Raw genomic sequence first — 57682 nt, 5'->3', positions numbered from 1 at the left:
GAGTCTTGAGAAAACCATCTATATGATGCCTCTGTCACTCAGGGGTAGCAGCAGGAGTTTCAGAAACTCTGTGCCAACCCTACCTGCAAAGTTCAGGCTCAGCCTAGGTTACATTTTAAAAGGGAGTGGGCCTGGAGAGAAGACTAAGCCGTTAAGAGCATTTGATGTTCTTGCAGAAGACCTAGATTCAGTCCCAAGCATCTACACAGTGGTTCATAACTATCCCTTCTCCCTGGGGATACAGGGCTTTTCGTCAACCTCCCAGGGCACATGGTACACAAGCATAACATGCAGGCAAAACATTCATACACGTTAGATAATAAAACCAAAACAGTTTATTTTAAAGTGGGGGAGGTTTGGAGCTAGAGAGGTGAGTCAGTGGTTAAGAGCACTGTCCGCTTGTGTGGTTTTGGTTTGGTTTCTGGCACCCATGTTGGGTAGCTCATAACCACCTGTAATTCCAGTTCCAGGGAGTCTGATGCCCTCCACTTGTTTTTCTAGGCACCTGCATGAAGATGTATACATGCCTATACTCACACACATACACAAATACACATATACACACAGATTAAATCTTAAAAAAAAAAAAAAAAAAAACCACTGTTCTATAGAGCAGTAGACAGAGAGATGGGGAGGGGGTTGTGAACCCCAGTTTTTTGTATGTTTGTTTGCTTGCTTGTTTTTCAGATACGGTTTCTTTATATAGCCCTGGCTGTCCTGGAACTAGCTCTGTAGACCAGGCTACCCTTGAACTCAGAGAGATTTGCCTGCTTCTTCCTCCCAAGTGCCACCACTACCAGGTGGAAACCCAGTCTTAGTACTGAGGTGGAGTTGTTGGGAAGAAACCTGCACAGAGTCTTCCAAAGCTGGAAGACTGATGGACAGGGATGGTGAGCAAAGGAGACAGCAGGCTCAGCTCTCGTCTTTCAGCTTATGTCCTATGGCTCCTGACTCCAACAGTTCCCAGACACTGGAACTTGAATCTAGCATATGGGTGCAGAAGCAGGCAGATCTCTGTTCGTTTGAGGCCACCTGGTCCCCATAGTTCCAGTTCAGGCAGAACTCCATGAGGCCCTCTTTCCAAAACAGGAGGGGAAAGGGAAGAAAAAGAAGCCCTCTTACTGCAGAATTTGGTTATATGCCTGCAGCCAAGAGCCAGAAATCCATCTGCTTCTGCTTTCTGGGTGCTGGGACTAAAGGTGAGTCACCACATCCAGCTTTAAAACTTTGTTTTAAAACTAGAGAGACATACAGTGAACTCTGAGGATCTATTATCTAGCTACAACAAGCACCAATTCTCAGCTATTTCTAATCTGATTGATCACCTTTCTCCAGGATTCTCCAGACTACCCTACCACATCTCCAGCCTTTACTCTTAGCCACTGGGCTGTTTTTACTAGCTCTGTCATAGGATTTTTTTGTATAACTTTTTCCACATAATTTTCTTCATTAACTATTTGCTTCTTAGGCTGGGCAGTGGTGGCGCATGTCTTCAGTCCCAGCATCCGGGAGCTAGAGAGGCAGGTGGATCTCTGATTTCAAGGCTGGTCTACAGATTAAGTTCCAGGGCTAAACAATAAACCTGTCTTGACAGCCACACCCTCCATTTGTTCTTTTTCAGTTTATGAGCAGTGTTTGCACCTGTGGCGGCATGGCTGTGCCCCGAGTTCATGTTGGACATAGAGGCCAGGAAAGGGGGTTCGATTTCCTGGAAATGGAGTCACAGATGGCTGTGGGCCACTCTGTTGGTGCTGTGAGTGGAATACAGTTCTTCTGGAAGAGTTCTCAGTGATTTCAACTGGCAAGTCATCTTTCCAGCTAACCCTGCCCCCTTCCAATCCTTCCCTCTGTTGTCAGTATTCCACTTTATATCTCTGGCTGGCCTAGAACATATGTAGACCAGACTAGCTCCAACTCACAGAGATCTACTTGCCACTACCTTCTGAGTGGTTGGAATTAACTAGCATGTGCAGCAGCTTTTTAAAGATTTATTTATCAGTGTGTGTATGAAGTTATCTGTACTCTGTGTGTAAAGAACTGAACTACAGGTAGTTGTAAACTGTCTGCTGAGGGTGCTGGGAATCAAACCTGCATCCTTTAGGATAAGTTCTCTTAACTGTTTTTATTTTCTTTAAAAATAACCACTGAGTGCAGTTGGTGTTCCCTGCATGTGTGGGTGTGGGTTTATACACTGGTTTTGTCCTCACACCCAGTTTCTGTAGGAAAAGAAGTATTTTATCCATTATGCATTGTAATACAATTTATGGAAATGTTTGACATCTAAAAAAGGGGTGCTAGGGATTTAGGCAGTCAGTTGCTTAAGTACTTGTCTGGCACCAAAGGTACAGTCCCCTACCACAGTATAAAACTCAGCATGGCGACACACTCTTGTAATCCCAGAACTGGGGATGGATGGTAGCAGTACTACCATTAGCCACACCATTAAAGGCAAATGACCCTCATCCAGTAGCCATCAGTTGTGCAGTGTTCCTCAGCTAGAAGTAGAGCTTCAGGACTCTGCTTCCTCCACACAGACCTGTGCTGGGATGTTGAGCTGCCTGGTCCTGTGCAGGCAGCCATAGCTGGTGTTTATCTCAAGTGCAATGAGTAGAGTCTCACAGTGCTGCCTCCCACCTTTCGGCTCCTGCCTTCTCTCTGCCTTTCCCCACTGAGCCATTTCACTGGCCCTCATTGCTCCGCCCTTAAGCCTAATTCATTACCATGTTATACTGTCAGGTGATGCTAGTGGTGGCAGACATTCCAGGGGAAGGTCTCTTAATTCATTAAGGGTGGCAAAATGGTCCTACCATTCCTTGGTTATATAGAGCTCTCCAAGCAAGACGACATTTCTTAGTGATAGAGAGATGGCTCAGTGATTAAAGAGCACTGACTGTTCTTCCAGAGGTCCTGAGTTCAATTCCCAGCAACCACATGGTGGCTCACAATCTGTAATGGGATCTAGCATCCTCTTCTAATGCAGTCATATGCATAAAATAAATGAATAAACCTTATATTAGAATCGGGTTGTTCACTTGGTACAATTCTTTTGTAAAGAATGTATTATATGAGTGTTTTGTTTGTTTGTATACCTTACATGCACCTGGTGCCAGGGAGGCCAAAAGAGGGAATTAAACTCTGGGACTGGGATTACGGGTGTTTGTAAATTGCCATGTGGGTACTAGGAGTCAAATCTAGGTCTTCTGGAAGAGTACTCAGTGCTTTTAACTACTAGGTCATCCTTCTAGCTGTGGGAGTACAATTCTTTAGAAAAATTAACACTCATTAGGTTTTTCCCCCCATTTTAGGATCACAGGCTTTGTTTTTTGGGGGGAGTGATTGGGGACAGTCTCATAAATTACAGGGTGGCTTTTAACCTGTTATATACCCAAGGCACTTGAATTTATGGGCCTCCTACTTCCACCAGTGAGGTGTTGGGCTGCGGAGACAGCCAAGCACCATCACGCTGGACTTATGTTTGGTCCTGCCTTTTTTTATTAATTTAATTTAATAATTTAATGTGTCTCAGCACCTGGAGATGGCCATAAGAGAGTGTCTGATTCTGGATTTGGAGTTACAGATGGGTGTGAGCTGCTCTGTAAGTACTAGGAATTGTAGCCAGGTCCTCTGGACGACCAGCCAGAGCTCTGCTCACATCCTTCTAGCCCCTGGTCCTGTTTTTGTTTGTTTGTTGAGACAGGATTTTATACAGCTAAGGTTGGCCTTCAACTTGTGTCTGAGTGAGACTGGACTTGAATGCCTGCTCTTCCTGCTACCATCCATCCCCAGTTCTGGGATTACAAGAGTGTGTCGCCATGCTGAGTTTTATACTGTAGTAGGGGACTGTACCTTTGCTGCTAGACAAGAACTTAAGCAACTGACTGCCTAAATCCCTAGCACCCCGGATTTCCCTTTTTTTTAGATGTCAAACATTTCCATAAATTGTATTACAATGCATAATGGATAAAATACTTCTTTTCCTACAGAAACTGGGTGTGAGGACAAAACCAAAATTTCATGGGGACAAGAAATTTGCTCACTGAGATCAAAGGATATTTCTGGTCTCAGCACTTTCTCCTCTACCCCAATCCTTAAAAGAAAAAAAAAAAAAAAAAAAAAAAAAAAAAAATCCAACATGTGAAGTTCTTCCTCATGTGTGAAACATCAAGATGGTCAGCAGTCCATCAGATTAGATCTTGAAAGGTTTTGTTTCCCTTGAAAATTTATGTTTTTTCCCTTATTTGGAAACAGCAATGTGTATCTGCCTTTTCCCACTGTGCACTGCGCCTCCCCAAGTTCTAAGCCAAATTTTCTGTTTAATTTTGAAACGATGGGAATTTCTGATATTTACATTTTAAAATCACATAGTTCGTTTCTCCTGTCGTTAATTGTGTATATTGTAAGACAATTCAGGATTTTTGTTTTTCTGTTTTTTTTTTTGTGTGTGTGAGTAAAAACATTTACACGATCGTCGGTCAAATATGAGAGTATCTTTTTCTTGGCCGTTAAATAACACAAGCCGCGTGTTATTTAACGACCTTCATTGATATACGTGAAGTCTGAAAGGTTTTCTTATTGGAATTCTCATTTGTGTTTCTATGATTACTCTAAGATCGAACCGTTTTCGCTATTTGCAAATCAGGTTTAAAGCTGTTTGCTCTTGATGTGGCTTATGCTGGGGAAGGGTCCCGGCAGTAACACTATGAAACAAAATAAAGCCAGGAGTATTTTAGGTTTCATCAGACTCCGCCCCCCACCTCCCGTGAGCCCTTTGTGCGTGGCAACAGTCCATAGACCGGTTCTCAGTCTGCAGAGCTGCAGACAGATGTACTGACACCAAGTACCTGCACTGTGTACATATGATACTTCTAAATACAGTGCTTATGGGACAGAGTTCCGGAGTACCGACCATGCGGGGGCAGCGGCCCTGCTCGGGAGTCTCCTCAGGCGTAGCCCCCGCTCGGCCTTCGACTATCTTGTCTGAGCATCCCGGCGAAGCGGGCAAATCCGGGGAATTGATGCGCTCTGTGAGCGTCTGCTTATGTCCTTTCTCCCCCCCCACCTCTTTTAGCTATAGCTATGGTTACCACGTCTCTCCCCGCCTCCCTAGACCTTCCAAGAACGAGACTGCTCATTGGTTCTCTGTCACCAAGGTGTCCAGCCATTGGTTGCTGGCGAGCCCGGCGCTCCCCCGGCCCCTGTCTCCCGGGTCTCTTGAGGAGCCCGGGAAGGAGGCTCGGCTCGCGCTGCCAGGGCAGGGGCTTGCCGGGACCGGGCTGCAGCAAGCGTTAGCGGGCCATGTCGGCTGCCCAGGGCTGGGACCGGAACCGCCGGCGGGGAGGAGGCGCAGCCGGCGGGGCCAGCGGGGTTAGCGGGGCCGGCGCGGCCGGCGGGGGTCGGGGCACCGGACAGCTCAACCGATTCGTGCAGCTTTCCGGACGGCCGCACCTGCCAGGTGAGTGGTGGGGCCGCTGCCGACGAGAAGGTGGCGGCCGCCGGGCTCTGCTGCCCCTCGGACACACAGCCGAGGACAGGGAAGCAGAGCACCAGGAAGGTGGCGTTGAGGTCAGGAGGGGAACCGGAGCACGCCTGAAGAAAGTCTCGCTGTGTCGACAGCTCGTTGATGAGAGTTGTATTTTCCTCCCGAAGGAGAGGCAGCTGTGTCTTTGACATTCCCAAATGTTTCCCTTGCCCGGTTCCTAATCTTTTCCCCTTCCGCAGATTGATGTTGTGAAAGAAAGACATTGGTGTTTTGATCTGGAAAATTATATCAAAGGAGTGCCAAATTAAGGAGAGGAGACAAGAGCAATATAGGAGTGATTTTGTTTGGAAGAAAAAAAAAAAGCCAACCAACTGTAAGAGTTGGGTATTTTGAAATGGAATGGGCATGTGAAAGTGTGTTTGTGTGTGTGTGTTGGCTAGGAAGTATATGGGAAAGAAAACCAAAAAGGTTAAGGGAAACGGTTGAATCAGTAGTATTTGGGGGATGCACAGAGACAGAATGGATAATGGTGTCTAGATTTTAAAAGGGGGAAATGAAGATCATGACTATAAAGAAATGAAATGATGTTATCCCGGTATCAATGCTGAAAATTGGAAAAATATACCTATTGCTGTATTTCATGTTTTGGTCTTTGAGTTCACACGCCTTAAAAAAATAAAAAAGCTAAAAGTCAAATTGATATGTGTGTAAAGAGTTGTGAAATACATACGTTCACAAATTTTCAGTCTGTTAAAAGGATGGTAGAGAATTATGCACAGAATGCCAATCATTATATTGGGCAATCCTGTTTTTTCTTTCTTTTTCTCTTTCTTTCTTTTTTTTTTTTTACTTCGAAGAGAATTGTCAGGATTGATGTATTAGACCTTCGCCATGTTTGTGTGTGTGTGTGTGTGTGTGTGTGTGTGTGTGTGTGTGACTAGTGTTGATTGTACCAGTAATATTTATTTAGATAGTTTTGAGAACCTGATTTTTTTCTGAATTGTGTTTACTGTTGTGATTTGTTCTCCTAGGTAGTAAAAAAAAAGTCAGTTGATTAATTTGAAGATAACAGAGGGGATTCTACTTATTCAAAGAGACCATTACTAATATTTGTGTTATGGTTTTAATATGTGCCAGGAATGTTCATTAACCCATTTGTGCATGCCATTAAAATAAAATTGAGTCATTTGCATATAATCAAATATACCATGAATTGGATTTGAAAAAAACAGTATTAGACTGGGTATTCTGGAATTGCTAAATATGTGATCTTTAACATGAAAAAAGAAGACTTTTTTTTATGTCTAGTTAACAACAAAACCCTAGGTTTTGTGTATCACTAGCCTAGAAAATAAATCCCTCCGCAAGCACTATTCCCAGTTTGCTCTCTGCCTGCAATTTTTAAGTCTTTGGTCATGGATTAATAATTATACCATGAACTTCATGTGGGCATTCTCAGGGTCCTGGAACATATTGGTGCAGTTCCTCTCTACCACCACATGAGGGCAGGGTAAGCCATGATTTCAAATAAGGGCCTGAAGTATGGCGCTGTTCCTACCTTCCCTTTGCATTCGAGGACAAGAACAGCCATTTGTCCAGAGGTGAAGATAAAACGTGCTTAGGCTGTGAAAATTGGAGAAGTGGAGTCATCAGTCTTCATTCTGTGACCTTTCTTCAGGGTGGCATTCAGCTCCTTCTTCCCACACAGGCGGTCTCCATCTTTCCCTCAAAGTGTGTCTGATATCTTAATAATAGACTTTGATATAAATAATAAATTCTTTCATACCAATCCTTTGTTCTCTTATTATAGCTCTTTACTCTATTTTGAAATAATTCAAAATATTTTAAGTGGAAGTGAGGAATAGGAATGCGTAGGTCTGTTTTATGGCTGATGCTGGAGGCCTATCTTTTCTTTTTTTGTTTTTGTCTTTGTGTTTGTTTTGCTTGTTTGGTGTATTAATTTTCCATCTCTTTTGACTTCTATTCCTATTTTCCAACTCATACTTCTTTACCAAGGCTTCCACATACTGGAAGAACCTTTTTTCTTTTTAGCATTTCGGTCTTGTGTCTGGTCCCTATGAAACAAATCAGTACAACTGGTAGCAGTCCTGGAATGCTCCCATTGTTTCTCAGGGAATGTGTCTTTTGAGAAAGTCTAAAAGACAAATTCTTACTCCATAGCACATAGACCAGGGTGACTTCAGACTCAAAGAGATCTTCTGGTCTCTGTGTCCTGTGTGCTGGAATTAAAGGCTTGTGCTGCTGTGCCTGGCTTGGTGGTAGACTTTATCTACTTATGGGAATCTGATATCGGGGTTTTGTAAGCTGTCCACCAACATCAGTTGTAACTGGCTAGTCTTGTTCATTTGCTTCTGTTGTAACTATTCCTTCTGCCATTGTCCTTTAGGGTCACTGCAGCGACTTCCTTAGCAGCCTTCCTACTTCTGCTAGAACCTTCCATTCACAGACCACTGACAGGAAAATACAAATCTTATAACCTCTACTTACCGCCATTTACTCGTAGCTGTTTCGTTTTTAAGATACCGTCTCCTCTTTGTCCAGGCTGGCCTTGAACCTTACATCCTCCTGTGTCAGCTTCTAGGGTAGAGCCGTGCAGGCGTGCAGGCACACAGGCGTGTGTGTGTGTGTGTGTGTGTGTGTGTGTGTGTGTGTGTGTGTGTGTAACCAACCACGTTTGCTGTTTCATTGTGTTCACAGTAAGGCTAAACCCTTAGTGGGTCCTAAAAGGCACCACGCCATCTGCCCCTTGGTTGGTCCTCCTTGGGTTCTGTGCTCTCTGCTTCCTCATCACAGGAAGCCGTGCACAGGCCTTCCGTCCTGGAGGAGCCTTCACACTTCCTTCTTACTAACTTACCTTTACTGGATCTCAACTGTTATTTTCCATAGGAGCTTTTTCTCACCTTTCTGACATGGCTCTTCTCCCTGTACACTTTCCTAGTATCATACATGTTTCCTAAGGTGTACGTAGCCTTTGTGTGTGTGTGATTATTGTTGGGAAAGACATACCATATCTGTGTGTGTGTTCATACATACATATGCATATGTATAAATTATTATCTGTATGCATGTACCACAATGTAATGTACTAACAATTTTAACTGGAGACTGTAGAGGGCCCAGGAGTTAAGGGACTGCACATTCAGAGAAGCAGGTTTTCATTCCCAGCATCCTAGTGGCTTATGACCAGCCATCTGTAACTCCACTTCAGGGGCCCAGGCTATAGGTGGTGTGCAGGCATCTAGGCAGGCAAGATAGCCGAACGTAGAAATTAAGATTTTTTTTAGGCTGAGCAGTGGTGGTACATATTGTTAGTCCCAACACTTGGTAGTCAGAGGCAGGTGGATCTCTGTGAATTTGAGGCCAGCTCAGTCTACAAAGTTCTGGGACAGCCAGGGCTTCACAGAGAAACCTTGTCTTGAAACTTTTTTCTTTTGATTTTAAAAAGATTAAATTACTGCATTGGCATTGCATGTAAGATACTAATGTATGGTGATTTGATTGCTATAGGTAAGTCCTCCACAGCCCCACTGGCTCTGGACAAATAGAAAATATCGAGTCCTTAAAAGTATCAGGTGCTACAGCAGACATTGTGTCAGCGCAGTGTTCTTGAGATTTTGAATATTGCCTTGGTGCTCTGCTTTTTTATTTCTAAAATACTTTTTCCTTTAGAACAGAATTACATAGTGTGTGTGTGCGTGTGTGTGTGTGTGTGTGTGTGTGTGTGTGTGTGTGCGCGCGCACTCATTCCTTTATGCATGTGCCACAGTGTGCATATGGGTGTATGAGGGCAGCTTTGGGAGTCAGGTTTCTTTTACACATTTTACCACGTGGGTCCTAGGACTAGAACTCTGGTCATTAGATTTGGCAGCAAGTTCATTTACCTGCTAAGCCATCTTACTGGCCCTTTTCTGCTATTTTCTAGGATACAGCAGTGATGCTATGTTTACCCCACAGGCTAAGAATATCCTTAGGTTTTTAGTTTAGTAATTAACAATCTTTATGTATTAGGGACAAATAGGGAATGGTGCTGCTGTTTTATAGATTAAGCATTTAGAGATAGGGCTCAGAGAGTAAGGGAATTGTGGGACAGAATACAAGTTAGTATTATATTTTAATATGTGAGTTTAAGTAAATGTGTTAGTAGGAAAAACGGTTAAACATTGTTGCTAACACAGAAAATGACAAAAAGGAAGACACACTTAATAGTAGGCTGGGTGAAAAACAATCGTGAGTTCTTAATTTAAAAGCTTTAAATAAATGTAAAATTGAAGTGGTAGAGAAGAACGTGTTAGCCACACATGGTAGTAAGTGTCTGATCTCAGCCTGAGGAGGAGAGGCGGGAAGGCTGGGTCTCCTCCAAGTCATAGCTGCATGAAACCTTGTTTCAGAAAGCAATAAAACAAAACATGGAGAAGACAAATTTTCTTTTTGTCTTTGTGACTATTGTGTTTTCTCCTTAGAAATGATTCATTTCTTGCCTTTTGTCCACAAGGAGTGTGCATTGTGCCTGGGTGGCACTGTTGTTTGTTTAGATATGCCAGAAGGGTTTTTAAAGTGCAGTTTCCTGCCAGTCTCCTAGTATGTGAGGATCTCACACTTGGATCTTTATCTTACAGGTAAATTCCTAGAAGCTCAGTTGCTGAGTCAAAGGCTACTCACTATTTAAACTTGATAAACTGTCAAATTGCCCTCTATAGAGGTAGAGTCATTTCGTGGTCTGATGACAGTGTTAACCTGCTGGTGGCTCTTGCTTGGTTCCTTTATTGGAATACCAATCCTCTTCCCCATCTTTGTAATAGCTATGGATGGAACCTAGGCTTTGTACATGATGTAAGCATGCTACCCAGAATTTATTCCCTCAGGCCAGAGATTAGATTTTTTTTTTTTTTTTTTTTTTTTTTTTTTTGTTTGTGAGGCTGGGTTTCACTCTGTAGCCCTGGTTGACCTGGAACTTTCTATATGACCAGGCTGGCCTCACTCACAGAGATCTTCCTGCTTCTGCCCCCGGAGTGCTGGGATTAAAACCTTGTGCCACCTCAACCCAGAAGACACTTGTTTTTGTGTTACGGTTTTACTGTGTATGCCAGACTGGCTTGGAATGTGTGGAAATCCTTCTTCTTCTCCTTCTCAGGTGCTGGGATTACACGCATGTACGTTATGCTTGGCTAAACTTTTACTTTACCTTTAAAAAAATGTGTACAGGTATTTTCCTTGCATGTATGTGTCTATCTGTACCATGTGTGTTCTGGGTGCTTTCAGGGATCAGAAGAGAGCATCTGTTTCCCTGGAACTGGAATTATTGATAGTGTTATGAGCCACCATGAGGGTTCCAGGAATTGAATCCACGTGTGTGGAAAAAGCAGCCAGTGCTCTTAACCACTAAGCTATCTCTCTGAAGCCCTAAACCACTTTATTGTTGTTTGTTTTTGTTTTTCAAGACAGGGTTTTTCTGTGTAACCTTGGCTTTCTGGAACTAGCTCTTTAGGACAGACTGACCTCAAACTCAGAGATCCGACTGCCACTTCTGGAATTAGCCCTCTCCACCCAGCTGATTTATTTCCTTAAACTTCTTTTTAGCAAATGAAATAACCATGTATGTTTCAGTTACTTATAGTCTCTATAGATTCTGTTCATTTTTCTATTGAAATGCTTTACGTTATTTATAGGAACTCATGTTCTGAGGATACTAGTACTTACTACCTTTGACACATGTTGCAGATCTTTTCCATGGCTTTTCATTTTATCTTTGAACCTTGTTTATAGATGGATTTTTCCAGCAGGATTAGACAGTGTTGCATAGTTTATTAAAATTTTCCAGTAAAGCTTTTTAAACATTCAATTATGTGATGTTCATGCATATGTTTATGTGAGTGCTGGTGTCCTTGTAGTCCAGAAAATGGTTTTGGATCCCCTGGGGCAGGAGCAGGAGTGACAGGACGTGTGTGTTGAGACCCAAACTCTACAAGAGCCTATGAGCTCTTAGCTACTCGACCATATTTGAACCACTTGAGTCTAATAATTTGTGGTTAAGAAAGATCATCTTTGTACCAGTACTCTTTAGCTAAAATTAGAGTAGATGTTCTTGTGTTATTCTTGGTACTTTCATAGTTTTATTTTGTGTGTAAGCATTTGTCCATGTAGATAACAGGTTTTGAAGCCATGAAGCAGAACTGAAAATTTACTTTTCCTCTGCATTCCTGCTCATTATTGAGCATCGTCACTGAGCGCTTCTCTGGTGCCCACTGTTTCCTCGCATGTGAGGTTCTACCCATATCAACGTAGTTTCTGAATAGATTGGGATTACCCTTTTGCTTTGTTGATCAGTCCATCTCTTTGATTATTGTTGCTCCATGTTCTGTTCTTGTTTGTTTTTCCTTATCTTTCCATAGAATATGAAATCAGCTAATTAATGCCCCCAAAATCTTAATTTTGTTTTCTTTTTGAGTCAAAGGCTTATGCATCCCTGGTTAACTTTGAATTACTTTATACATGAGGCTGGCCTTGAACTCCTGATCCTTCTGACTGCTTCTGAGAGCTGGGATTACAGATGTGTACTACTATGCCTGTACACTGTAGCTGTCTTCACACACACCAGAAGAGGGCATCAGATCTTATTACAGATGGTTGTGAGCCACCATGTGGTTGCTAGGATTTGAACTCAGGACCTTTGGAAGAGCAGTCAGTGAGTGCCCTTAACCACTGAACCATCTCTCCAGCCCCATAATCCAGCCCCACAATTTTATTCTTAGGGCTCAAGAATAATACCAAGTGTTAGGATTAAAGGCATGCACTTTACAGTCCTGCACATACTCTCTCTCTCTCTCAAGCTTGATTTATTTGTATGTCTGTATATTTATGTGTGTGGTTGTGTGCATCTTTGCCTGCACAGAGGATAAGAAGAGGGCACTGGATATGCTTCTCTTTCACCCTACCTAGTTTTTTACATCAGGATCTCAGCTGAAGTTGGGACTTCTTTTTCTCAAGTAGGCTAGAAGCAGCAAGCTCCAACAATCCTTGGAGCAGGGTTTAAGGCATGTTGTATGGGTGCTGGGACCTGAGCTTTGGTCTTCATGATTATGAAGCATGTGTTCTCATCCATGAGTCATCTTTCTGACCCTGACTTTATTTATTGATTTATTGACATGTCTTTGTTTGTGTGTATGCATGTGATTTGTGTGGCACATAAGAGTCAAGGTGTACATGTGGAGGTCAAAGAACAACTCTTTTGGGGGTTAGTCTCTTTTCTTCCACTGGGTTCCAGGGATCAAACTCAGGTCATCATAACAAACACCTTTACCAGCTGAGCCATCTCACTCCTCCTGTTGTGGTTCTATCTTTCCCATAATAATTTACCAAACCATCTGTTGATATGTACGCAGGTTGTTTTTAGTTTTTGACTGTTAAGTGTAGTGCTGATGTGAATATATACCTGTGTACAGATGTCTGGATATGTGTTTCCCTTAGGTAAATACTTAGAGTACAATTGCTGAATCGTGGAATTGTGTAGTAACTCTGTGGAATATGGTTAGCCATTTGATGAATTGCCAGACAGATTTCCAGAGCAAGTGGAATTTTACATTCCCACCAACGCTTTGTACATATTCCCAAACGCTTGTCATCTCACTTGCTGAGCCTATATACCAACTATTTTAATATGTGTGAAATAGAATCTTAGTTCTCTGTGTTTTAGACTAGGTTTTTATATTGTTCTGGCTTATCTCACTCTGGAGCTGAAGCAACCTCAGCCTCAGTAGCTGGGCTGTAGGTGTCACATCTTCATGCCTTCATTGTGGCTTTTGATGTGTTTTCCTTCTATGACTAACAGTGCCAAGCATCTTTTTATGCGCTTGTTGACCATTTGTCTGTGACTGCTTCCTTGTTTGGGAGCTATACATTTAAATGCCCTATCCTGTTTTTAATTGAGTTGTCTTTTTGTGGTTTTAAGAGTTCTTTATATTTTTTAGACTTAAATCTTTTGTTTATATAATTTAACACTTATATGTGCATTTTCTCCCATTTTATTATTTTCTTAGTTGTGTTGCTAAAAGTACATACTGATCTTTTAAATTTTGATGAAGGCTAGTTATTTTTTACCTTTGTTGTTCATGTTTTGGTGTGAAATATAAGAATCCTTTGCCAAATAAAAGGTTATAAAGATGCTTCAGTGTTTTCTAGTCTTGCATTTGTCCCTGTACTTGGTGTCAGGCTCTTCTGAGTTCTGTCCAGACATTCGGTGCCATTTGTTCATAGCACTTTTCTTTCACTTCTGAATTGTCCTGTCACCCTTGTTAAAAATCAGTTGATTGTGGTAAAGTGGGCTCATTCTGATCTCTCTGCTCTGTTCCATTGATCTGTATGTCTGTTCATCTGCCAATACTGTACTACTTCATTTATTGGTACTTTGAAATAAGCTTTTTAAAAAAAGATTTATTTATTTAATGTATATGAGTACACTGTAGCTGTCCTCAGACACACCAGAAAAGGGCATCGGATCCTATTACAGATGGTTGTGAGCCACCATGTGGTTTCTGGGAATTGAACTCAGGACCTCTGGAAGAGTAGTCAGTGCTCTTAACCACTGAACCAACTCTCCAGCCCCCTGAAATATGTTTTTAAATAAAGAATTATGAGTCTTCCTATTTTATCTCTTCTTTCAAAGGTTTATTTTGGCCATTCTGGGTCCGTTACAATTCCACATAAATTGGAGAATCAACTTGTCTATCAGCACAAAGCAATCAACTAAGATGGACTTACCTCACTTCCTCATCTCCTTCCTGAAACAGCTGAGGATAAGTGATGTAGTTAATGTGTACCATCATGGGTGGTCTAGAGTTGTTTTTGTTCATGTTTGTTTTTCTTGTCATTTTTCTGAGATAGATTCTCACGTAGGTAACTCTGGCTGTCCTGGAACTAACTCATTATCTAAACCAGGTTTGCTTTGAACTCAGATCTGCTTGGCTCTGATCCCCCAAACACACAAATTAAAGGTGTACATCTGCCTTAACTCTTGCTTTTTTACTAAGCTGTTTTTGTTAGTTTGTTTTGAGACAGGGTTTCAGGTCGCCTGGGCTGGTATAAAAACTTATTAGGTAATTGAGAATGGTCTTGATCAGATTTTCTTGTTTCTTCTGAAGTGCTGGGATTATGGGTTTGGGTCTGGTTCAAATAGCAGGTACTAGGTGTTGAATTGATGTGCTAGGTAGGTATTTTTTTATAGAAAGAACATCTGTCAGTCCTAGCTGGGTACTTCTATAAACATCTACTCATAACCCAGTGTGTAACAGGTAAATTAGGTACTGATTTTTGTTCTGCTTTTTATAGGTAAGAACACTGAGGCACAGAAGGTAAAACTTGTCTGTGACCATGTAGAAAAGGGGGTGGGGGAGAGAGATACTGTTATTCTTAATCTTCTGATCTACTCTATGTGTTGAAGTAGAATCTTGCTAAAGCACAGCTATATTTGTATTGCTTCCTAGATCAAAATTCTACATTGGTTTCCTGCCACATTTAGAATCCAGCCTGGACTTATGCTATCTAGGATGTAATCATTGAAAGTAATCTTAGGTAGTAAAATGAGAAATAGAATGACTAGTAAGAAAAGGATGATAAAATAATTTGGAGTTGAATGATGCCCTTTTCTTTGAGTTGTTTTGCTTTTTATCCACAGTAACTTTTTTGCCATATGGTTTCATCATTAAACTGTCAACTCTGTTAGCTTGAATCAGATGTATAATTGATTAAATGCTAACTATACATATTTTGGTGTCACATGAAATAAATTCTTTTAAAAGTATGCACACAAGTCTCATTTAGGACTGTGGAATTTCTAGTGTGGACTCTGAAATTTGATAATTTCAAAAGGAAAATATATTTAGTTTTAAATGCATTTACATATTAAACTATCAAGGAAAGCAACTTCTTAAAGTTCTATCAAAAATTTTAGGAACTTGAAATAGACATGGTACACATCTTTTATCCCAGACTCAGGAGGCAGAGGCAGGACAAGTGTATCTCTGTGAGTTCAAGATCAGCCTGGGCTACAAGAAGAGGTCCAGATCAATCAGAGATATATAGTGAAACCCTGTCTCATAAAAAGGGCCTAAATTATGACTTTAAGTGAAACTTGTTTGAACTTATGGGAAAAATAGTGTACGTATTGTCTTATCATTCTTCTTACCAAGAAAAGAATATGTTTACTTTTTTGAAATGGCATCTAAATAAGTATACTAATCTGTAACTTAAGATCCTTCTGACTTAGTCTCCGGTACAACTTGGATTAGGCGTGTGCCCATTGTGCTATTCTCAGAAATAGATATTTCTCAGTGTAGTACTTCATTCTGAAGTCATACTAGGCCTAGGTGTCTTGCTTACTTTGGCCATATTCATATTTCATACTTTTTACATTTTTTTGAGACAGAATCTTATGTTCATGTTGGTTTTGAACTCATGGTATAGCTGAGAATGACCTTGAACTTCTGATTCTCATGAATTTACCTTCCTGGTTGTCTTAATAACTTTGTATACCTAGTTATACCTTTTCAACAAGGCCACACCTTCTAACCCTTCCCAATAAGTTCCACTGACAGGGGACCAAATGTTCAAACATATTCACTTTGGGGAATATTTTTATTTAAACCACATACCTTAAGTTTTGTATTTGTCTTTGTTTCGTTTTGCCAGATCTCTCTATGTAGTCCTTGCTGGCTGTCCTAGAGTTCCTGCGTAGACCAGCCTGGCCTTGAACTCACAGATTCTCCTGCCTCTTTCTCCATCTCCCTAGTGCAGGGATTAAAGATGTACACCACCATGCCTGACTACAACTTGTTTTTTGAGACAAAATTCCTTCTACGGCCCAGACTAGCCTGAAATGTCCTATGTACCCAGACTGGCCTCCAGCTCAAGACAGGACCTACTTCACTGTTCTCAGCACAGTGCTTATAAGCGATGCACTCCTAGCCCTGGCTACATGCTACCTTTTGGGGTTGGAGTAAATGCTGAGATTGAACTCAGGGTCTCAGGCATGCCAGGCAAGTGATGCATATCACTAAGCTGTATTCCCAGTTATATCTGAGACAAAGTCATACACACCCTGAAACACCATGTAGCACAGCCTTAGGGTTACAGACATGGGCCACCATGCCTGGTTCCTTATTCAATACTTTTTAAATTATATTTTATTTATTTTTATGTGTGAGTTTGTGTATGTCTTACATTCTAGAGTACATGTATGGAGGTCAGAGGTCTTTTAAGAATCCCTTCCTTCTACCTTGTGGGTCCTAGAGATCAAATTCAAGTTGCCAGCCTTTATCCACTAAACCATCTCTTTAATCCATCCTTTTGTTGATTTTGAGACAGGATTTCAGTATGCAGCCCTGGTTGACTTGGAACTCTCTGTAGAGAGGCTTCCCTCAGATGCACAGGGATACACCTGTTTCTGCCTCCCAAGTGCTGAGATTAAAAGTATGACCACCACTGCCCATCAACATTTTTTTAAAGATTTATTTATGTGTATTAATATTTTGCCTGCATGTATTCATGTACTCCACATGTGTTCCTGGAGCCTATGGGGGTCAGAAGAGAGTGTCAGATCCCCGAGAACTAGAGTTAGGATGGTCATGAGCCATGTAGGTCCTAGACAAGAGCAACAGTTATTCTTACCTGCTGAACCATCTCTCCAGCCCCATCCATTTTTTAAAACAGATTTTTGCATAGATAAAAAAGAGTGGAGATGATACTAAATGAAGAAGTCAGAACCTGAGGTTGTTAGCTGTGAAGGAAAGCATGTGCTTCATTGTACACAAGATCCTAGAACTAGAGTCATAAACAACCAAACACCACCAACAAAAAGAGAAGCAGGCAAATGGATTTAGTAGCTGTAGTGTATATGTCATTGCAGACTCATTTGCTGAAAAATGTAGACTATAATGAAGGCAGGGGTTTGCTTTTAAATCCTCAAACACAGAGATCAACCTTAAATAATTAAGTTTTAGAATGAATTTTTATTTTTTCTCTCCTTTGAAACTTTTTCGAACCATAAGATGTTAAAATTGAAAAAGACCTTAGAAGTCTTAACTTCTGTTATTCCTCCTGGTTGGTGTCTTTCTTTTATGTGGTCCAAATTCATTGACTTTCCCCCTTGAAAATAGTCATAGATTTGTGAAAGTAACTCTTTTATTTTTAATGTGGTTCCATTAACTGCTGAGTCTAATGGGTACTACTCAGGGGCTTTATCAGATGTTACATTCTTCTTAGGAGAGAGAGAAAGCCAGGTTTTAGTTCTTTGGAAACTAATTTCTCCAGCCTGAGTTTAAGATTTATTTATTGTTATTTTATGTGTGTAAATGTTTATCTGCTTGCATGTGTACCATATGCATGCAATGCCCACAGAGGCCTTAAGGGGTTGTTGGACCCCCTAGCTGGAATTACAGGTTGTGAGCCTCCACATGGGTATTGGGAGTCAAACCCCAGTCTTCAAGGGCAGCTAGTACTCTAACCACTGAACTGTCTGTCCTTCTACCTCCTCCAGCCTAAGTTTAATTTTCCCTCATACTGAGAGAAGGCAGTTAATCTGTTTTGATTTGTTTTGTTTTCCAAGTCTAGTCTCAGTAACCATTGTAGTAGGTAGTTATAAGGATCTGTACATATTTGCAGTTTCTTTGAGAGTAGGATTTGGAGGTGCAACAGACTAGCCAAAAGGGTGGAGTTGTTAATTAGTTTTTGTTTGGTTTTTTTAGTTTTAATTTTTAAAAAGATGTGCGTATTTTATATGTACTTTGCTTACATGTATGTATGTGCACCACATGCCTACCTGGAACTCAAGAAGGCTAGAAGAGGTCCTAAGATTCCTAAGAGAAAGAGGAACTGGAGTTAAAAATGGTTAAAATCGGACCTAGGTCTTCTGGAAGAGCAGTGAGCAAGTGTTCGTAATCACTGAGACACGTCTCCAGATGTGGGCAGAGTTTTATGTTGAAATCTTGGCAGTCACTCATAAACATTAAGAACATGATATTATTTTAAACCAGAGTGATCTCAGGAATTTTGTATTTATTAGATTCAGATGTAATGCTCTAATCTAGCAGATTTATGAATTATAATACTTTTTGATTAATATATGTAAATTGTAGCTTATTTTTCAAGAATAGTTTAGCCAAGAATCAGTCATTTATGTAGATGAGTGTCATATCTGTTTGTCCTTTCTTTTCCTCAAAGTCAAAAACTCCTCACCTAATGAGCCCACTTTTTTTTTTTTCAGAAAAAGGATGCTTAAATAATAAAGCCAAAATAACAAAGACTAGCTCCAGATTAGAAGCTGTTCTTCACTATGCTATGCTTACTTTATATTTACAGAAGAAAGGTCTAGGATAGCCTGCCATGTTTTATAATAAATAAGAATAATGTAGGAGGAATAAGAAAATGAAAGAAAAATACCAAAACGTGGCAATAAAAAGCTGTGTAAAGCAGAAAGGACCATCAGGCTGTTCAGAGAGAACAGGAATATTAAGCAGCGGGAAAGTTGAGAACTAGCCTTTTTTCCCACTTGCCTGTTTATTTCTCTGTTGATCCCCAAATAGTTGAGATAGTTTATAAATGAGTATGTATGAAAGCACAATGCTTAACATAAATGTATATAAGTTGTGGTTAAATTTAAAAGAAATAGCATGTCCAGTGTGTAGGGGCAGTGTCTTAATTAGGGTTTCCATTGCTGTAAAGAGACACCACGACCACAGCAACTCTTGTAAAGGAAAACAATTAATTGGGGTTGGCTAACGGTTTCAGAGGTTTAGTCCATTGTCATCATGGTGGCTTATAGGGAGACATGATGCTTTAGAAGCTAAGAGTTGTACATCTGGAGCTGCAGGCATCGGGAAGAGACAGCACTGGCCTGGCTTGAGAGTCTGAGACCTCAAAGCCCACCTCCAGTGACATACTTCATGCAAGAAGGCCATGCCTAATTCAGCATGTTATAGCTCCTAAAAGTGCCACTCCCTATGCAGCTTTGGGGGCCATTTCACTCAAAGCACCACAGGCAGAAAGTTGCTGTTGCCTCAGTGTACTGCTTAAAGACCTGCTTGCTGCTGTTAAGGTTAGGGAGGTGCAGTAGAGGTGAGTAAGTAGTCCACAGCTCCTTACTCTGTAGCTAGGGTTATAAGAGCATCATCCGAGTACATGCTGAGGCTATCCGTGTTTTGATTGTTTGTGACAGGGTCTTGGGCAGTCTAGGTGGGCCTCAAACTCATAATGAATTGGAAACTGTCCTGCTTTTATTTACCAAGTACTGGAATTACAGGTCTGTGCTACTACTATAGGCTTACCACAGTTGTTCTTAATTAAGAGGTTTTGCTTTGTTTAACTCCAGAAATCTTGGTGTGGTAGAAAACATTACCTTATTCTGTTAGTCACAATGATCTACCTACTCTGGTTTTGACTTTTAATGAGATTTGGCAATCCGCAGTATAATGGAGATAATAAAAAAATCATAGAAAAGTAACTCCTTTGAAGGGCTAGAAGACTGCTTTTACTGAGAATCAGTGTCTTAGACTTCATTCAGCAAGTATTGGTTAAATGCCTTTGTTAGACATACCTGGTTTAGGTGCCAAACAAGAGCATGATTGTAATAGTAATTAAGAGAAATTTAGATTCACATGCTGTGGTTTAGCGTGGCTTACTGATGTATAATTCCTGTAATCCAGAATTTGGGAGACTGAGGCAGAAAGAGTTTAAGGCCGGTCTGGGCTGTATAATAGCTGTTCCAGGTAAACCATAGCAGCTTCATGCAGAGGTCTGTCTGTCTCAAACAAGCAAGCAAGCAAAACAAAACAACCCCCCCCCCAAAAAAAAAAAAACACATGGGTTTAAATTCTAGACTTTTTACTTGGTACTTAAGTGTTCTTGTATAAACCTCACTATTCTTAATATCCCCATCTGTATATTGGGAATCCGGGTAGTATCAATATGATAGAGTTGTGGAGAGGATTAAATAGTTCTAGTGGTGGTAGTGTTTGTGGACTGGGATCCGCGGGATGACTGACAATTCACTGCAGGATGAATTTAGGCTTCTCAGCAGCTGGATAATCAACTTCTCAAGGACTAAACACAAACCCTTTTTTCAGAACCTCTTTATTGTTACACAGAAGGCATTTTAGCAAGTCAATTTCCACATACCAAAACCTCTTATCTAGGGGTTGTCTTGAGAGAAGCATCACCTTAAACAACCCTCAGCCATATAAGACATCCTAGTTTGCCGGTTGTGTCTCAAAGCTGTGCAGAAGAGCTGGGAATCCTTCAAAGGAACAACTCTGTAAATCTCCGATAACAATCCCTGATGGAAGCCTAGGTGCCACCTCTCTGGAATCCATTCCAGATACAGTGGCTCTGCTGAAGTTCTGCTACACGCTAGTAACGTGTGCGGTTGTTCTGCTCATGTACAGTGATGCGGCTAAGCAGACTAGACCACGTAATGCAGCATGGTTTTATGAGTCACAGTTTAATTTGCTCTTTGTTTATATAGTACTTTATTTCAAAAGGGACTTGAAATAGAACTAAAGCCTCCTAAGGGGCTCTTCAGGAAGGAAGAGCTAAGATGTGGGTTTAGATCTCTCTCTGTCTCCGTATTTTGCAGGGGCTGAGGGTAGTCATCCTTCATTATGTAGCCTTGGCTGTGCTGGAGCTTAATATTATAGACGAGGCTGGTATTGAACTCCCAGAGATCTGCCTGCCTCTGCTTGAGTGCTGGAATTTAAACTGTGCTACCGTGTCTGGTCCTGAGTTCAGATTTCTTGGTTACAGGAGTACCTTGACATGCCTGGCTTATAGTTTAATTTTTAAGAGCAAAAGGCAGAGATTTAAAACTAATGATATATAAGTGCTAAAATAGATACTCAAGTGTTCACTCTCCTAAATTGAAAAGAAAGATATTTATTTAAAAAGTGATCAATACTAAAGTAAAATTTGCTATTGTGAAGTTTTCGAATGATACCTCTTCAGGTGGACACCTGAACACCTCTGGGAACTATGAGTGGAATGTTAGCGTGTTAGATTTTTATTACTCTTTTTATTTTAGCAGCTGCCCCATCCTAGGAAAATGGGCCATCCCATTCAGGGCAGGTCCTCCCTATCCCTCTAATTAATTATTCTCCCTATCCTGCCTAATTAATCTCATGTGAATGCCCTCACAAAAGCACTCAGATGTGTGCTTTACTAATCTGATGGTTCCCCTCCCCCTCTCCTGCTTTTTTTTCCCCCTGATTTACTGTTTTGTGTTATTGAGCATTTTGCCTATGTGTATGTCTGTGCTCCACATGCATGTCTGGTGTCTGAGGAGGTGGTGAATCTCCCTGTAAGTGCTGGCGATCAAATCTAAGTTACAACTGCTCCTAAACACTGAGCCAATAACTCTCCAGCCCTCCTAGGTGTTTCTCAGTTCAGTCAGGTTGGTGATTAAAATTAAGCATCACAAATCCAAGCCCACCTTTTGCCAGTTTATCATCATATACATCTGTTTAAAATTGTCATTTTCATCTCTTTTTCCCCCCCACCATTTTAAAGGGTTCATGTCTATTTCAGAATGTGAAATGCATTAGCACATCTCTAGGAGTCCCCATAATCTACTGTTTCCAGCATTACTAACAAGTCCAGGTGCAAAAGCTCATCTGAGAGGCTGAACAGAGCTCAGCAGTTAAGAGCACTTGCTGTTCTTCTAGAACTAAGTCTCCAGTACTCAGGTGGCAGCTCACAACCACCTTTAACTCTAGCCACAGGAGATGTAATGTCTCTGGCCTCTGAGAGCATCTACACAAACATGTATATATCCACATTTGAACATATACACCTACACATAATATAACAAACTTTTAAAAAATGGTAAGTTAATGACTTGGAAAACAAGTTTAGAAAAACAAAACCCATATAACTCCATGCAGTGACCTCACTGTCACCCAAGCTTGATAATCTTTGGCTGTCCTTTTTTTTTTTTTTTTTTTAACAGCCTAAGGGTTTTTTCTTCTTTTTAAAAAAGATTTATTTATTTTATCTATATGAATACACAGTAGCTGACTTCAGACACACCAGAAGAGGGTATCAGATCTCATTATAGATGGTTGTGAGCCACCATGTGGTTGCTGGGATTTGAACTCATGACCTCTGGAAGAGCAGGCTGTGCTCTTAACCACTGAGTGATCTCTCCAGCCCTGGCTGCCCTTCTAAAATAAAACAAAGAAACGAAGAATCCTCCAGTGTCGTGTGATGATCCATGTCTGCCACTGGCTTAAGGAAGAGTGTCACCTATGTAATTGCTGCTATGGTCTCTTATTCTTGGGCTGCTGACCTCAGAGAAACACATGGCTGGGCAGCCAGGTGTGAACAGGGAGCTCTGGGGCTTTCTTCTCAAAGCAAAGTCTGTACCATTGAGCCTGTCAAAGGTGGGTTCTGATTGTTGCACCAGCCAATGTTCACGATGACCTTGAAGCATTTCCCCTGCTGTCCTTTTGTAAGATGCACAGCATTTTAGAGGGCCACCTCTTGTCACCAGCCACAGCTTCATTGGTTTTCACTTACATATGCTTCTTTTCCTGGCTTTACTGCACATTTTTCTACTTGCAACTGTTTTGCTCAACTTTTATCCCCAGTTCTCACTGCAGACCCAGTAAAATGCAGACAGTAATGTCCATGCCATAGCCTGAAGGCTGGGCTATCCAGAAAATTCCTCCTCTACTAGATTCATTGAGTCTACCACCCTTAAGGCGTGGGCAAAATGTAGACAGATTCTTTGCTATGATAAGACACAAGGGGTCCCATGTCTAATTGCAAGACAGTCTCATTTCTACTTGGAAGAAACCTGGTGAGCTGTCTCTACAGCAAAGTTTTGACTTTCTACTAGAATCAAGCTAAGCTTGTAGTAGTTCTAGGACTTCTGTGGTATGTATTTCAAACTCTTCTAAATTCCTCCTGCAAACCAGGTACAAAGGCTTCAGAACCAAATGGTCAGGTGTAATCACAGCAATAGCCATACTTCTTTGGAAACGGCTGTGTGTGTGTGTGTGTGTGTGTGTGTGTGTGTGTGTGTGTGTGTGTGTGTTTCTTGTTTGGGGTTTTGTTTGCTTGGTGTGTGAGATGGGACTATATAACCTTGGCTGGCCTGGAACTCACTAAGTAGACCAGGCTGGCCTCAAACTCAGAGATCTGCTTGTTGGGTGCTAGGATTAAAGGTCTGCTCCATCACACCCTGGCTTTTTATGTGTATGTTTTGAGACTCTCCTATCTAGCCCAAGCTAATTGCAGTTACGAATGTCAGTAATTTGTTATTTCCCAGTCAGCTGATGCTTACTAAGATTTGAGGCTTCCCTAGTCACTTTCTCTGATGTCATGTTAATTATTATGTTTTGTTCCATATGTATGTGCTGAGTGATTCCCCTTTCAGATTTCTGAGGGAACAATTTTATTGTGTTCTTACACATCCAAAAATGCCCTTCTTCATACATAAAAGAGAGATGAAGTGTAGAATTCTCGGTTTAAAGGTTGAGCATGGAGGTGCATGCCTATAATCCCAGCCCTCAGGAGGCAGAAAAGGAGGCTCCTAGCCAACATAAACCTGGCCATAGAGTAAGAATCCCATCTCAAAACACAGAATAACAATCCCCTCCAGTCCCTTTCCCCCAAAGCCTGCTAGGAAAAAGTTTATGTAATTATATAGTGAGTTGGAAAGATGGTTCTTGTCACCTGCAAGACTTTTGTCACTTTTCAGAATTAATGATAGTAGATGTTTGTGTTTAACTCTAAATTCTCACATTCATTTATTTACATATTTATTCACTTGCTTTTGGTTTGTTGATACAGCGTCTGACTATGAAGTCTCGGCCCCCTGGAACTTTGCATGTAGATCAGGCTGGCCTCAAACTCCTGGTGGTCCTCTTGGCTTTGCTCTCCATCTGAGTGCTGGGGTTATGGGCACATGCCGCCACAGCACTGAGCTCTCACTGGAAATCATTTCTTTATGAGTGTTCTTCCTTATGCTGGTACCTCTGCTTTAATACTGTACCATTGTAAGTTTGGGAGTGAAGTGTCATGTTAGTCTTCCACTTTCTTTTTCAGATTCTTGTGGTCTGGGTTCCTTCCATTTCCATATGAAGCTTAAGATTCATTTGTTCATTTCTGTAAAGAAAAAAAAAAGACAGTACTTCAAATTTTGATAGAGATGACTTCTCTTTGGTATCTTAATGTTTTACTTCTGACTTTTACCCTGTTTGGGTCTTGATTTTATGCTGGTTCATCCTGCTTTGAGAATCTTTGCTAGACTTGCTGTGACTTTCCCTCCATGTTTGCACAGACCCCCCTGATTCCATTAGGGAGGAGAGTGGACGCTGGGTGAGTGGTGAGCTGGAGTGTACCTGATACTGACCATTCTGTAATGTAGCTGCTCTTAATCTGTCAGGATGCTGATATCCACACAGGGCTCTTCTGGGCTCCAACTGTTCATCTTGTTTCTACCAGGGGGAGCATACTCTTGGTCATTGCCACCAGTCTCAACTGGGAGCAAATACATCTTCTTAAACACTTGGCTCAAGGAAACAAATAGGTAGGAGGGGTTGATCTGCAACACAACTTCTGTGTATCACCAACCACCAATGTGGTGAGATTTACAAACTGTTTCATCTCTTTGTGCTGCCTCTCTCTGTGGTCTTAGTTAAGCTGCTTAAAACAGTAAGGCCACCTCCCACCCACTCCTGGTTGTTATTGGACTGATTTCTAAGTTCTCTAAGCTTTCCCTTTCCTCTGATCTCTCACTGACTCTTCTCAGTTTTAGTCTATTAGGTACTGGTTATTGTTTTGTTCTTCTGGAGGCCTCCCACCTCCACCAGGCTTTCACTGAGAGGCCTTGGCTGTGTCAGAGCACACTCTGAAGACCACACCAGCCTCTGCCTCCCAAGGGATTGAAAGCATGCACAACCTCTGTAGATTTATAAAAGATGACATTGTTTATGAAATTGGGAATAATCTGAGTTAGCTTGTGTCTTGCTAAAGTTTTAATTTTAGTCAGTGATTATGATGAAGTAGTTTTTGTAAAAAAGAAAAGGTAGCAGATAAAATATTGGTTAAATAATTGGAAAAATTATGTTTTTCTTTGTGAAGATTTATTTTACAATAAGCACTAATGGAGATTGGTAGTTTGCTTAATTTTCACCACAAGCAGCTTAATGTCTGTGCAAACTTTAATGAATAGACCTTTAGGTCAGGAATCAATTTATGAAATTAAAAGGTGTGTGTTTCTGTAAAAATAAAAAAGTGCGTGTGCACATTACTGTTGTCATTGTTATGTTACTGTGCCCCTCCTCTTCTCCCTTTCTTCTCTATTTTCCTCCTCTCCTCCCCCCTCCTCTCCTTTTTTCCCCTTATTCTCTATTTTCCTCCTCTTCTCCTCCCCCACCTCTCCTCCCCTTTATTCTCTATTTTTCCTCCTCTTCTCCTCCCCTCCCCCTCCTCCCTTGCCCTCTCTCTCATCTCTGCGATTTGGGTGAAGAAGAGCACATGGGTCCTAAAGTGAGCATCCATTTTGACTAAATAACTTCCATGAAGTTAGCATTAGCTTTATCTGTGACAGAAGTAATATGTTGGTTGCTGTGAGAGAAACATGCCAAAGATGTTTAACAGTTCTAGTAAAACAAAGCGGGTGGGTGTTTAGGTTTGACTCCAGGGTCTTGTACATGCTGGCCAAGGGTGTTCTCCGCTGAGCTACACACCCAGCCCTCCAAAAGATCTTTGGTTACAGCTTTGATTCACTAATTTTTTTGTTATTTCTAAAGTAGTTTTAAATTTCACATGGCAGCCAGATGTGATAGAAATATCTTTATTTCAAGCAAGAAAGAGGCAGATGTATCTCTCTGAGTTCCAGGCCAGCCTGGTTTATATAGTGAGTTACAGGGCAGTCAAGCCTACACAAAGAGGTCCTATCTCAAAAAAGCAGAAGGAAAATTCATATAATTATATTATTTTCTATAAATAATATGCCATATAATTTTTGGCTAACATAAAGAGTAATTACTCCAACCTTAGGCATAGCTACACTGTTAACAGTTTGGTGTGTTTCTTTCCAGTATTTTTTAAAATTATATTTTCAAAAATTAAAGTAATATGGTATTGTCTTTTTCCAGTCCAAAAGTATTGTGTTCTCAAAAGCTTGGAAGATAAAGGCAAGAACAAAGGAGAAAAAACAAAATCACTCATAAAATCTACTCAAAGATAATCACAATTAAAATTTGATATAAGTCTTTTTGTATTTTTTGTGATGATATACTTTTTTAGTAACATCTTACTGTAATGCTACTTTGTAACTGGTTCCTTTGCAATATATTGTAAATGCTTGTTAATGCTAATAGCCTTATATAAACTTTTAAGTGGTATGTAGCATATGAACATATTTAAGTATGTTTAATTGACATACTTACTTAACCATCTCCTGGGTGGACATTGAAAGTGTTTATAGTTTTTTACTCTTATAAGTTTATGCAGTATTACCATAGTTAATTTTTGCCATTATAAGTTTATAAATTATTACCACAGTTAATATCTCTGTCCATACATCTTTCCATGCATCTATGGTTGTTTCTTTAGGAATAGATTCCTAGAAGTGGAAATAGCTGGGTCAAAGGGTATGTACACTTTAACACTTTTGATACATAAAAAAAATGTCAAATTTAAGCTAACCACTTGTTCTATTCTGTCTTGTATTGCTATTCAGTGGTTGTGTGTGCCTACCTTGTCTTTCTAAATGGAGAGGAAGTGAGAGGAAGGGAAGTTTATAATGTGTGTTAGTATACTTTGGCATAGTATAGCTTCTTGTGTAGGACTCCTGAGTCACCAATGGTGTATCGTATTAATTCAAAGTAGTGGTTCAGTTTGTATATTTAAACATATATGTGTGTGTATGTGTGTATTTTAGAGTAAATTTTGGTTTTCAGATTTTCTATTTTTCTATGCAAAGATATGTTAAAAATAAATGCAATTTTCAGTCATTCTCTTAGAAAAATAAAGAATATTTGACAATAAAAAATGATAGACCTTTGAAGAAACCATTTTAGCTTTTTTTACCTATTTTTCTTATTTTTATATTGGGCTGGGAATTTTCACTTTAACCTAGTAGTGATCTAGAGACCAACATTTGGGAATCTTGAAAGATTTTAGATATTTTGCCAGATACAGAATTTCCCCACAAGTCTCTTTTCGCTATAGTATTGTGAATTCTGTGCATTAAGCAGAATTTGTGTTTCTCCATGTCAAGGGCTTGAATACTCAAGCTGAAACTTCTGATGATCATCTGAATATATCTCCAATCACTTAAAACAAAACCCATTCTCTTTCTAGGGAGCTGGAGCCAGAGTAGGAGTGATGTGGTTAGAAGAGAGGACCTTTAGGTGGGGCCCTAACATTCCATCAGTCAGTCAGTTTCCTTAGGCTTCCTTCCTTCCATGTGACTATGATAAGATCTTTGAGGGTTTTCTAGCCCTCATTACACCTATCGTACTGTAATGTGATTATTTGTTTATACAAGTCCTTTGCTTACCAGAGCAGGAGTTCTTCTAGGTAGGATGAGTCATATCCTTCTTTTGCAACTCTAGGTCCTAAAACAGGGATGCAGGCACAGGTGCCTAAAAAAATGAGTGTGGAGGTAGTTCTGGATTGCTGAGGGAATTATATAATATAAACTTTATGTGCTATGCAAACAATGGGTTTTTTTTTTTTTGTTTTTTTGTGTTTTTTTTTTTTTTGACAACTATTTTAATGGGAAGTATCAGAACTTTGGGAAGAGAGAAAATTGCTCCATTGAACAGTTCTATGAGTCCATTACATTTTTCTTCTATTTTGTAAGAACAAATTTTAATTGGGATTAGTGTGGAGCTAAATTGCTTCCTAGGAGACATATGTATTCCTCCTCCCTAAGCTGCTTGGTGGTGCCCAGGTAGTAATGTTTTGTTTGACTTGGTTGTCATATAGTTTTAATTAAGACCAGCAGATTTCTTATTAAAGGTCAGTATCCATTGCTTTGTAACTAGCAACAGACACTGTGAACAGAGGAGACTATGCCGTGCCTGATGCTTTTGGCTTCATTGGCTTTAAAAGTGCCTTTGTAATCGATTCTAAAATTCCCGGTAAATTTTTGCCACAAGATGGCAATGGTGATTATTTGAGTGCACACGCTGTTGAGCCATGTTTAACCAGCTTTAAAAAGGTGCACATGACTGTGTTATTGGGGTAAGACTTGAAGACTTTCATCACTGTTTATGTATTATGTCATTTTAACTTCCGGAGTTAAATGATACTTTATATCACTTTCCTTCTGTACTCAAGTATTGTTTTGTTTTCTGTTTTTCTGTCTTTATAATACAGTAACTATGTATTATTTGCCATGTGTTGTATGTGTCTGACTTACTGCTGATAATTGTGGTGACAGGTAAGAAGAAAATACGATGGGACCCAGTTAGGAGGCGCTTCATTCAGTCCTGTCCCATCATAAGGATCCCTAACAGGTTCTTGAGAGGTGGGTGATAACTAGCAAGAGATCTGTGCTTCCTGTGGGTTGAAGGGAATTTTGAATGGATTTTCTAATTTCAAAACTGTTTTCTTAAGTTGTCTTAACAACCAAATTGAAGCAAAAAAAAAAAAAAAAAAAAAAAAAAAAAACCAACCTAAGGCCTTAGTTTTCAATTTATGTTTTATATTGATCACTGTTGGAATTGTGAAGACAAGTTTTGGGAAGTTAGATTCTCTTAATGTATGTGAGATAGAGAGTAGATTACCTCACCAGTATCGTGGCAGTCCACCATAACCACATCAAAGTTCTTCAAGTGTAGGATGTGATTCTAAGGATGAAATATAAAGAGCTCCGAGGAACTAGTAGTCTATATGTAATAGAAAATAAGTGAATGCATATGAATAGTCAATACATAAAAAGTGCTAGTTGGGGAGGGCAAACTGGCTTAGAGGATAACAGTGCTTGCTGCCAGGCTCAGTGGCCTGAGTCTGATCTCAGGGACCCACGTGGTAGAAACAGAGAAATTACTCCACACATGTGCTGTGGCACAGCATGTGCACACACCCACATCTAACACATGTGATGTGTAAATACTATATAATTGTAACAAGAAGTTAAACAAGTGCCAGTAAATATAAACTTCATTAATTCACCCCTGTCACAAACACAATAAGTGACATAATAAAATATTTTTCTATTTAGGTGGGAAGATGAAAACTATCCACGTTGGCAAGGGTATGGGAAGAGAAAGCTTAAATATGAGTTTCTGTATCGGTTTTCAAGCTGCTGATGTGTCTGACAGGGCAGCTCTTCTTCTGGACTCCACAGTGTTTCTGCTGACTCCTTTTCTGTCATCTGAAGACTGTTCTTAGTGAAAAGTTACTCTGAAGGGATTGAGAGTCCAGCTCACACTTTTCTTTTTCTTGATTTTTTTAGCTATAGAAAATTATCAGACAAGCATGCTTGATGTTGCAGTTAAGACCTTATTAAATTACTTACAAGTCATCCATCTAATTTTAGTGAAGAGATTAAGTAGAACACCTAAGATGCATGTAGCATCATACACCTTTAAACCTTTAAAGCAGGCAGGTCAGTGAATTCCAAGCCATACAGCAAGTTCCAGAACAGCCAGGGTTAGACAGAAAGACCCTTTCTCAAAAAACAAACAACAGAGACCACCTAAGGTAAGTGTAGATGTCCACCTAAGCAGCTGTAGCTGTTTCCATACCTAGTTTTTAACATATTTTTACTAGCTAAAGCCTGGAACATGAACAGACTTAAAACCAGACCTGAATGGGTCAAGAGAAGAACTTCAGTGATAACAAGCTGCCCCTCAGCACAAATAATGTTATTGATCAATGTCAAAGTTACTTTAGTAGGATGTGTTGGAAAAATAATATATATAAGTAGCTTAGCAAGGAAAGATGTTTAATTCTGTGATGTTTTTGTTTTAAATTAAAATGCTAATTTATTTTTTTAAACTGAGTTTAACTTAGTCTGAAATAAGTATAAATTAGTCTTCATAAGCAATGTAGCATTATTTTAAGTACTCCTGCTTTATACATATAAGCATAATAAAAGTAATATAAGGCCAGGCATGATGGTACAGGTCTATAATCCCAGAATTTGGGAGACTGAGGCAGGAGGATGTCCTTTTATAGTATAGGCCAGCCTGAGTTGCATGGTGATTTATAGGCCATTCCAGGTTGCAGAATGAAACTCTGCCTAAAGAGCCAGAACAAGGATTAGGATGTAGCTCCTTTGGTAGGGTGAAAGCCACGTATAAAACCAAGTATGGGGGCTGAGAGGTGGCTCAGACTTGACAACCAGCTCACAGTCCCTAAAACCCATGTGGTAGAGCAAGAAAAGTAACATCCACCAGTTGTCCTCTGACTTCCATATATGCTCAAGGCAAAACTATTATCTTCTCCACAAAATAAATACAGTGAAATTAAAACAAACAAAACACCACAAAAGCAAAAAGTACCATTTTTAATTGGAACACTTGAGGGAGGTGAAGGCAAGATGGTCAGAAGTTCAGGGTTATCTCCAGCTCCATAGTGAGTTCAAGGAGACCGTGTCACCACCACCAAGAGAGAAACAGTTAGGGCATAGAGTTAATGAAAAAGCAGTTATGTGGGGCTGGAGAGATGGCTGAGAATAAGCACTTGCTGCTCTTGCAGAAGACCTTTTATTCAGTTGTCGCCCCCACATGGTGGCTGACAAGCATGTATACCACTTCTAGATCTGACACCCTTCTTTGGCTTCTGCAAGTATGAGGTGTACATGTGATGCACATACTTACAGGCAAACACTCAAACACATTTAAAAAAACCTTAAAAATCATGTAAAATCCTATACAGATATAAAATGACAAAAGAAATAGTAAAAACAAGTCTGATTCTATCTGGATGGTGGGTTTTTGTTTTCTGTATAGTTTCTATTTTAAAAAAATTAATTCTGGGGGAAAAGACTGCACAGGTAAGTTTTATACATTGGATATTTGGAAGTCCTAACTGAGAATGGCTGAGAAGGTTGGTGGCTAACGTGAGCAGAGTGAGGTGGGGGCGGCTCAGCGCTGGGGCGGAAAGGTCACCACGAGCCTCCCGAGAAGCAGCGGCTGTGTCTGTTCTCTCCTTCGGCTCGTTTCAGTGTTTGGTGCTGTCGGCCACCTGTACCCTGTCTCTCTTCCCTTGGATCACAGCCCTGTATGGATGATCCTAGGTGTTTCCTGCTTCCTCCTCTGTCCATTTTGTTCCCTTCCGTGTTTTCTTATTTACCCATTAAAGGTGGAAATTCAGTGTTCTGTCCTTTCTCCGTGATCTCTGATTGTTCCATTGGCTTTCTTAGGTTAACTCTTCATCATTCATCCCTTCATAAGGTGTTCCTGGATGACTTCCTGTGTAGTAGTCACTGTACTTGATAGATTGATGATGCAGATCTAGAGACCAGGTGAATGGACAGTCGCAGAGTGTTTGGAATGAGTGATGGAATTTGTGAGTGTCCTCATAAGGTAGTTGAGCACACAGAGGTTTGCCATCAGCAAGTGGGGAAGACGATGAGGAATAGTATCATTTGGTTTCTCAGATAAACCTAACCTCAGTGGGTGTTTTGAGGAAGGGGGTAAATTACCAGCACAGGTGCCAGATAGCTTGAATATGGTGTTTGTGAAGATGTCTGTAGGAAGTTTAGCATAGTGGGAAATGGCAGCCAAAGTCTGGAAGGGGCCAAGATAGAGCAAGTACCACTGAAGGAGAGTTTTCAGGATCAGTCTTGGTCTTGTAGAACTAGTAAAGAGATGACGATTACAGTGACCAAGGTGAGGAAAGCTACAGCCTGAAGTAAGGCAACTGTAGTAGGTCAGGGGCTGGGGCGGGAACTGGAATCATGCATACGCTGAATTAGCGACTTGATCACTAATTGAAGAGCAGTCTAGAAAAGCAAGGACCACCTACCAGTTGTAGAGCGGTGCCTCCATGGGCACCCAAGGCAAAAGTGACTTTCAGATTTTCTGTGTGACATACTTCTTGTTACTAGGATAATCACTAGGCAGAGTTTAGGAGTAGGTGTTAAACTCCCATTGATTTGCAAACCAATAGTTGATTGACTCAACACTTTTAAGAAGTATTTCTAGAAAACCTGATTTTTTTTTTTTTTTTTTTGGAGTATCAACAAGTCTTTTTTTCCCAGGGAAGAGAAGGGAAGGTAAAGTCAGCATGTATTAAAAATGATTATAGGATAGGAATAGAAGTACCCAGGTACAGTAAAAATCAACCATGAAATAAAACCTCAGGAGTGGGGTCACCAAAGCCCCAGGGGGCTTATTCTCTTGCAGTTCAGGAGAGAGATCTGGGAAAAGACAGGCAAGTACACTCTTTCCCACCCTCCCCATAAATTCAAGATTTCTCACAAAGCTTTGGTTTCTAGCAGTAAACATGGAGATACATCCATCTCCTAGTAAGAGTCTTGTGGCCACTTTGACATAAGTTTCTTGTACCTGCATTAAGTTCCTGAGTGACTGGACTGTACATTCATAGTCCCTTTCCTGGTCAGATTCCACTTCCTACACAGACGGCCCCACACTTGCTTCTCTCTACCTAAGGGTGACAAGATTATGTTGGTTTGATCCGTCCAAAGGTGAATCACACCATGCAATGGTCTTGCCAGAGAGACGTGGCTCACCTGCAGTCCCTGCACAGAGGAGTCGAAGGCAGGAGGATAGCCAGGAATCTAAGCCTACCCTGTCTCAAAAGCACCCACCAAAACTCTTCGCTGAGTTAGTGAACAAGGGGAGAATGAGGTTCATGGCTTCTTCTGAGTTTTTATGTGGGTCATTCAGATGTTGTGGAGATGGCTCAAAGTAAACGAGTGTAAGTTTTCTTATGAGGGAGAAGAGGGAGAATGGGAGTGGAGGAGAATGCAATGGAAAGCCATGGTCCCAGAGGCTCACTTTGAGAAGAGGACCCCACATTTAGGTTTCAGGTGGTGTCTGCTGCAGAACTTTCTGTCAAAGATGCTTTGGCTATTTTTCTCTCAATACAACAAACATTCTGTAAACAATAAAATCCCAGAACAAAAACCTCTGAGTCTTTTCAGTGAGTCTAGCATCTCCTTCCAGGAAGACTTGGAAGACCCGTTCCCACCATGTTCTGATGTCTCTTCCTGTGTACAGACTGTGACAGCCCCAGCACTGACCTCACAGAATTCTGTTCACATGTGTGCCTCCCCTGAGGCTGTAAGCTCTGCCAGAACAGGGGCAGTGGGATAGCTGCTCTGACTCCTTCATCTCCGTTTGGTAGTTCAGTGCATGTGAGAGGTATACTGAGTCAGCACTAATTATACAGCTGTGGCCAGAATATATCATGGGTGTAAATTTTAGTATATCCTCAACTGTTGTAGTTGTAAGTGATAAATTAATAATTTGTTGAGAACATGATAATGCTTTCTCAATAATTCACTAGGTGTTTTCTTTACAAAAAGAAACAACAAACACCTTATTTATATTTTAGAAATAGTCTTTCAAAGTATTTTCAGGCCTTTCATTTTGGAAACCCTTTGCCTTGGTTGAAAACAGTTTCATAGAGTCTGTTTTCTGTAACTAGATCATGCATCTTCTCAAAACAGGTTTCTACCAACCAACAGTGTGGTACCGTAAAAACAGTTCTGCTGTATTGAAACACTGGATTCCCATCATAAAGAAGTAAACAAAGTATCCACTACCTTCCTCAGTTCTCCAATATCATTGTTAATGAAAAAAAAAAGATAAATGATGACATGTCATCATAATTCTAATGAAACAACAGGAAAAGGAAGTTTGGAGTCAGATTCACTGCATTTGAATCTAGGCTCTGCTATTTGCCAACTCTCTGACTTTGGGCCGGTGCTCTCTTATTTCTTATTTCTCTCAGTTTCCTCACTTTTAAAGCTAGGCTGTTGGTGATAGTGCCTATTCATATAGAGAAATGTCAAGAGAGAATATTTACCAAGTTTTAAATTAGAGTTAGAAACATTATCTTATAATTGTTTTTTATTGTTGAAGAATTTCAAGGTAGTTAAATCAAGTGGATGTGGGGTGAGGAGCCCAGTGGTAGAGCCCTTGTCTACCTGAATTCAGTTCTTGGTCCTGCAAAGCTAATTGAAGACTACTCATGGTGTAGAACTTAGGAGGTAGAGGCAGAAGGATCTGGGCAAGGTGAGTGAGCTATATGGTGAGGTCTACAGCAGCCTGGGCTACACAGAGCTAGCTTAAACTTGAAATTCCATCAGCTGAGAAACCAACACTAAATATAATAGAGTCCAAAATGGGTGTTCTTGATGCATAACTGATATTAGAGAATTTATTTTGTTTGTTTGCTTTGAATCTCACTATGTAGCCCCTCTCTGGCCTAAAATCTGCTCTCCAGATGTGGCTGGCCTTGAACTCACAGGGATCTGCCTGCCTTTGCCTTCTTAGTGCTTAAATCAAAGGCATGTGCCACCAACCTTTTTTTGTTTTGTTAAGACTCAGTCTTGAGATATCCCCTTTGCTGGCCAGGAACTCATTATTCAGACCTGGCTAGCCTTGAATTCATTGATTCGCCTGTCTCTGCCTTCTTAGTGCTAGAATTAAAGGCATGGGCCATCTACCATACATAAGTTTTTTTTTTTTTTTTTTTTTGGACTAGTGTTTATTTTATTTCATATTTAAGACAGGGTCTTACTAAGTAGCTCTGGCTTGCCTGAAACTCGATGGCCTCAATTCACAGAGATTGCTAGATTAAAAATGTCACAATTATGCCTGACTTTCATTTTGTTAATGTCAGGCTCATAGACACGGAAGAGGAACTTGATATGGATGGCTTAAGATGAACAAATGAAGCTGCCACCCATGATAGAAGCAGGTTGAGAGGATGCTATTATATTGAGCCATGTCCTCACAGATCCAGTAGTGAACTGTTCACTCATTGGACTCAAGACAGGCCTAGGGTTTCTAACATGGACAGACTGCTAAAGATGATTGGTTGCATTCAGTGTTCTCAGGGGAAATTATTTTGCAGATAATTCTGCTTAAGGAGTCAAAATTATTAAGAGATCTGGAATTTATGCTGTATACTCATTTTGGGAAAATTAGTTGGAAACTGGTAACATAAAAAAATCCAAAACAAGGAAGATTCGAATATATGGAGTAGTGTGTAGAGACTCTCCTAAAACTTAGCCATGAAGTTGAGTAATTGCAGAGATTTCTAACAGTGTAGAGGAATTGTGTAAATATGTGTGTATACATATGTATTGCATTTTATAACTGAGAATTCTATATCTGAGATAGTAGGTCCAAGAGCAAGCTGGCCTGTCAGACTAGCTGGATGAGAAAGAGTTTTCCTCAGGCAGCAAGAGGAAGAAAGAGACACTCCTGGAATCAGCCTTGAGCCTCATGTATACATACCTATGCCCTGCCATACATGCACGCACGCGCGCGCGCGCACACACACACACACACACACACACACACACACGCGCACACACACATATACATAAGCAAAAATAAATCTTAATAAAAATAAGAAATTTCAAGAATACTGAAATATGTAGGTGAAAAGCGAGCATCCTTATTTCCGGCATATACAATGAATTTATATAAATCAGGATTTAAAAAAGACATCTCTCTAGAAGAATGTATAAAAGTCTAGAGTAGACATATACAGAAAGAAAAATTCCAGATGGCCAACTCACATAAAAAGTGTTCAACTTGGTTGGACATGGTGATGTATGCCTTAAGCCTCTGTGAGGCCAGCCTGTCTATATAGTGAGTTACAGGACAGTTAGGACTGCATAGAGAGACCCTGTCTAAGAATATTCTTTAAAAAGTGCTCAATTCATCAGTGATGAGAGAAATATGTGTTCTTGTGTGAGATAGGTTTGTAGACTAACAGGAATTATTCAGGTGGGAGCAGCGACTGTGCTAAGCATTGGCCTGTAGGACTGAGGGATTCTCATGCTTTGGTAATTATGAAAATTGTTCTAGCCATTTTGAAAACCATGGCCTCATCTAATAAGGATTTCCTTTAAGACTCAGGAATTCAGGCCGAAGAGATGGCTCAGTGGTTAAGAGGTCCTGAGTTCAATTCCCAGCAACCACATGATTGCTCACAACCATTTGTAATGGGATCTGAGGCCCTCTTCTGGTGTGTCTGAAGACAATGACAGTGTACTCACATATATGAAAAAAAAAAAAGACTCAGGAACTCAATTTCTGGATTGATAGCCAACAGCCTTGTGCCCCCCTGTACACATGAAAACATGTATGAAAATGTTTGTATCAGCGTTAAAAGCTACAGATTGAAAGCACCTATCTTTTCACAGAACTAGACTGAGTCAGTAAACTGGGCTGCACACTCATACAGAGAGATGCCACTGAACAGAGGAGATGAAGACTAACTATGTCCACCATCTTTAACAACAACATAAAGGAAGCCTTGGAACAATCATAAATAAGAACCCAAAAGAATACATACTACATATTTTTATTTTTGTTTTTTGAGACAGTGTCTCTGTAGCCCTGGCTGTCCTGGAACTTGCTTTGTAGACTAGGCTGGCCTCGAACTCAGATCCTCCCACCTCTGCCTCCCAAGTGCTAAAAAGGCATGTGCTACCACCCAGCTACGATATCATTTTGCTACACACTTCAGATATTATTTGAGAATGCACTTAGGTATGATAACATATATGAAGCTATAAAGAGACCACTAGTTTTATGACTGACAGAAAATTAATGGAGTTGGAAAGTGGAGTAAGTAGAGATTGGTGGCTCTTGTGGAGGACCTAGGTTTGATTCCCAGCATCCACGTAGAAGCTCACAATAATCTGGTGCTGTGATCATGAAGGACAAGCTTCTGGAAGTTGGTAGTGCCTACACTAATAGGTTCAAAGAAAAGGTATGAGACCCCCTTTCATATAAAATCTTAACAAAAATTTAAGCTTTCTTTTTTGTTAGAATGTATCATACCGACGCCTTATATGTGTCCCTTCCTATATATAACATTTCAATGCAAATTTTATTTTAAAAATATACCCTTTTCTGATAAGGAACAACAAAACCTAGTGATTATTTTACTGGTAGACCATTAACAAGAAACCAAGGAGAAATGTCTAATTTAGAAGTGAAATTTGGGAATTTAAGGCATTTAATTAAACTAATTAATTAAACTAATTAAATCTCTTCTATTCAACCCTGTGTTAAGTTTCAGCTAAAACTTGAATAGGATAAACAAAAAAAATTATTTGTTGGGGGGCTGGAGGGATGGTTCAGTGATTTAATTAAGACCCTAGTTTATTTCCCAGCACCCTACATGGCAGCTCATAATTGTCTATACCTCCAGTTCCAGAGGATCTGATGTCTTTTCCTGACCCTCTTAGGCACATAGTATACCTACATTTTGGCATTCATATACATAGAAAGTCTTCTAAAAATATTTTTCTGGATTGTAATCTGGGGAAGCAGAGGAAGAACAAGAGTTTGAGGCTTGTCTAGATGCAGTGGTACATACCTTTAATCCTTGCACTGAAGAGGCATAACAGGTTTCTATGAGTTTAAAGGTAGTCTGGTCTAAAGAACATATTTCAGGTCAACCAATGCAATATAGTGAGATCTTGCCTCAACAGAGTTAAAGGCTGTCCCCAGACTACATACCCAGACCCTGTTTCAGTAAAGGAAGGTAGGAAGAGAGTAGTGTTGGGCAGGTATACAGCTCAGTTGCTAGCATACTTTCTTGTCATGTGTGATGCCGAGTTTCATCGCCAGCACTGGGAAAACAGGGAATGGTGACCCATACCTGGAATCCCAGCATCCTGGAAGAGGGAGTAGGAGGACCAGTAGCTCAAATCATCCTGGGCTATGTGGAGAGCTCGAGGTTATCTTGGGCTATGTAAGACCATGTCTCAAACAAAACAAAAAATACATACTTTCATACACATATTTAGGAGTATAAATTGGTATAGTTCAGCTGTTGGAGGAATAATATAGCTCTATAATAGTTTTATCTGTAAAGAGATTTGAAATACATGTTTCTTTGACCCCAAAGTTCTATTTCTAGATATATTCATATGTTTTCATATGAATATGTAGAAGAAACTTTATTCCAATATTATTTGTAATAATGAGAACATTGGAAATGGCCTAATCTGTTGTATAGTCTCAGAGAGAACTAGCTGGTTTCTGCTACAAATTCAGACCCACGTCCCTAGTTACCATAGCTCCTGTTTACCCGAACCAGAGCAATGCTTGCCTCGGGGAAAAAATGGCTCAGATGTCCAGGCTCTACAGCTACATGTGTCTTGTGGATGTTCAGATCACCTTAGCACGTAGGTTCATTTTTTTTATTTCTGACTTATACATTTTTACATTGTGTGTGTGTGTGTGTGTGCACGCGTGCGTGCGCGCTCGTGATGTACATTCTGAGAGTTGGATGCTGGTCTTTGGGCTTGGCTCTGTGAATCTTTACTGCTGAGCTCACTCTGAAACCCTACTCCTCTGTTTTCTACTGAGAGTTTGGAAGCAGACAACCCAAACCTGTGGATGATTTTATTAGCAGAAAATTTGATGGAGGAGTCAGACTTTAGACTAAAACTGAATTTCATTTTATCAAGGTTGAGGAGCCTGTGTTATATGCCACATAATGAAAATCAATGCTTGGTTTCTGTCCTGACAAATTTCTGTGATTTTTAAAAGTGAAATGGGTTTCTGATATGCGGAGTCACTCTTGGGCTGGGACTATAGGAAGGAGATCTGTGGAGAGAGGAGTTATTTTTACTCAGTGCAGCTCTAAAGATTCTTAGACAGAATGTTGAGCATTTATCAGGTACTGATCAGATGTTCTTACTCAGCCATTTAATTAGAAGAGCTGGTGAGAACAATAGAAATTAGCAGTTAGATTAACTCGGCACTATCAGGAAGAAACAGGAGCTACAAACTTAAAAAACAAAACAAAACAAGGCATGAGGTTAATATTTTTATTTAATCCACACCATTTTATCATATCATTAACATAGAACTGGTAATTTTACATTCTTTTAGGGATGCTAAATGTTTGAACACAAATTCCAGTTCGGACCAGCCACATTTCCAGTGTAGCCAGGAATTACTGCTTTATGCCGGGCAGAGCTAGGCTGTAAGCCCCAGAGACAGTGTCACTGGCCCAGAACCTGTCGCAATAACTGTTCACGGCTGTTGTCCAGTAATTTTTAGACTTAGAATGAATGAATGGATACATTTTATGTCAAATCATCTTTTCATTTTTCCACAGTGTTTGATCCACATGAGTTATATTCATCACAAAGATGGTGATAAACTTGGAACCAAGTTCTCTGCTCTGTGTCCATTGAAAGTCCTAGAATGCTACTGTATTTCTTTTTATGTTTCTCAAAATGTTAAAAAAAATAATGATTATCTAATGGCTCCTAGAAACAAAAACATGACTCTTAGTTCCTGACTAGTGAGCATAGCAACTGTTTTAAGTTTGTCTTGCTAATTCCTAGATGCATTTGTAACTTGCAAAGATCAGTACACAGTCTAACTCCTGTCCCCCTAGATCACAGTCACCCTCTCCCTCTTTTCTTCCTTTGGTGTTGACGATTGAAGACAGGGCTCCCATGTGCTAAGCGCCTGCTCTGCTGTTGAGCTCCACACCGTCTATCTTGGAAATACTGTGTCAGAGGCCACAGAGCTGGGCATTGTTTTAGTCATCCACTATTTACTTTGGCCTAAAGTTAAACTCAAGGAAACTTTTACTCGTGTTGTATTTTCTGACTGTGTCAGGTGATGTGGGTGATGCAGGACAATTGTAGATGCTGTTTGCCCTTTGAGGCACCTTTACCCTATTTGCAGTAGAAAAACAAGCATGAAATGAGTGGAAAAGAGTCAATTACAAACCAGTTCCATTCTTTCTCAACCTCGTTCAGTGTTTTCTGTGAGGGAAGAGACCTCAGATAGCGCTCCACCACCTGGAAAGGTAGACACGTGAGCCAGTGAATGTTTGAGAATAGCTTGGCAGTGAGGCCAGCAGCCCTAATGAGTAAGTGAAAGGAAGCAGTTTAGCATGGGAAGGCTCTGAGGTGCTTGATCCAGCCCTTAAAGAACTGTCAGTGGTTTGCACACAGGACTGATAGGGACCAGAGTGACTAAAAGATACATTGTTGCCTTATTTTTGTTATTCTAGTTCTGTGCATAGCATTTTAATTCTTGTTCCAAAGTATACCCTATAAAGTGGGGGTTTTGCTTGAAAAGACACAAAAGGCCTTATTAGGTTGATAATAAATACTAATAGTAAAGCATATTTACTAGATATCTAGCAGTATCTTAAGTACTAAGAACATTATACTGTTATCGGCAGCACATGGAAGCATATCTTTAGGGTAGTAACAAATGTAGTGTTGTCTTAGTTCATATCATATTTTAGCTGTTTGGTTCTCTAGCTAAGAGCTTATGCAGACTGGTATAAGAAGTTGTAAGGATAATAGAAATGTAAAGTAGTGGATTCCCCCCCCCCCAAAATGACCTCAAAATTATTTTAAATTAATTAATGTATATAATTTAGTCATTTACTTATTGTATACCAGGTATTTAACCAAGGGCCTTAAATATGCTAGGTAAGTACTCTACCGACTTAAGCTATATCCCCAAATTGCCTGGGCTGTTCTTGAACTTATGCTCTGAGCCCAGGCAGGCACTGAAATTATGGTTCTCCTACTTCAGCCTCCTGAGTAATTTTGATTATAGGCTTGTGTCACAAGGCCTGGGTAGCTGATGTAACTGAAACTTAGAGTCTTTGGCTATAGCTTGGTGGCAGAATGCTTGCCAACCATACACAAGGCATGTTCGATTCCTGCTATCATAAGGAAAAATATTTAAAATCTATAACTTCCTTTCTTCCTGTTCACCAACTTGCCCTTCTTTTTTGGTAGGGGGAGTGTGAGGAAGGGTCCTGGAGTCCTATCCAGAAAATACAGTCTTTACCAATATCATGGAGTATTTCAGAGGTCAGGTCTTACCTACAGGTTTTTATTTTTGACCATTTTGAGTTTAAACTTTTTTTTCATAAATAGCTTTTCTTCTTTTAATTATTTATTTATTAATTATAAGTAAGTACACTGTAGCTGTCTTCAGACACACCAGAAAAGGGCATCAGATCTCATTACAGATGGTTGCGAGCCACCATGTGGTTGCTGGGAATTGAACTCAGGACCTCTGGAAGAGCAGAGCCATCTCCAGCTCCATAAATAGCTTTTCTTAGTAATAACCTTAACCTTAAACAGAATATAAGATGTTCTTTGGGATAAATGCAGGATGTTCTTTGAAAAGTTTTAGAATGGTATTCAAAAAATTAATTTTGCTCTGGGCACATGAGAGCCAGTTTTCCTTTTTAAGTGTATACTTACATGTATGTGTTTTGCTTAGACATGACTCATTCATGTTTGTAGTTACTTTCTCCAATAGTCACAGTTTAATCCAGCTTGGCTGTGCTCACAGCTAAAGAGTAAGAAATCTGACCTCTGACTTCTTAGCCTCTGAAGTACTAGGCCTTTCTTTCTTCTGAGTTCCATATTGTCAGTCATTTCCTTGAGTTTATCATGCTGTGTCACCTCTTCTGGAAAGAGTCTTTAAGTCTTTGAAATTTAAAAACCATAAGAATAAAAATGGAGACTAACTCCCTAAAATCTTAAGTAGTCTGTGTAAGTGCATAAAATAAGCTAGGTAAATGACATACATGCTGTGTTAGGAATCCCTTCCTGACTCCCTCTAAAGTCAAATGGTTGTTACTAATCTTGTTTATATTCTTCATCCTTGGGACACTTTTGGAAAACCATCCTCTTCTTCTTTAGGCCACAGACCTCCCCCAGCCCGCAGTGGACACCGTTGTGTGGCAGATAATACCAATCTGTATGTGTTTGGAGGGTACAACCCAGACTATGATGAATCTGGAGGGCCGGACAATGAAGACTATCCTCTCTTCAGGGAGCTTTGGAGGTATCATTTTGCAACAGGCGTGTGGCACCAGATGGGCACAGATGGCTACATGCCCCGAGAATTGGCATCTATGTCACGTAAGTGCCAGCAGTTTTGAACTTTTGACTTTGTGAACTATCTGAAATAGGAGGTTCAGTGTCACTTGTCCCTTCTTAATAATGTACACTGTTGAAACATGACAAGTGTTGTTGCTGAGTAGGTATTTAACTGTGCTGATAATAGTGTAATGACTTTGAATCCCTGAATTTCCGGGTTTGACTGTCTGTGTAATATTGGGTTGCCAGATGAGTCTTTTAACTGTTTACCTGTAAAGGGAGATTAACAACAGTCTAAAGTATCACATGCATCCTAAGAGAAATGTAGTCAGATGAAACACTGGAGCTATTCAGTGACAGCCTTCACTTCCTTATAGCATTATTGTGATGTAAATTTCTATAGTGACTGAACCTGAGGGTTCAGAGGGGCCCTGAGAATAAATGGCAAAGAATTCATGCTCTGAAGTCAGACTGCTTGCAGAAGGATTGCAATGAATTTGAGACTAGCCTGGGCTACATAGTGATTCTGAGGCTAGACTGAGCTATGTAGCAAGACCTTATCTTGTGAAAACAAACAGAGGAATTAAAAAACAAACATTTGCTACTTCTGTTTCCGCTTATCACCTCTAAAAACAGAGGTTGGGCTCATGGCTCTGTGTGGAGTGCACCAAGCTCTGGATGCAGACTTAGCACTGAGAGGGAGAGGCGGAGAGAGGGAGGGAGGGAGGGAGAGAGAGAGAGAGAGAAGAAGGAAAGTAATAATGAAAGAGAGAAGGAAATAACATTTACAGTTCCAATCTCAGGGTTGTTGTGAGATTTAAGTTAGGGATGTTAACTAGCTTTCCTAAAGTCCCACTAGAATTAACTCCAGCTCTTGACGACACTGTAGTAGAGACTTGACTACTGCACTGTCTGAGGTAAAGGACTGTGGGAAGTCAGAGCGCTACGCTACTGAAATGAGAGGCAGAGGGGAAGAGGGAGGATTGTGATAATGTGGCAAACAGAAAAGATGAATTAGCTCATTAAAGTGGTCTTGGTTCATGCGGCAGCTCACTATAGAGAGCGGTGCATAAGCGGACTGTGTGCCTCTTCCTCCCCAGTTGTGCTGCATGGGAACAACCTGTTAGTGTTTGGAGGCACAGGCATCCCGTTTGGTGAGAGCAATGGCAACGACGTCCATGTCTGCAATGTGAAGTACAAGAGATGGGCTTTACTCAGCTGTCGGGGGAAGAGACCCAGTCGTATATATGGACAGGTACTGATCTGTGGAGATGGAACTTGATGGGGCATTTCACTCTTGAATCTTACCATTCCCCTCTTATGATCACCATTCTTTGCTGTGGGATGGCTTTCCTGTTTGTTTTCCATGTGCGGGCTGGAGGACAGCTTCAGGTATTGTTCCTGAGGAGCTTTTTGATCTTTCTTTCTTTCTGACTGCCCCGCCAGCACTGCTTGTGCAAGCACTTCTTACCGCTCCTGGCTTGTTTTGTCTGTTGTTTCACATAGGTGCTAGGGATTGAACTGGGTCCTTCTGCTTGCACAGCAACATTTTACCCAGAAAGCCATCTTCCCAGGGCCATTGTTCCTTTCTAATCCAACTTGAAGGTCGGGAGCTAGATCTACTGGAAACTTCTTTAACTACATCAACCCTTAGAGTAAGACAGACCTTTAGCATGGTCTGAGTCTGGTCTCATGATAGAATTCTCTGAAGAGCTTTATCTCCTAAGAGATTGAGCGTGAGTTTGAACTACAACATGTAGAGACTATGTGTAGGTCAGTTTAACCTTTGGTTTGTAAAGTTATACCCAAAAAGATAGTGGGCTATCCCTGTAAACAGACTTTGAGACCAGTGGCTGCACTTAGAGTAGGCACTATTTGGCATCTGGCTCAGCTGTCAGGAGTGATTAAATACCTCTGAGCTCTAATTCTGAAAGGGACATGTTCTAGATCCGTCTCTGTCCCACCACAGGAGCCACTCAAGCTCTGGGACGTAATCGTGGGTGCTTCAGATACGTTCTATGAAGAGGAGTCTAGTGGAAGATGCCAACTCTGTGCATCATACTTTTAGGATGATGCTAGCTTACTTTCCATCTGTTGCTGCTTCTGGAGAGTATTTCTTCAGACTGCTTAGAAGAGAAGCAGCTTTCAGTGGGAATGCTTCTGTTCACCATCCCAACATTAGTGACCTTCAAGCTCATCTAACAGATTCCTTTATAGGTAGAACTGGCAAAGCTTTGCCTTTGTACAGGCAAAGGTAAAACAGCCCGAGTCCTATAAAACTCTTTAGTCATTCATTCCATCATGGACAAGGGCTCGCTGGTCCCAGCTTCTTGAGATCAACTTCAAGAGAGCTGGGATTATAGGCACATGTTAGACCACCCCTTTCCGTTTATTTATTGTTGTTGTTGTTGTTGTTATTATTATTATTATTATTATTATTATTGTGTGTGTGTGTGTGCTTGGATGCCACACAGCCCACAGATATAGGTCAGAGGACAACTTTTGCAAGTTGGTTGTCTCCCTTCACTGTGGACTCTGGAGATGAGCTCAGGTGTCAGCTAATATGACCAGCACTTTTCATCCACGGGGTCATCTTGCCAGCCCTTTAACTTTTGCTTTTTTGAGATTTTGATGTGGTTTTTGTTTGTTTTTACTTTTTTGTTATTCGTTTGTCTTTTTTGCTTGCTTGTTTTGTTTTATTGAGACAGGTGTAACTTTGTAGCTCAGTTTGACCTGGAACTCACTGTGGATCATGCCTCAGCCTCCTGAGTACTACCATTATAAGTAAACACTATCACACTGAGTCAAAATTTGACACTTTATTTTATTTTTAGATTTATTTTCTGTGGATGTGTATTTTGCCTGCATGTGTGTGCTACATCTGTGCATGGTCCTGTGAAGATCAGAAGAGGGTGCTAGATCTCCTGGAACTGGAGTTATAGGATGGTTGTGAACAACTACCATGTGGGTGCTGGAAACTGAACTCAGGTCCTCTGCAAGAGCAACTGAACTTAAGTGCTGAGCTGTTGCCTCAGCCCTGATATTTTGTTTTTGTTTATGCAGTGTGTGTGTACCAGGTGCCTGGGGAACTGAAGTCACAGGTGGTTATGAATTGCCCAGATGTGCTGGGAACTGACTCCAGCTCTCTGGGAGATCAGGAAACACTCCAACTACTGAGACGTGTTTCTAACCCAAGATTCACATATCTTACAGGTTGAAGAAGAGGCCAGGTGGGTGGTAATGTACACATGTAATCCCAGCACTGGGGAGGCAGAGGCACATGGATCCCTGAATTCATGGCCAGCATGGTCTACAGAGTGACTTCCAGGACAGTCAGAGCTACACAGAGAAACCCTGCCTTGGAAAACAAACAAACAAACAAAAACAAACAAAACAAAACCAAACCTAAAAAAAAGCAAAAAGAAGAGAATTTGATAAACAGTTTGGGGACATCTGCTACGTTTAAGTTCGTGCTAAAGTATTAAGGAGACATTGTTATTCACCTTCCACAGGCCATGGCCCTCATCAATGGGTCCCTTTATGTCTTTGGGGGAACGACCGGCTACATCTATAGCACAGACCTGCACAAGTTAGATCTCAACACCATGGTGTGGACACAACTCAAACCAAACAACCTGTCCTGTGACCTGCCGGAGGAGAGGTGAGGTGCAGGGACTGAGCAGGAGCCTTTCTTGCTGAGATCTGGCCTCTTCCAGAGCCTTAGCCACATGAAGAAGAAAAGTAGCTAACTGGCACTGGATCTACACTACTAGGGAAGAAAGGTCTGCTGATGAGAATAGAACATTTTACTCGGGCTGGAGGGATGGCTCAGTGGGAGGAGCACTGGCTGCTCTTCCAGAGGTCCTGAGTTAAATTCCCAGCAACCACATGGTGGATCCCAAACCATCTGTGATGAGATCTGATGCCCTCTTCTAGTGTGTCTGAGGACAGCTACAGTGCACTCATATAGAATAAATATAAATAAATTTAAAAAACTAGATTCTATTTATGAAAAAAAATTTTCCATTAAGTGTAGCATTTGTAATATATTATTTCTGTTGTACTTTTTAGTCTTCTAGTAGTAAGAGGCTAGTAATGCTTAAAAGAAACCAATAATAGCAGTTACCATAAAAGTCATGAGGGCCAGTGAGTGTTGACTGGGAGAGAGCATCCCCTCTCTTCAGACTAATTGGGTGTCTTGTTGCCTTAAACAACACATCTGCATTTGCTGTACTCTAGTGTAGAGTTACTTACTGGGTGGGTGTTTGGGAGGTATTCGCTAGTGCAGTACTTTGAATATGGCTATGCTGTGAGACTGGGGCCTTGCAGGGAAAGACAAGCATTTTCACTTTGTTGCCACTGGGAGGCTGAAGCTGGAGGATTAAAAATTCCAGTTTTGAGTGGGAGGTGGTGGCACACTCCTTTAATCCTAGTACTCAGAGGCAGGTAGAGATCTCTGTGTTCAAGAGGACAGCCAGGGCTACACAGAGACTCTGTCTCAGATCACTGTATGTATCTCCTCCCCACTACCGCCACCTTCATCCCTCAAAAAAAGAATCCCAGTTCTAAAGGGCTGGGGGTTGGTTCAATGGTTGACATGGCTTCCAGTGGTTTTAAGTTAAATTCTCAGCACCCATATGGCAGCTCACAACCATCTGTAACTATAGTCCCATGGGATTCAATTCTGTCCTCTGGTGTGCGGAATACATGCAGATGATATGCGCACATATATCAAATAAATCTTTTTTTAAAAATTTCAATTCAAAGAAAGCATGTACTAGTCAGGGTCTCGAGGAATAGAATTTATAAAATAAACACACACAGGCTTATAGGTTGTGGTCTAACTAGTCCAACATGGCATCTACCGATGCCAGGCCCAAGAATCCAGTAGTTTTTAAGCCCGGCCTGGACATCTCACTCTGTCTTCAGTACACACCGGAATCCTGAAGAAGTAGGCTGGGATGTCAGTGAAGGGATGGATTTGCCAGTGAGAGCAAGCGTCCTTAATCCATACCCTTTGTATAGGCTGTCTGTCACCAGAAAGGTGTGGCCCAGATTTAAGGTGGATCTTCTTACCTCAGAAGAGCTGGATTACAAGTGGGTCTCACAGGTATATTTAGCCACTTGAGTGTTAATTTCAGATATACTCAAATTGACAGCCGAGAATAGTGCACAGAGCCTTTTTCACTTTGGGGGAAATTTTTCACTTACAGCTCAGTTGCCTAGATGAAGGTTCTAGTAGGTGTTTCATTCAGCGTACTGACACACAATTTCTGTCAAATGTCTTCACTTATAGTGTAGAGTTTAATTAAATACAGGTAGATCATTTAATAGATGATAGTTTCTTCTTTTACAGACATATGACAGGAAGATTATAGACAATGTAGAAAGTTCAAATCAGCAAATTAAGAAAGATAAAACTAAATGTAGAGATAGTTAAGATTACCAGTCAAGATTGGACACCCTTTCACCCATGTGTGATGGCATGTCTGGGAGTTTTAAACCTTCCTGAAGCCTGTTTAGTTTGGTACTTTTTTTTTTCCCTTTTTCAGGTAACGGTGTGAGAAGAACTTCCGAACGAATTAGCCATCCTTTATTCCTTATTGATCTAGACTAGTACATTTTGTGCATATTCTGTAATTCATTAACCAATTCACTGTTGGTTAACACTTAGGTCATTGCTAATCGTTTATCACTATAAATAATGGTATATATTTAGTTAGTAAAAACCTCACAGCTAAACCTAAGGAAGGCCATTTTCACCTAGTTGTATTTTATTTGGTATTTTTAGGTACAGACATGAAATTGCTCATGATGGACAGAGGATTTACATCTTGGGAGGAGGTACTTCCTGGACAGCCTATTCCTTAAACAAGGTACTTTTGTTTTTTTTTCTTAAAGAAGTAAAGGTACTGGGAGATGAATAGACAGGAATATCATACTAATGAAGATGATTCTATTGGTGACTTGAATTTTGGAACAGCTTCAACACTTGTTTTGTGATCAATATTCTCTGTAACAGAAGGTTGGACTCAGCTCCTGATAGGCTTTGCAGCTGATAGACACATTCTTCACATGTTGAAAAGTCTTGATGAACATGTGCTGGGTGGGACGGTGACTAGGGCTTGGGTCGCAATTAGAGTTGGAGCAGGCTTCTGGGAATGTGACATCCCTGTCAGGACTCCACACCACTGACTCCAGAGAGTTGAGCTTAGGACTCCTACGTTGGGCACCCACCAACTATATTGGTAAATATAAAATGGTGATAACCGTTTATCCCACGCTAGTACCGGCTCCTGTACATGTCATTGCGGTGTATCTTTATTTTAGCGGCTCCACATTGCCTCTCAGTACTTACAGAACCCGGCTTCTTTTGACCCAGACGTGGTCCACCTGCCCCAGTTGCTTCTGTTCCGGGTCTCCACGACCACCCCAGCATGTTGCTTTTACACACTGTCCTCCACTGACGGTAAAAACATGACTCCAAATAACCTATCAAACACAATTATATGTTAAATTCTCAATACACAATCCCTCCACACAGTAAGTTTACAACCAGTTGACAAAGATATAAACTGCCCACCTAGATAAGATAAATTGACCCATAGAAACCCTTAGAAATAATTATAACAACCTTATCTATATAGAGATGTGCCAAGAGAAACATCCATGTCTGCTTCCATGTTGCCTCTTCTCCAGTCTCCTCCTTCTCCTCCTCTTCCACCTTACCAGAATTTGTTGCCACCCATTCTCTACTGTCTAATCATGTATGGCCTTGACATCAACTTAAACCCATCCCCAGGGCATTTTGAGTCAATTAGAAATCCCAGAGGACGTCTAGATCAGGTGACAGAGCTCTTGGTCTATCTTAGTAAGAGGTCTGCTGAGGTTTTGTCTGTCCCCTACCAATGCTGCTTTTCTCTTTCACTGTGTGTCTTAGCCAGGGTTTCTATTCCTGTACAAAAGCATCATGACCAAGAAGCAAGTTGGGGAGGAAAGGGTTTATTCAGCTCACACTTCCACATTGCTGTTCATCACCAGAGGAAGTCAGGACTGGAACTCAAGCAGGTCAGGAAGCAGGAGCTGATGCAGAGGCCATGGATGGATGTTACTTACTGGCTTGCTCCCCTGGCTTGCTCAGCCTGTTTTCTTATAGAACCCAGGTCTACCAGCCCAGGGATGGCTCCACCCACAATGGGCGGGGCCCTCTCCCCTTGATCACTAGTTGAGAAAATGCCTTACAGCTGGATCTCATGGAGGCATTTCCTCAAGGGAGGCTCCTTTCTCTGTAATTAACTCCAGTTTGTGTTAAGTTGACACAAAACCAGCCAGTACGCTGTGAGACATTTGAAAATGTGAAAGGCCTAGGACAGCACAGAGTAGGACAGCACAGATCACTAAGAGGTGTGTATCTCTCTCCTTAGTTTAGCTTTTTTTTCTCACTTTTTCTAAAACTGCTCTAAAAAAGTTTACCTTTAGAAAATCTGCTTTCATGGAGACTAAGATTACAGTCACTTACAGTACATGTTTTCTGTTGTTTCTCCCAAGATTCACGCGTACAACCTTGAAACAAATGCATGGGAGGAGATCGCAACAAAACCTCATGAAAAAATAGGTAATTTAAAAGTCTTGATTCATGTCTTTACAATGATATTTTATACTTGTTTTGTGGGTGGTAAGGGTGAGTTTCTTAAATATTTATAAGGCTGGCATCAAAAGCTGCTTATACTCTTCAGCTCAGTTGTTGTTCTCTGTTAGAAGCCAGCAGAGAGGTTTCAACAAGGACCACAGGGTTCCGTGCCTCAAGCTGCAAAAGCGCATGTGAAGTAAGGATGAGGCCTGGGGGCTGGAGAAGGGTCTTGGCTGAAGCACATACTGCTTTCCAGAGGACCCGAGTTCAGAGCCATCATCAGGCATTTCCCAGTGATGCGGTTGCCTCTGCTGGTCTCTCTGAGGCACACTCACATTCACACACAATAAGAAAATGTTGTTTTCTGTGAATAACTGAGTTTCTGTGTTTCTTTGTTTGACAGGTTTTCCTGCAGCCCGACGATGTCACAGTTGTGTTCAAATAAAAAATGGTATGGAGTCTAAATGAATCTGACTCATTTCTGTAACAGCTGCTGAGAATGACCGCTTTCCTGATTCCCTCCTCAAAGGGGAGCATAATTTTGGACAGCACCTACTTTTTGTAATTTAAACTTAAAGGGAACTCTAGAGAGATTTGCTGCTTGGCAGTTTTTAGAGGTTTTGTGCGTGGCTTGATGATAAATTAGCTTTTACATACCACTGGCTCCTTCAGTGACTTGTGGTTGTAGCAGTGTGGGTGCTTATGCAGTAAGACCTTGGTGCACACCATATTAGAATTGTAATAACTCTCAGAGAATTATACCATGAACTTTATTCTGTTCTCTGTCTGAGGTCAATACTCTGAGCTCGTTCTTTGGGCCTCCTGTTAGCAAAGGCTTGGTATGATTTCAGAAAGTAGAGGCTGCTTTACCTAAGTAGGATAATGAGTCTTTAGCTAATGGCTTTTGATTTACTGGACATTTATTTGTTTTTATAGTTTGAGCACACCCTGCCCTCTTCCCCATTCCTGGGAAGGGGTATAAGCAGGAACTTAATAGTCGATAGCCTTTTAGCATTCTAGTTCAGATTTAAATAGCATTTATCTGCCATTTTATATATACACAGGGACTTTTAAAACTTATGCTTTTGGATAAGGTTTATAGATGGTAGAGCTGCCCTGGTTTGCCTCTGTGAACATAGCAATGCTCAAGTTTTTCTTGCGCCCTATCCAAAAAAGTTTCTGCTGTATTTTATAGTTTAATTAAGCATTGGATTAAACATGGTCCCAACTTGAGTTAACCATTTATCCATTTGCTTCCTGGGAATCACAATTTATATAGTTGGAACTTCTGGGCCTTTAAAAGGTCATATGGCCTTTATTTCAAGTTGATCAATAGTTGTGAACTAACCAATTCCTAGCTATACAGATTGAATGAGTTTTTGCTGTTATGGCTGATGATGCCCAGGGTCCAGACTGCATATTGCAGTGAGCATTTCTCCATAGGTAAAATGTCCCTGTGGAACATATGTCTCTGGAAATAAAAAAACATATGCTCTTTCCAAGATGTTACTCAAAGGAAGAGTTTGAAAACTGGTCTGTAGCTGTGTTTTGTATTTACTTAGTGTTTTCTTGACTAGTGGGATTTTTAGCTTCTCCTGGAAATTGGGAAGAAGTGGCTAGCCTGCTCCCTCCAGTGCGTCTCCAGCGCTGCATAGACACCTTGAAAACCTTGACATAAAGTCTCCTTAGAGGCTGACATCCTTTGTCCCAGCGAAATGTCCCAGTTGTGTTGAGGAATGGTCTGTCAGCTAACCACGTGCTCCGTAAGATGTGCTGTAGCTGCAGTTCATTTCCTTTTTGTGCTATTGGCTTTCTCCTTTTGTGACAGATGTCTTCATTTGTGGGGGCTATAATGGAGAAGTGATCCTGGGAGACATCTGGAAGCTGAATCTACAGACTTTTCAGTGGGTGAAGCTCCCTGCCGCCATGCCGGAGCCTGTTTACTTTCACTGTGCGGCTGTCACACCTGTGAGTTGCTCTCGTGTTGATTTTATGTAGGTATCGGTGGTGAGGAAGACTAGCCAGGAAAAAGATGCCGATAGCAAGCACATTTGGAAAAGGAGAGGGAAATACAGTCACATCCAAGTTTTAAAAAGCAATGTAATATACAAGAGAGCAGAATGATACCACCCTTTGTTACCATGGTATTGAAGCCTACAGACCCTGGCTTACCTCTGTCGTATTACCAGCATTTGGTATTTTAGCTAATCAGTGTACTCTAAGTTTAATTGTTAATAAAAAGTTCTTTGTACTTGAAGTTAAAACACATGCATACCTTTAATCCAGCACTCAGAAGACAGGCAGGTGGATCTCTGTGAGGCCAGCCTGGTCTACAGAGTGAGAAACCCTGTCTCAAAACAAACAAAAAAAACACAATATAAGCAAATTATAAAACAAAACTATAGACTTGGCCATGGTGATCCCACCACTCGGGGCTGAGCTGGGCAGGTCGCTGAGCTTAAGAGTTCAGTTCCAACTTGGCAGTAAAACCTTTTATCAAAACCAAAAATCCCAGCAAAGTCCTCTTGTTTCTTTAATAACCTACTCACTATATAAGCGGTCTTGGTTTCTGTGTGTCCAGATCAGTGAGGCCGTCTGTGTCTGTGGGCTGTGCTGAGCCTAGGCCTGGCAGTTCCACAGGCACTGTACTTGGCTTGTGCCTCCAGCCTATGGGGTTGCTTGGTTCCATCTCTTCTTAGTTAGATAAAGCTGCCCCTTTCTCTTGCTGAGGCTCTTGCCTTAGTCGCTGTTTGTCTGGTGTTTGACTTTGTCTTCTGCCGTCTGTTCCTAGGCCGGTTGCATGTACATCCACGGAGGAGTGGTGAACATCCATGAAAACAAACGGACTGGATCGCTGTTTAAGATCTGGCTGGTGGTGCCTAGCCTGCTGGAACTGGCGTGGGAGAAGCTGCTCGCGGCCTTTCCCAACCTAGCAAACCTCTCCCGAACACAGCTTCTGCACCTTGGACTCACACAGGAACTCATCGAGCGTTTGAAATGAGGATTTCTGGACTGTTCATTGATACTGGAAATGTTAATTTAAAGAGACTCCTTTATTTATGGGCAGTGTAGAATGTGCTACAAAGGATTGGTTACCCTGATCAAGGCCTTATTCAGAAAATACATCAGATGCCTTTCTGTGAATGGGTTTAAATTCATGGACATCTCACTCTCATGTGCTTTCTTCTTTGCTCCCCTCCCCCCACAGTGCACCCCATACTTATGCACTCCCTCTTTCTTGATGGAATTGAGGGGATATCTGAAAGTCCCTTAATAATGTTAAGAATCAAGAGAGATAAATTGTTTTCTTGTTGTTGTTTTTTAAATTTCAAACATATTGACCATGTCAACTAACACTACAGATTAAAATATCTTCATCAACAAACACAAAGCTTAATAAGCCAGCAACAGCAACTAGTGGTCTGGGAGACAGAGTGAGGGCACTAACTAATCTTGGCAGCCTTGCCGGTTCTTAAATCTGGATGTTGAATTAATGTCTTTGAGATGTGCTGAGTGGCTAGACTCGGCAGTGCTTCATGACTTGGTATAAAGATGCCTGACCTTGACGAAAGCACGCAGTTCAGCGACATCTGATTGGTGATCCCTTCAATCTTGTAATGCTCCAGTGGTTAGCGTTGGCTTGCCAATATTTAGTGTGTCTGTCACCGTCACCCTCTGTTGTTGTCTTTCAGATTAAATGTATATGGCATCAAGTACTTTCCAGGCAGTTTTGAACTTCCCCTGCGCTTATTAATGGCTTTAAATACGTCTTTGACCTCTTCATGGGGGATTGTAGATTCTGTGTTTGATGTACATGTCTAGGACAGTAGAGCACAGCACCCGCACCCTTCAGACTTACTGTCTTAGCTTCTGCTTGGGGTGATGGGCTTTGGCTAGCATAGCAGCTGTTTCTTTTTTAGAACTTGTCTCTTTTTAAATCTCTCGACCATGTTCTTGCATTTTTTCAAACAGTTGGTTCTTGATTCCCTCCTGAGCTTGTTGCTTCCTTTCCTGTCTGCTTCAGTGTACATGCTGCTGTAATTGCCTAATAATTGGAGAGGTCTTAAGGGAGAAGGCACAGTATATCCTTCCTCAAGAAGCAAGTATCATTGGAAAGCCCAGCAGGAGGAAGGACAGGGTTATTTGCTTATGTTGGTGAGAGATTTGAGTTCTGCTTGGTTTTGTTTTGTCCATTCTGGAGAGAAAAGTAACCTATGTTTTTACTCCTTTTGGGGAGTGTTTTGTGTAAGCCTGTAGGTATCCATAGGTGCAGTCAGGATGCTGGAGGCTTGCAGGAGAGTTCAAACATATTTTTCCTTTAAGTGCCTCGTTTCCATGTAGCTTTAACATTACTCTTTTTCTTTTAGCCCAGAAGAGATCTCTTTAGTTTGTATGAATTTAAAGTCACCTTTGAGTTACAGTAAAAATAGTTCCTGCCTGGTGTGCCATCTTAGAGAGGTCTCTTGACTTGTGTTCCCACCAGGCCTTCTGCTCCCCCAATGTGGGTTTGGGTAGTGGTCCTGAGAGAAGCACTTGCCTCTGACTGAGGAGATAGAGCTGCTCTTCTAGGGGTCCCGCCCCCAGCTCTTACCCTGTTGGTATGGCTTCTATTTCCTGCCACCAATACGTGTGCTCCTCATAGGACGTCTTCTCCAGGACAAGTGGCAGAGCCACTTTGTGTACTCAAAACTGTGACTCTAGGCCAGGTCTCCTGGACACATGGTATCCCAAACTAAATAAGCCATGTTTTCTAGAGTAACAGAAAGATGTTTGTCATTGGTTTATATGGGGACCAAAGACAGTCTTCAGCCTCTGTGCTCTGACTTCCGTGGTCCTTGGAATACAAAGAGGCTTTTGGTTCTGTTATACCAGAAAGCGTAGAGAGGGGGCTGATTCAAGCCACACTTGTTGGCATCCTTTTTAAGCCCTTTGAAGGCAGTCTCTTTGAGGTCGATGTTGGAGGCCTGACATCGACGACCTTCTAAAGTACGTTTGGTCTCAAGTGTCTTTGAATAGCACTAGTGAAAGCAGGCAGCGGGCAGCTGGGCCGCAGCCACTCACGCACATGTTCTGAATGCCAAACGACTGGAGAAGGACTTAAAGGAAGGTGACTGGGTCCTCTCTAAGGTCACCAGCATTTTGGTTTCTCTATAACCAGCACTCGGATTCTTGACGGCATCACCTGGTGTGGGGAGGTTGTGGTGCCTGCTGCTCTTCTGCCTCTTTGAGGTATGCCCAGCCATCTTCCTGCAGTCCTGTAAGCGGAAGTGCAATATGTAGAAACGTGGTCTGGACAGGTGACATAGAAGCGATGGCTGTAAGGCAGTGACACTGCTTGTGCCTATGCTGGGCAGGTCAGCTCATTACCTTAGGGTAAGTTTGCCAAGAGTCTTTAGTGTGATCATAAGCCAACTTCTTGGTAAACCTGGATTTATTTCAGGTCCGTGTTTTCTTATTCTGGTTATAAAAAAGTTACTGTTCTCAGTTTGCTAAGAGTTGAGGGTCTCCCGTCCCTGTTTGTATGTCTTGCCCAGGAATAAAGAAGTCCACTTGAAAGTGTTGCCCAGGTGGAGAATTAAGACCTAATATTGATACAGTTTCCCTCATATACGCTAATTTATCTGGGAATGTAATACTTTGTTAAGTGATTTTTTTTTTACTATAAGGTATTTTTCACTTTACAGAAAACTGCAAACCAGTACAATCGATTGAAATTTTACCTGCGGCAGAGATCATCTTTCAGGGCCTAATGACTTGATATAAAAACTTGCTTTATAGCATTCATGTCCAGTACAGAGCTAGGATTTAAAATTATATATACATATATATAAAATGAAAATGTGAGCATTTCTCGAGTGAAAGTGTGACTGGCCTTTTGTTATCCACAGTAAAGGTGAAAGCACACACTGGAAATCCATAGATACAGTGTCTCCACTTCTGTCAAACAATTGCTGCACATACCCTTCCCCTCCTATTCCTCCTCCACAGACACCCCCTCTCAGTGAAGGATAAGAAGCTCAAAGAAGGGCCAGCAGCTAGCCACCTGGCCGGGGTCCCAGTTAGCTTAGAGGTGTTAGTCACTAGCAGAATAGACTCAAGTGCAAACCATGAGCCTAGTCTGTTGCTGAGTTCTCTGCTGCCTCCTGACCAGAGAGAACTTAGTTCCTGTGGGATGAACAGGCTGTGTCAGACAGAAACAGAAACCTCACAATTTGAGCACATTTCCTGGCTCTTGGTAAAGCTTGCTTTTCTGTTCTGTGGAGTCACCTGCAGTCTGATGTTCTGGTGCGAAAGGTGCTCTATCCTCTTGGACCGCATTAGTTTTGTCTCCTGTAAAAGCAGTTTGGTTTTCTGTGGTCTTAGTGATGCTTACAGAGTGGCCCTCCTACAGACACTCTGACACAGCACAAAAAGCCATTTTCCCTTTTGTTCTTGTTTCCTGGTGTTGGGGCTTCAGCGTGAATGAGGGAGGGTTCATAGTTCCAGCCCAGCTCAAGAGCTGGTTACCACAGGTGTAAACTCCATTGGTCCCCAGGTACCTCAGAGCTCTGGAGGAGGCGCAGTGGGGTTCTGGGACCTCCATATGTTGTCACCCATCTGAATTTGTGAGATTTGGAAGAAAAAAAAATCTCCCCTTGTCTGGTGTTAAAAACAAGTGAGTTGTGCTTGAAGGCACCATCTTCTCGGTGCTCTTTGCCTGTTGCTAATCTTTTTTAAAATGTTTGAGAGATTTTTTAAAGGCCCCGCTTAGTCTGCACAGGGTGACAGAGGTAATTTTCAGAGAAAAGGCCAATTTCACTAAGTAGTTGTAATTGCTGTTGTGTTACTCACACGACGGGAACACAGAGGAGGCAGCAGAAAGCATGCTGACGGGGTAAGTCTTAGGGGAGTGCGGGCTTCTCCCTGCAGAGGCCGTAGGGGCAGGCAGGGACGGACAGCCTCCGCTCGTCCTGCAGGCATTCGAGGCCATACACAGTGCTTGCCTTACTTTAAAGCTATTTGCCACAGTCCTGTTACACAGTTTGGATGTCCTTTTGCAGTCTGGTGTGCATGCCGTGTGATCAGGACAGCTTTTTCACCTCCCCTGGTTTCCCATGAGCAAGTAAATCTACCCTGAAATGTTCGATCTGTACTTACCTACCTTGTCAGTGTTCGCTGTTGGTTTTCTAAAACAATCTGATCAATAAATCTATAAATCTACTTGGTCCAAGTTGCCATGATTGTCTGCAGTAATTTGTGCGCATGCGTGAGTTCACCTGTTTGACATACACCAGTCCTACCCTGTCCCCACCAGAGTCTTCTCCGCTCTCACACCTGTGTGCTCTCCACGATCACCCCGTCCCTCTCTGTTCACCTCTCTGTAGAACTTGGCTCTCAGCAAGGGAGCGCCTTTGAGGCAGGCCCCCCTTACTGGGAGCAGGGTCATATGGTGTCAGACCTCCTGAACTGTTGGAGATACAGGGAAGCATAAGTGTGAGCTCTGTAAGCAGTCATAGGG

General features: G+C 41.2%; 1 protein-coding gene across 2 annotated transcripts; it reads left to right on the top strand.

Moving 5' to 3' along the window:
* The first annotated feature begins 5216 nt into the window (after positions 1 to 5216).
* On the top strand, positions 5217 to 57389 carry KLHDC10 (kelch domain containing 10). 2 transcript variants are annotated; one of them, XM_080931974.1, is made up of 10 exons: positions 5217 to 5452; positions 28941 to 29027; positions 42375 to 42596; positions 43655 to 43809; positions 46067 to 46215; positions 48346 to 48430; positions 50103 to 50169; positions 50588 to 50635; positions 52013 to 52152; positions 52976 to 57389. In XM_080931974.1, the coding sequence occupies exons 1-10, from the start codon at positions 5296 to 5298 to the stop codon at positions 53183 to 53185; spliced, it is 1320 nt and encodes a 439-aa protein (XP_080788100.1). In that variant the 5' UTR covers positions 5217 to 5295; the 3' UTR covers positions 53186 to 57389. The 2 variants fall into 2 exon arrangements, with proteins under 2 accessions (XP_080788100.1, XP_080788101.1); XM_080931975.1 differs by lacking the exon at positions 28941 to 29027.
* Positions 57390 to 57682: the final 293 nt, after the last annotated feature.

The sequence above is a fragment of the Micromys minutus genome (assembly GCF_963924665.1).
Source record: "Micromys minutus genome assembly, chromosome: 18".
NCBI classification, from domain to species: domain Eukaryota; kingdom Metazoa; phylum Chordata; class Mammalia; order Rodentia; family Muridae; genus Micromys; species Micromys minutus.
This window is presented reverse-complemented; position numbering and strand designations above follow the sequence as displayed.

Excerpts from the sequence above, each read along its gene's own strand:
- KLHDC10 (XM_080931974.1), top strand. The coding sequence starts at position 5,296 with ATGTCGGCTGCCCAGGGCTGGGACCGGAACCGCCGGCGGGGAGGAGGC. Across the intron at positions 5,453-28,940 it reads CGGACGGCCGCACCTGCCAG|GTAAGAAGAAAATACGATGG; the intron begins GTGAGTGGTGGG and ends TTGTGGTGACAG. Across the intron at positions 50,170-50,587 it reads AAAACCTCATGAAAAAATAG|GTTTTCCTGCAGCCCGACGA; the intron begins GTAATTTAAAAG and ends TTTGTTTGACAG.